The sequence below is a fragment of the Lactuca virosa genome, unplaced genomic scaffold, assembly GCF_052849685.1.
Source record: "Lactuca virosa cultivar CGN04683 unplaced genomic scaffold, Lactuca_virosa_CGN04683_v6 scaffold_22, whole genome shotgun sequence".
NCBI lineage: Eukaryota > Viridiplantae > Streptophyta > Magnoliopsida > Asterales > Asteraceae > Lactuca > Lactuca virosa.
The window spans coordinates 207,191-279,279 of record NW_027629989.1 but is presented as its reverse complement, the minus strand read 5'-3'; the positions used below and the strand labels follow the sequence as shown (position 1 = coordinate 279,279).

Sequence of the window (72,089 nt, the reverse complement as noted above, 5' to 3'; positions counted from 1 at the left end):
GATACTTTTATTGATCATCACAACGATATTCTTTTGTTCAAACTAAGATAAAATGTATGATTGAACTTTAATGTAGTGCTTTGTATGATGAATTTGGGAAAGAGTTGAATGGTTCATTCTATTGGAAAAAAGATGTTTGTTTTATTCATAACTTTGATATGGTTAGTATTACATTTTCTTCCTTTCATTTGATTTATCATTACTCGACCACCGGTGATTTTCTTGATTCATGAATAGATTTAAAGGCTAGGGTGGACTGTGGAGGACTTATTTAGTCAAAGTTGGTTGGTTTTTTCTTCTTTCTAACTATTTAAAAATAAATGGCAAATTTTGTTAAATGGAAACTTTTGGTGTAGAAGTCAAATGTTGGGAATTTCTTATCTATAACCATTAACATATGTTTTAATTAATTTTCTACAGAGATCAAACCGTGACGTCTGAGAGGGGAAGTGAAAGCAGTTTTGTTCTATTCAGGTATATAGGCATAATTTGGCTCGATCTTAGGGGTAAGGAGTACCAAGTTCTGAAAGTTAGTATCTTATTATAAAAATCACGGCGATAATGATCCATATTTAATTACATAATTTTTTTGTGTATAAATAATTTTGTGTAAATAAAGGTCATGTAAAAACTATACATACACCAAAGGATCAAGGATGCGTGTGGGCACAATAAACATTGAGGTTTACCTTTCTAATGGCCTTAAATTTGTTGATTATGAGTTTCTGAGAGCATACTGTACACCTATTATTTTAGTTATGCATTTTTTAACAAAAAATTATAGTTATGATATCATGTCAAAATTAAGTTTCCATCATCTAATATTGCTATATAACAATATATAGAATTGATTTTTGTTGGTTTTGCATATTTATGCAGTGCTAATTTGTAAACAAGTTAAATCATTACTCTGAAAGAAATTGGAACATTGCTCTACATTATGGCAATTCAATTTCAGTAGGGTTGTATCATTTACCTGTTCATTTTCACTTATAATTGATAAAAAAAATAAGGTATAACTTTTGTAGGCATATGAAGTCTTTACCATCAAACTTATTTGTCTGAGTTGGAATAGAACAAACATCTTTGACATTATATACTTTCAACATTTTCTACTTTATCTTTGTGACATTATTGTTGAAATATAGGTACTCATAATTATTACATTGAAATTTTTAGTGGTTTATAAATTTTGAGTGAGGGACGTCAATATTTTGAACTTTCATGTTAAGTATAGTAGCTGAAATAATCATATTTGGTGAATGGTTGTAATATATCATGACTACTACCGAATTGTTTTGGCCTGTGTTAGGATGTTTTGGGTTGGAATGTTTTGTTGAGAGACTATTTTCAACACATCTAATTTGTTTACTAATAAACATATGTAACATATTTATTAAAATCCAACACCTAAGACCACGTGCATGACTTGTTGTGCATGTGTCTAGCTATCTTTTAATATATGTTTAGTTTGTTTTATTTATGTTCTCCAGAAAAGTTATTCTTGACTTTGTCTTTTTAGGTAGTAGGTTGTCCATTATCTTTAGGCTCTTATGTTAGTGGAGCAGTTTTTTATGTTTCTGTCATTTTCCTTTTACGTGTAAGCCTTCTTAGGCATCAAGCTTTGTCACTTTTCTATAATGAAGTAACACAACTTTTGTGTAACGTTCCTGTGTTGTCTAATTTCCCTGCACACACTTTACATAGTGTTAACAAATCAAGTGACAAAGCTTGATGCCTAAGAAGGCTTACACGTGAAAGGAAAATGACAGAAACATAAAAAACTGCTCCACTAACATAAGAGCCTAAAGATAATGGACAACCCACTACCTAAAAAGACAAAGTCAAGAATAACTTTTATGGGGAAAATAAATAAAGCAAACTAAACATATATTAAAAGATAGCTAGACATATGCACAACAAGTCATGCACGTGGTCTTAGGTGTTGGATTTTAATACTCCCTCTCAACACCAACATTCACCATTCCCATTGTCTCACAGAAGTTGGTCAATTTCTTGCTTGAGAGGCCTTTAGTGAATGAGTCTGCAACTTGGTCTGAAGTTTTTATGTATTGAAGGTCTATGTCTCCATTTAAAACTTTCTCACGGATGAAGTGATAATGAACCTCCACGTGTTTGGTTCTTGCATGAAACGTTGGGTTCTTAGCCAACTGTATTGAAGAGAGATTGTCACAATAAAGCTTGATCTTGTGACCTTCCCATTCATGTAGATCTTTTAGAAGTTGAACCAACCAAACACTCTCTTGGGCTGCCATTGCAGCAGCTCTACACTCTGCTTCGGTTGTGGATAGAGACACTGTGGGCTGCCGTTTACTGCACCATGAGATTGCACTAGACCCCAACATGAACACATATCCTGTTGTAGAGCGTCGTGTGTTTAAGTCACCTGCATAGTCAGCATCGCAGAAACCAACTAGCTTGCACATTGACTCCCTCTTAAACACAATTCCTTGATCAAGTGTTGCTTTCACATACCTTAGAACTCGACGTATGGCAGCAAGATGAGATCTCCTAGGGTTTTGCATGAACCGACTCAAAACCCCTACAACAAAAGCTATGTCAGGCCGTGTCAAAGTGAGATAAATGAGGCTTCCCACAATCTTCATGTATATAGTCGTGTCTTCTAACTCTCTGCTGGTATCAACACAAAGTTTTGAGTTTGTGTCAATTGGTGTCATTGCTGGCTTACTGTCAATCATTCCAAATCTACTCAAGAGATCCACAGAATACTTATGTTGGTGTAGAACAATGTCTCCATTCTCTTCATACTTCAATTCTAGGCCTAGAAAGTGTTTCAAATCACCAAGGTCTTTCATGTGAAACCGAGTACATAGATTCTTTCTCACTTGATCAACCACTTCATACAAATCACCTGTGATTATCAGATCATCTACATAAACCAGCACGATTGCAACCTTACCTTCTTCAGCTCTTACAAACAAACTTGCATCAGCAGCTGTCATCATAAAACCATTGTGATCTAAAAACTCAGCAATTTTACCAAACCATGCTCTTGGGGATTGTTTTAATCCATACAATGCCTTCTTGAGTTTACATACATAGTTTGGATGATCTTTGCTCTCAAACCCTGTTGGTTGCTCCATGTGAATGACATGATCCAGATCACCGTATAGGAACGCGTTGCACACATCCATCTGTCTGAGTTTCCACCCTTTGCTGGCAGCTAGGGCTAGGAGGACACGTATAGTTGTAAGCTTTTCCACTGGGCTGAAAGTATCCTCATAATCAAGCCCATATTGCTGAGAGAATCCGCGAGCCACTAGCCGGGCTTTATACCTCTCTACAGAGCCATCTGCCTTCCGTTTTATCTTGTATACCCATTTACATGATATGGGCTTTACTTCTTTTGGCTTAGGTACCAGCTCCCACGTTTGGTTTTGAACTAGGGCTTCCATCTCTTCCTCCATAGCAACCATCCATTCTCTTTTTGTACAAGCCTGTTTAAAAGATTCAGGCTCACATATCTGGTTTTCAATAACAGCAGCATGTGCGTATCTTGGATTAGGTTTCCTTAATCTTGATGATCGCCTAAGACTTGAAGACTCATCTCTCTCATCATCAGAGTTAGAGGAATTGAAGACCCCTGTCTGCCATGGATGTTGTTCTTGTCTTGGAACAATATCTTCTTCTATAATAGTATCTACATCATCAATGTTTAGATTGATGGTAGAGGACTCCACACCTTCCTTGAGTACGTCGGAATCAGGAAGTGTTTCATGATTTGTTGACCACCATGAGGATGTCTCGTCAAAAACTATGTTTCTTGAGACGTAACACTTGCCACTGTTAGGATCACAGCACCTCCAGCCTTTTCTCTCTGAATCATACCCAACAAATATGGAACGGATAGCTTTCTTCTCCATCTTATGACGTAAGTGACTGGGTATAAACACATAACATATACAGCCAAATACTCGAAGATGGCTAACATTTGGTTTAATACCAAAGAGCTTCTCAAAGGGCGACACAAAACCCAAATTCTGTTGTGGGATTCGATTTATAACATAAGCTGCAGTGTTCATACCTTCTGCCCAGAAACGACCTGGGACATTTTTGTCATGGATCATGCTGCCACATATTTCAGCTAGGTGCCTGTTTTTACGCTCTGAAACTCCGTTCTGTTGTGGCGTGTTTGGACAAGTTAATTGTCTTCCGATTTTGTGTTCCCTTAAGTAATCAGCAAATTCTTTTGCCAAGTACTCTCCACCATTGTCTGATCTGAGTCGTAATACACGATGCTTTCCATCTCTTTTTGCTTCAGCTTTAAACTCTTTAAACTTACTGAAGGTTTCTGATTTTTCTTTCATGAAGTATACCCATACAAACCTTGAGAAGTCATCGATAAAGGTCACCATATACTTCATTCCTCTCACTGATGGTTGTTTCACAGGTCCGAACACATCTGAGTGTATCAACTCCAAAGGTGCCTTTGCTTGATATGCGGACTTTTTGAAGGGCAATTGGTGAGCTTTTCCATATTGACAACCTGCACACACTAGGCCTTTACTCACTTCTAGTTCTGGAAGACCGCTGACAAGCTTCTTTTTCATCATAGTGTCGAGTTTGTCATAAGCTACATGACCCAAGCGCATATGCCAAAGATCCACATTTTGATTTTTCTTTGATTTATCTACATATGCAGTTTCAGCAGACATCACATAGATAGACTCCGATCTTCTTCCTTTGGCAATTGGGTAAGATGGAGTTTCAAACTCCTTATACACTTTGACATCATTGGGACCAAAAAGCACATAATGACCAGCTGAGGTTAATTGGGAAACAGAGAGCAAGTTCTTTTTCATTCCAGGAACATGATACACACTTTTTAACATCATCTCCTTCTTGTTTTCTTCCGGGTGAAACTGGACATCACCAACGTGGGCAATTTTAAGTTTTGAGTTATCAGCAATCACAACAACTCTAATTCCACCATATTCAACTGCATTTTGAATAATCTTTTTATCTCCCGTCATATGATTTGAGCAGCCGGAATCAACTACCCATTCATCTAACTTGTTCTTCGATTTTTCAGTTGTAGCTGCAAGGGCCATGACATGTTCATCTTGTGCAAAATGTGCTTCAGCATCCCATGCGTCTTCTTCTTGAGCAGTTGCTGCATTGCCTTCTTCCATACGTTGTTGTGGACAATTTATTGCCATGCGTCCTTTTTTACCACAATTATAACATTTAAAAGGAAACTTTTTGTTAGACCGAGAACTTTTCTGCTTCTCCACTGATTGTTCTCCCTTCTCATTGTCATGATTTCTCCTCTCGTTCCGTTTGTGCTTATCATAATTCTTTTTCTGTCCCTGGTTTGAGTTAGCCTTGTACTTCCCTTTACTTCTCTCCACATAAAGGGCTTCATCTTCGGCTTTAACAGAGATGCTTACCATCTGTTTTGCGAGAGCCTCCTGCCAAGAGGTTTTCAAACTCTACCAAAGAAGGTTGGACATACCAACCTTGTATTGCAGCCACAAAGCTTCTAAACTCAGGCTTTAAGCCGTGAATAATGATCCGCTTCATATGAGTCTCAGGAATATAAGACTGTGGATCAAGTTCTGAAATCTCCCTGCAAGTTGACTTCACTTTATGGAAATACTGAGGAATAGACATCTCACGTTGAGACACAGAGAGCAACTCATTTTCCAGAAGTTGCAACTTTGTGTCATTCTTTTTCGAGAACAGTGATTGAAGAGTTTTCCAGTCTTCGACTGGAGTCACAACATCCCGGATGTGTTAAAGAATGTCTTCTTCAACTGTTGTCTTCATAATAAACATCGCCTTTCCCGCCTTGATCTTCCATTTTCGCAGAACCCCATTGTTATCTTCAGCTTCTGGTTGCGCTTTCTCAGTACCATCTACAACCTCCCACAAATCCTGCCCCTGCATGTACGAAGTGATACAAGTGGACCATGTGTTGTAGTTTTGGTTGTTGAGTTTCTTGACACCACCTACTACTTGAAGATCAGCCATGGGTCTAGCTCTGATACCAGATTTGTTAACACTATGTAAAGTGTTTGCAGGGAAATTAGACAACACAGGAACTTTACACAAAAGTTGTGTTACTTCATTATAGAAAAGTGACAAAGCTTGATGCCTAAGAATTTTTTTTTTTTTTTTTTTGATTGACAGTAAGCCAGCAATGACACCAATTGACACAAACTCAAAACTTTGTGTTGATACCAGCAGAGAGTTAGAAGACACGACTATATACATGAAGATTGTGGGAAGCCTCATTTATCTCACTTTGACACGGCCTGACATAGCTTTTGTTGTAGGGGTTTTGAGTCGGTTCATGCAAAACCCTAGGAGATCTCATCTTGCTGCCATACGTCGAGTTCTAAGGTATGTGAAAGCAACACTTGATCAAGGAATTATGTTTAAGAGGGAGTCAATGTGCAAGCTAGTTGGTTTCTGCGATGCTGACTATGCAGGTGACTTAAACACACGACGCTCTACAACAGGATATGTGTTCATGTTGGGGTCTAGTGCAATCTCATGGTGCAGTAAACGGCAGCCCACAGTGTCTCTATCCACAACCGAAGCAGAGTGTAGAGCTGCTGCAATGGCAGCCCAAGAGAGTGTTTGGTTGGTTCAACTTCTAAAAGATCTACATGAATGGGAAGGTCACAAGATCAAGCTTTATTGTGACAATCTCTCTTCAATACAGTTGGCTAAGAACCCAACGTTTCATGCAAGAACCAAACACGTGGAGGTTCATTATCACTTCATCCGTGAGAAAGTTTTAAATGGAGACATAGACCTTCAATACATAAAAACTTCAGACCAAGTTGCAGACTCATTCACTAAAGGCCTCTCAAGCAAGAAATTGACCAACTTCTGTGAGACAATGGGAATGGTGAATGTTGGCGTTGAGAGGGAGTATTAAAATCCAACACCTAAGACCACGTGCATGACTTGTTGTGCATATGTCTAGCTATCTTTTAATATATGTTTAGTTTGCTTTATTTATTTTCCCCATAAAAGTTATTCTTGACTTTGTCTTTTTAGGTAGTGGGTTGTCCATTATCTTTAGGCTCTTAGTGGAGCAGTTTTTTATGTTTCTGTCATTTTCCTTTCACGTGTAAGCCTTCTTAGGCATCAAGCTTTGTCACTTTTCTATAATGAAGTAACACAACTTTTGTGTAAAGTTCCTGTGTTGTCTAATTTCCCTGCAAACACTTTACATAGTGTTAACAATATTAACTTATTTTAACATATAATTAATGGCGTAAATAAACAAAAAAAAAAAATCAATAATTTTTCTTTAAAAACAAATTTTATAATGGGTTTTCAGTAAAAGGTGAAAAAAAGTAAAGAGTTTTTCTAAATTTGAGATTTGATATTTTATTACAAAAATATTTTTCGCTAATTGCCATCTGTTTTTGTTAAACATGGGGATGAATTTTGGGAACATTCTGCAGTTTTTATGACATCATAGGTAAAAATTGAAAAATCATAATCATAACACATAGTTTTTTTTGTTGCAAGGAAGACTTGTGAGAGGTGCAATTAAGTGATGGTGATATATAGGAGTATTACTTTTGAGCAATAGTTGTAATTCTGGAAATAATTTTATGAGGAATATTTCCAGAAAAGATGCAAAGGTTTTCTTTACATAAATTACAAAAAAAATAAAATAAGAAATGATTTGAAAATGATATCAAGCACACCACAAATTTGTCGAGTTATTTTTTTTTTGTTACTATGCAATATGTTTTCCATTCAATTATATAAAAATTCACATCTAATAATTTGCTTTTTGTTGCTTTTAGATGAAGTTATTGCGGAAAAGATACAGAAGAGAGGTTGGGCTTGCACTTCAACTTCATGAAAGTCGGGTCCTGATTTTTTAATCACTTACTTGAACAATACTTTTAATCAAATACCCTTGAATTTGTACTCTTTGAGTTATACTTCATTGTCAGATTTTTTTTTTTTTTTTTTTTTTTTTTTTTTGCTTATTTTTTTCTATCCTCTTTAGGATGAGAAACCATCAAGTTGTATGATTATGTTAGGTGGTGACATGGCAAGAATATAGTCAATTAACATACAATTTCCACTTGTTCATTTTCAAAAAGGAGTCGTTACGGCTGTAATGGTAGTGATTCATCTCATGATCACTTACTTAGTGGTGCTCTTAGTTGAAACTTTCTATACTTCTTGTTGCAGCTCTTTGTGATTTCATTTACATTGTATATGCAGGACCAAAATCAAAAGGAACAAGCATCAATGGTTGTTTAGACCTCTTATTAAACATGTTTAAAAGCTCTTTTTTACGCCTAGATTTTAGAATTTAATCCACTCTTGATATTAAAAGGATTGAAATAATACATGTTTAAGTGTCTTTTCAAACTATAGTGTTCTAATAAGTAAAACTCCTACCAGTTATAGCAGTGTACTTTTAACTTTTTCTTATTACAGCATAATACTTTGAAAATCTACCAAATGTAGCAATGTACTTTCAAGATTCAATTTTTTTCTTATTAGAACATTATGCTTTGATTGATATATACCCAGTCAGAGAAGTGAAATTGCTTTGTCTTTTAATTGCATTGCAATAGTTGGCTAGATTTTTGTAGTACAATGTTTTAACAAGAATAAATGAAAGTAGGATGTACGATAAAAAAACAAGTGAAAGTATGTTTCTAATTCATACATTTAACCCCAAACATACATATCTCATATTTCTTATCATCTTATTTCTGCAAAACCATTGAATTTAACTTTTTCATGGGAAAAGATCAAGAGAAGATATGAAATTAAGATGAACCAGGTTACCTGAGTCTTTTCAATTTATTGCTCACTAAAATGTAGAAAAATACTGCAACTTCAGTAATGACCCAACAAAACAATTAAGATATACAAGTATCAATTAAAATCCATAACACTTCCATCTCCAGTGCAATTTTTTGATCAGAAAAAAAAATAGATTGCCTATTTAGGGTTCAAATGAAGGTCAATTAACAATATTCACTTCAGTTGCCAAGATTGTTGAAGAGCGAAATCTATCTAATGTTCCATCCTCCATGATCAGTGCAATAAAACTACTTTGGCAGCTGCCTGGTAGAAATCAATTATATGATGAAATAACTTTTTGGAATATATACATAAACCCTATGAAATCAAGGAAAAAAACAAAGTTAACATACCATCACTACCCATGATTAGTTCCAAAAAAAAATTAGTTCATAAAGAAATGTGTGTTATGTTTCATGTCCAGTTCTATTAGCAGCATACACACAACAATAAACTTGTCCCTCTATAAAATAACATGAAGAAAGTTACATGTGGAAAATTTCTTTTTTCTATTATAAGTTACTGGATTAGTAGAGACCCATCACATCAACCTTTTCCAAAGTCGAGAGACTGACCACTTAACTTAATTTTTGGGTTTTTAGCTGAAAAATAATCATTATCATCTACAACAAGACCAAAAAGACCACCATGTCAATTCAGAGAACGATGATCAACTAGAAAACAGAGAAAGTACAATAGTTCTTTGAGAAATGACTTTTATGGGCCTCTAGAGCTTCTCAAAATCATCCTGTTGTGGGTGCGTGCATTATGTGCACCCTACATATATAGCAGAACGTTTTTCCTATTGTAACAACTTTCTACAGATTGTATGGCAACTTTTAACCTGAAACCTATCAAAACTCTATTCACAAACAATTAAGGTCGCAATCAATACACATATGAGACGATTCGTAACTTTCAAAATTACAATCTTATTGTTAATCAGGATACGGTTTGGGTTGATCCATGAAAATTCAGAGTGGTAAGCTAAATTTATATTTCAAAATATAAAGCATTAAGCTTTAAGTCTAAAAACAAACTTACAAACAAGAACTACGATCAATTTTTGATTGTTCCATTAAATGAAGAATGGAACGAATTTATTATCAAAATCTTGCAGTTCAAATGACATTTGGAAAGTCCCAACCTAACATCTCTTGAGCCATGGTTCTAATGGAGATCACTTCCAACTCATTCTCATTGTGCACTATGTGTTTCTTCTTTTGAAGAAGTCTCACATTGATTTCAACTAGTAACAATGCTTCAATCAACAGGAATCCCCAACACAAAGTCAACGATACTGAATGTGGAATCAACCCTTCTTCTACCGGTATCTGCACTCAAATTTCAAGGTGAACACATGATTATATTGTGGATGATAAAAGATCAACCGTTTCTAAATTGTAATATAATGTGGAAAATAATGTTGATACATACATACATACGTTTATACACATGTATATTCATACATAAATATCAGAATAATCTTAGATATAGCAACGTACTCTCATTTATTTATGTAGTATGGCATCCTACATTCATTTCATTTGATTACAACATGTTCCTTTGTTTTTCTTATTAAAGCAATGTACTTTGAAAAATCTACTCAAGGTAGCATTGTACGTTCAAAACCTTTTCTTATTAGAACACTATACTTTGAATGATCTACCCAAATATAGCAATGTACTTACATTTTTTTTCTTATTAAAACATTATGCTTTGAAAAATCTACCTAATTATAGCATTGTACTTTCAATTTTTTTTTTCTTATTACAACATTATACTTAGATAATCTACCCAGCCATGGGATTGTACTTTTAATTTTTACTTTGAAATTCTACATAACAAGAGCATTATACTTTCAACTATTACTTATTAGAACATTATACTTTGAATGGTCTAGCCAGTTATAGCATTGTACTTTCAAGTTTCATTTTTTTTTTCTTATTTAAACATATACTTCAATAAATCTACCCAGTTAGGGCAGTAAAATTGCTTTGTAATTTAATGTCATTGATAAACTGGGTAGATATTTTGTAGTATAATTTTGTAATAGGAAGAACTAGAATTAGGATGCTATGATAAGAGAGACAGATAGCAATTTACCCGAGTGTAGGCTTAATCCATTTTTTCAGCATCTCTTTTCTGCAAAAATCATTGAATTTAGCTTTTTAAGAGAAAAAATCAAGAGAAGAGAACAAATTAAGATGAACATTGTCTGCATGTATAGTACTTTATTTTCTTTTAATTATTAATTTTGATTTGTGGCTGAAATTTAGTTACCGTCGTATCAATTTTATTATTTAAATCAGTGTGACAAGATCAATGAAGAACACAGAAAGTACCTGTTACAAAGCTTCAAAAAGTTCATCCCTGGAGACTTCTGCTGTTGGCAGCTGTACGAAGCAGTCATATAGTGGGCCTTGTATCTCCGATGTAAACCCACACGACTCAAGAAGTTCCCACGACCCGAAGATAAACAGACCTTTTACCAAAAGAATGCTCTGTGGAAGATGAATTATGCTTGTACCTTGTACATACAACTCTCCTAAATGTTCTAAACATCCAAGTTCCTCAGGTAACTTTTCAAGCAATAAACAATGATCAAGTTTGAGAGAAGTTAAAAATTTCAACATACAAATGCTATCGGGTAGATGCTTAATCTTCATAGATGACAAAGTGAGCTTCCTTAAACTTTCCAATTCCCCAATACCCTCAGGTAACTTTTCAAGCAACAAACAATGATCAAGTTGGAGAAAAGTTAAACGTTTCAACATACAAATGCTACCTGGTAGATGCTTAATCTTCGCGGATGACAAAGCGAGCATCCTTAGACTTTCTAATTCGCCAATACCCTCGGGTAACTTTTCAAGAAGCCAACAGAATATAAGTCTGAGAGATTGCAGATGTTTCAACATACAAATGCTATCCGGAAGATGTTTAATTGTTGTAGATGACAAAGTTAGCTCCTCTAAACATTCTAATTGGTCAAGATCCTCAGGTAACCTCTCAAGTAGCAGACAATCTATAAGTTCAAGAGATTTCAAATGTTTCAACATACAAATGCTATGTGGAAGATGTTCAATTGTTGTAGATGACAAAATTAGCTCCTCCGGACAATCTAACTGGTCAAGATCCTTGAACGTCTCTAGAAAACTGCCTTTGAGTTCAAGATTTCTTAAATGTCTTAACCCACAAATGCTTTGTGAAAACGTCTCAAGGTTTGTGCAAGCACACATACCTACAGAAAGAAGCATCTCAAGATTTCTAGTAAATGAGGTTCGATCTTCTTCATAAAAGCACTTAAACCGAAACTTAGGCAAGTTATTGTCGGGGTGAAGCGGGCATCTTTCTAAGGCCTCCGCAATCAGCTGTAATTCAGCTGAAGGACCAACCTCAAGTGATTCATCCACACTACAAGAAGTATAATCATCTTTGTCAAACAAAAAAGAGCTAAACCTCAAACAACCACTTAAGTCTACATGGACAAGCTTGTTTAGACATCCAATGGGGGTGTGAAGTTCTACCAATTTATGACACTCTTTGAGATATAACTTCTTGAGATTTGGGGTCATCCGAAGGTCAAGGGTCCTCAATTTTGAATGACTAATTTTGAGTTTGGTGAGCTTTTGACATTCATTGGCCATGTGAAGTTCTTCCAAACAACAAGATTCTTGAAGATTTAACTTCTCTAGATTTGGAGTCATCCCAAGGTCAAGGGTCCTCAATTTTGAATGACTAATTTTGAGTTTGGTGAGCTTTTGACATTTATTGGCCATGTGAAGTTCTTCCAAACAACAAGATTCTTGAAGATTTAACTTCCCTAGATTTGGAGTCATCCCAAGGTCAAGGGTCCTCAACCTTGAACCTTCAATGTCGACAGAGGTGAGCTTTAAACATCCAGCGGTCATATGAAGTTCTAGCAAATCATCGCAATAATGAAGAGTCAACGTCTCGAGATTTGGAGTAAGCCCAAGGTCAATGGTACTCAACCTTGAAAAACTGAGGTCAAGAAATCTGAGCTTGTTAAAGACCTAAAATAAGCAAAAAAGAAACAAAATGAATATTGGTGTAATAACAGAACAATGTATGTATAACATTATATAATGAATTATACAGATCAATCGATCAACCATAATTTTACCTTACTTTCTCCACCTTCCCAAAGTTGTACAATTCTGCTGCGAACCATTTTAAGTGCAACAAGATTATTTGCTTGAAACATTGTGGGTAAAGAACTAAAAGGGTAATAGGTCCAATCCACATATCGTAGAGCATTTGGGAAGTCTGAGCCAGCCATACTAAACTCCAAATCACTGGAAGAAACTCCAAAAACAGAAAGAAATCTAAGTTCCTTCATCTTTCTCAGACCTTTTATAAAAATATGAGGATTGAATTTCACTGAGTGGAATCGTATACATCTTGTTGCTTTAGTACCCTGCAATCCAAAATAAGTCACCATGAAACTTGTGTCATAATAACTATAGATGTGTTGGTTTTTTCTTTTACCAAATATAAGTAAACATTATCCTTACCAAATCATTAGCTAATATCTCTTCAATTTCATCTTTAATCCACAATCGGCTATGATTGTGAGGCTCATCCAGGTGCCCACGACGAACAATATTCCTGCCCATTTCTACAATACGGTCATGCATGCCTAGGCAATCACCATCATAATAAAAGTTCTTATAAATAGTTATGAGAGATTTTTGTTCAAGAACTTTTAAACCATTTCTAGCATGAAACCCACAATATTCAAGCGCTTTGATAGCCTCATCTTTCAGCCAATCTTTCATGATGCATGCAACATCTAGAAACATTTCCTTGTAATCCTCCTCTAGAGATATATAGCTTAATTCCAATTTTTTCAAAGTTTGTGTTTCCGGAATCGTTTTTAGTCTTTCTAGGGCATCTATCCATTCGAGATCAGTTTTTCCACAAAGAAACGAACCCAAAACCTTAATCGTCAAGGGAAGATCAGCCGCATAATGTACAACTTGTCTTGATAGCTCTTCATACCCTTGAATTGGAATATCTATCCCAAATGCAAACCTACTGAACAGGCAAATTGCCTCCTCATATGATAGCAGATTGACATCATGAATGAACTTCACTCGATGCGCTACCAGCACTTGCTCATCTCTTGTTGTGATGATAATTACACTTCCCGCCTTAAACCAGTTAGGCTCGCCTGCTAACGCCTCAAGTTGATTTATATCATCAACATCATCTAGAACAACAAGAACCTTCCTATTAGGAATCCTCCTCTTCATCATGCGTTTCCCATCAAAAACACTACTTACTCTCATGTCTTCATTGAAGACATCTGAAAGGACTTGCTTTTGCAAAGAATTTAAACCGGAGAAAGAAGCCTTTTCCCTCACATTTTCAACGAAGCTTGTACCTTCAAACTGAAAGGATATGTGATCAAAAGCAGCTCTTGCTAAAGTTGTCTTTCCACCACCTCCCATGCCCTTGATCCCGATCATACGGACATCGTCACAGCCAATTCCTAAAGATGGTATAAGATTTTCGATCCGGGTCTCCATTCCTACTAGCTTTTCATCAATGTTGAAACTAATGGAACGTAACTCTAGTGAAAGCACCTCAACTATTTTTCGGATGAATTTAGCTTCATGCCTGCATTTTAAAGAAGATTCAGTTAGCTTACTCAAAATCCCATATCACCAGTCACTTTCAGATCTATAATTAACATATGAAAAATTACGTATTAAAATTTGACAATCTAAGATGCCATATACGAGCCATTTATATCCAGGACTCCAGATTATGCAGTAGATCTAAAATATTCAAAATATTGCAGAGATCTAATGAAGGAATTACCCGTCAGCAGTGTTCTTCAACTCCCACCCAGCCAGATCCGCTGCTTCTTTGAGAGCCTCTCTCCATATTCCAGCAGCCTCTTTATTTTGAAGGTCGTAAAAGGCGTCTGCCACTGCCCCCTCTTGTTTGCGGACTTCCCGTGGTTCCACATCATAGAAAACGGGGTAAGCGGTATGCTCGTTCGACTTCTGACACTCCATTATCTTAACAAGTTCATTCAAGCACCAAGATGAAGAGGCATATCTTTTGGAGAAAACAATGATGTAGAATTTGGAGTTTTCAATGGATCCGATGAGCTCATCACTAATGTTTTCCCCTTTTTTGATTTCTTCGTCGTCCTTGTAAGTATGAATGCTTTTTTGCTTAAGAGCATGATAAAGATGGTCAACGAAGTTCGTACGAGTGTCTTCGCCCCTGAAACTCAAAAATACATCATACTTAAAGATCTTGTGAATGGATGAAGTTGAAGAAGACGCCATTAAAGGTATGATTGAAGGATCCTGATAAAAATCAAATCTTTGTTAAGAAAAGTTAAAATGATTGCGAAGAAATTTTGATGAGATGAATCTGGATGATCATCATAAGCAGATTAAGAAGATAGAAGATAATGTGATCGATGGTGATGGGTGTTGCTGGAAGACTTTTGGACTTCTGTGGAGAAAGCCAGACCACTTGTTTAGTCAAGGAACTGTAAATTTACTGCATTTCTAGTTAAGGCATGACGGTTGTGAAAAATATTTACCATGTTTACCATTTTTGTCAGGAAGAGAAAAGGAAGTGCAGAAGAAGATGAGTTTCAAGAATCTTATTTCCGTTTCCACGTCTCTGTATTTCCCCTTGGCGTCTTACTTTTTTTTTAGTGGGGATATCGACTAAAAAAATAAGACGCAGGTTGATTTTTAGGGTTCTTATTAAAAAAGACAATTTAATTATATATATATATATATATATATATATATATATATATATATATATATATATATGCGAAAATATATATATTATGCGAAAATGCGAGAACCATTCAATTTTTGACACATGTATTTTGTAATTTATATTATTTTCTAATATTTAAAGGGTATACTTGTAAATATATATTTTTTGAATGTATTTATTAGTTATTGTGGATAATCAAATTTGAAATTTTAATTCAGTTGGTAACTTCTTACTGTACGTAGTGGACCAATTTAGTTTTTAATGTATAGACATTCGGTTGACTCAAATTAGAATTGACCGATTGCAGTTTCGGTTTTTATTCGATGTTTGCGTTTAAAGCCATATTGGATGCTCGTTCAAATAAAAAAAGGTTTAATTCGAAAAGGAAAAAAAAAGAACCGATTGCAAAAGGAATTAGAACGAAACATGAATTTGAATTTGAACTGTGCTGATAATCCGATTGAAATTGAAGATGATGAAGATTATGCGGTTGAAGATTTCATACAGAAACAAAAATTTGATGGAGGTTCATATGTTTATCCATATTCATCAAGCATTCAGAACTTTAATTATTAGTTTTATCGATTCATGTAGTTCATGTTATTTTGTTCCAGATTTGAAGAATCCAATTGAGATACATTCCGGTAAATCATTGAAGATTAAGAAAGATCCCGAAAATGGTGGTGTTTCAAGTGTTGATGTTCTTAGAAACATGGAAAAAGTCAATGAAGGTAGTTGTTTTGTGAGTTGTCGTTAATTCAGTAGATAATACAATCGTTTTTATTGTATCAGATGAGAATAAGGCAATTGAGATTCATTCTAGCAATTCTTTGAAGCTTAAGAAACGCAGAATTGATGATGAAGTAGGCAAGGGCAAAAAAATTAATGAAGGTATGTATGCATCAATATATTCTTTAATTCCACATTCAATTAATATAAGGATGTTGTTTTATTGCATTAAAACACCCTATTAAAGTTTGATTTTTATTATGAAGTAAATTTAAAGAAACTAAGGTATTTCAAATTAAATACAAACTGATTGAATACCTTCTTGCAGTTTTAATCTAATTGTTAATCTAATTGTTAATGTAATATTTGGATATGTTTTGTAGGCTGTAATTCTTTTTCTAGTGATTCAGATTATGAAGATTCGAGTATAAGAAGTTTTAAGAAGTTTGTAGGAAAATCTGATAAAAAAGAAAAAAAAAGATGGTAAAGCTGGTAATGTGAAAGCTTTGTATGCTCGTGTTTCTGTTAATTCTATTTATGGGGCTGTGAAATCTATGAATGATATTCAAAAAGATTGTGTAAGAAGAATTGGTTTTGGGTCATTGCTTGATATGAAGACTCAAAGTATTCCAATGAAATTATGTTATTTTGTTGTGGATTCTTTTGATCATGAGGAGATGGTTATTAAGAGTGAAGGTGGAAATATTCCGGTAACAAGAGAAGATGTGAATAGGGTTCTAGGTTTGCCATTGGGTTATGAGCAAATAAGTTGTTTAGGTGTTCGAGGCAATGATGATTAGTTTGAAATTTGGAAAGACCAATTTAAGAAGCCATTGTCATTAGTAGCTCCTTCTGATTTGTTGATGAAGATAATAGAGCGAAGTGAAGCAGATATGGTTTTCATTGTGAATTTCATAATTCTGGTGTGTACATGTTTCGGATCATGTAACAAACAAGGAGCTTGTAATTTCAAAGTTCTTCCTTACTTGTCTCAATCATCTAAGTTGGATAAAATAGATTGGTGTGCATATGTTTTGAATTGTTTGAAGGAAGAGAAAGTGGTATGGAGCAGAAATGAAATTAAAACATTTTTTAATGGACCATGTGAATTTCTAACGGTATATTCTTTTAAATTTTTTGATTTCTTTATATAATAAATAATATTCATATCATTATATTTTCTAACTAAAGATGTTTTTTGTAGTTGCTATATGTTGACAGGATTCAATGTCAGCAAATGCCATTTTTCAGAAGATTTCCTGTAATTAATTTCTGGACATCAGATCAACTTAAGTTTAGAGAAAGCAAGGAATTGGAAAATGGTGGTTTCGGTTATGGTGTTGTTGCAAATTGTAATGAAGATTTTGAAAGTGGATCGATATATGTAAGATTCATTTTTTATTTGTATATTTTCTTAAATTTCGGATTAATTTTTATTTTATTTATTTTTTAAAAATTTTCAGGATTGTGAGTCGGATATTCAGTGGGTTGTTTATGATTTGAATAAGAAAGTTGAAATGGCATTGCAAAAGCATGGAAGTCATAAAAATTTTCAATTGTATAAATTGAAATTACAAGAGATTGTTTCAGTTTTTTCTAAATTCCATCATAGTGATGTTGATAATGTTTCAAGTTCAGGCTCAATAAGAAGGAAAATTAGTTTTGAGGATGACTCTTTCAATCATCAGGGTAATTGTTTTCTATATTTATGAATTATTCATTTTAGACTAAACTGCAAATTTGGTCCCTGTGGTTAGCAAAAAATTGTAGATGGAGTCCAAAAAGTTTCCAACTTGCACCACTGGTCCAAAATCACAAACTTTTCGTGGATTTGGTCCCTGAACAATTTGAAATGACTCTTTTACCCTTTTGATTTGTTTTTTCTATTTTCTTTATTAATTTTAGTATTTAAATGTTTAAAAAAAATAATTAAATAAATCCTACCCCATCCATCCCTCTCCACCGGTAACCTCTCTCTCTCTCTCTCTCTCTCTATCTCTCTCTCTCTCTCTTCACTTGCAAAAACCTCTTTCTCTCATCGTCTTCTTCATCCCTTCAATGACAAAAACACCGGGTAACATAATTTTAGATCCACCTTAAAAAACCTTAACCCACCACCATCATTGAAATGATTCCCTAGAACTGGAGCGGTTTTTCATCTCAAATGAAATTCCCCTAAAGAGCGATTCTCATGAAAAATGGGGTCAATCTTCTAAATCATCCTAACCCACCCTCCCAATTCGTAAACCCCACCCCTCCCTTTCTCTATTGGGTTCATCACACACAAGAACAACCATGAGTTAAAACCCATATCTACAACACCTTCCGGTGGTGAACTTGAGTCACTATAAAGAATCAGAATCAGCATGTTGCACCTTCAAGAAATTGAATCAGAATCTGACGATTGGGCCTTCAGGAAATTGAGATATGGAAATAATGGTGTTGAACAAGTGTTTGAAAATCAGACCTTCGGCACATACATACTCTGATTAACACGGAAATTGACACCACCCGAACATCTAAAAACCCTAAAATCTCGGATCTGAACAACTACACACATACATTGATGGTCACTTCGCTCTTGGAGGTTCACCAAATGAAAACGTAGCTCCGACTGTGAAAATCCTTTGCTGGAATGAGAAACTCAAGAAAGAGAGTAATAGAGGGAGGTGTTGGCCTATCAATGTTCTCAATCTGGTTTATCAGTATGTGTGCGTGTGTGTGTTTGTTGAATCAGGAAGAGAGAACGAGAGACGCAAGAGAGAGAGAGAGGTGTGTGTGCACATATATGTGTTTAATCTGCATCAGTTTTTCCAAAACTTCATTATATGTGCTTATATGTGTTGAATATGCATAATATTTTCCCAGAACTCCATTGTGTTCATAGTTTATGTATGTGTATCAGTGTATGATTGTGAATTAAATTAGTAAGAGAGGGGTAGGGTTATCGACGTAAGAGGTGGGGGTGGTAGGGGTGCTGATAATATTTCTTTTTGCTTTTTTTTTCAAGTACTGAATTACTGAAATACATAAAAAATGGAAGGGCAAAATAGTCTTTCTAACTAATTTTAAAATATTCAGGGATTAAAACCATAAAAAGTTTCAGCTTTTGGACTAATGGTGCAAGTTGAAAATATTTTGGACCTTATCCACACTTTTTGGATAACCACAGGGACCATAAATGCAGTTTTGTCTTCATTTTATGATAATGCAAAAGAACATCAAATTCTAAATCTATTTTTATTTTTTGTATTGTAGGTAATGAAATTGGAAAAAGATTGTTGAATGAAGATATACTATCCTTTGTTTTAGGAATAGAGTCTGAGTTATATACTCCAAAAAAGCCTTGTTTAAGTTCAGGTCATAAAATGCAAGAGAGATCAATATTTAAAGGGTTTGTTGATTCTCCGGTTAATGTAAGGGGTAAAAATTTGCATGTTACAAGTTGTTTGAGTAAAAGAAATCAAAATCAATTGCAATCTAAATCAAGGCCAAAAAGAGATCAAATGTTACCTCCAGTAAGGAGGTCTCCTTATGTGATTTGGGCGGTTCCTATTGATACTACTTTGACAAAGGAAGAGAACATAATATCTAACTGGTATTCAGTTTAGTTGAAGATCCAATGTAATGGGTTTTTTTGTGAAGATAGGTAATTATTAATTTAACATATATTAATATTATCATTTTAATTTTGTAGGGATAACTTATTTCTTAGCATATCTGGTCAACGTGGAGAACGTCATATGTTTGAGAGCTTATATCCGCATGAACATCTATTTTATGGAACAATTGATTGTTTTGTTGATGTTCTAAACTATGATGAGAGAGCTAGAAATAAAGATACTCCGTCATGTTTCTTCTTCAAGACATGTGTTTTGGTAAATTTTTAGTTTTTTTAATTTTATTATTTGTTTCAATATGGGTTTGATTTTTTTTGTATAAGTAGAATCCTGGATATATGCACATCAAAGGAACTAAAAGTGAAGAAAGAGTATAAAAATTTCAAAGAGAATGTCCTTCAGTGTTTGGGTGTATCGGAAGATAGAAGATGTTTAAAAGGATTTGATATGGTAAGGTTTTAATACGATATGTTTATTTTATATAAAAGTTTAAATTATCTTAATGAATTTTTTTTTATATATAGGTGTTTTTTCCTGCATGTTCAAACAATCACTATTTTGTGTTTGTTTATGATTTTAAGAACCGAAAAGCTGTGATTTTGGACAACCTGTTGTACAGTAGTTGTGATGAAGCATATCCACATCTTATTTATAATTTGGTATGTTATTTTGACTTTGATATAATCTTAGTAATATTTTATTTCTGATATTATTTTTTTATTGTTGCAGAAGTATATGTTTGAGAGGTATCTTCTTGAAATTAATCATAATATGGCGTTTTCGGTTCAATATGAAATTGATTTTTTCCATCGGTACATGACATGGAAAACAATGGGTAACTTGAATGATTGTGGCATATTTTTTATGAGGCACATGAAAACTTATAAAGGTGGTCCGTTAGCACAATGGGAATGTGGATTTAAAAAGGAAGGTGCTGATCAATTACATCAAATTAGGAAGCTGAGGAGGAGGTATTGTTTGAAAATTTTGTTGAGTGAGGTGAACATAATGAAGCCTGAAGTAGAAAATCTAATTGGTCAATATCAAAGGATGTCTCATGATGATAGGCGTAAATTATATCTAGATGGTATATTTAAAATAGGATCTCGTCTAGCAGCTTTTGGTCCATGAAACAATATTATGTTTTCAAGAGTATTAATATGTTTTGTTGTTTACTTTTATTTAGTTTTCCTTTAAATTTGTAAGTTGTTTTAGTCATCAAATGTAAGACATGAATAGAAGTCTATGTTTTAATTAGTGAAGTGTTTTTGTAATTAGTGAAGTGTTTTTGAATAACATTTCTTTTTTGGCATTTTGACATAAAGGACTTTGTGGTCCATTGTAACATGAAGGGCAATTTGGTCCATTTTGACAATGATGCATAGAAATTGTTTGGGATAATGTCATAAAAAGCCTTAAGTTTGGTAGAAAATGCCGGTTTTACCCTTCGGCAGATTTTTGGTTCGTTTATACCGCAAACTTGTCATTTTTTTTGTCAGTTTTGCCCTTGTCACCTGCAATAGCAGGTTTCCAGGTTACCATGAATTATTTTTTGCGAAAAAACCCTTAAGTTTACAAATATTTTGCAAAAAAACCCTTAAGATTATAAACATATAAAATATAAATATATATTCAAAATTTGATAAAACTACATAGTTTCCTACTGAAACATATTTTTAGCTTTATTTATGGTAAATTTTATATTGGTTCGATATAAAGTCTTTATATTTAAATTTTAAAAAGTTACCTAATTTTATCAAAATTTGAATATATTTATTAATTAATACTTAAACTTTTCAAAGCAACATTAAAAAACGTCTGTTAGCTAATAATGAACTATGCTAAAATAATTAAACATATGAATAATATGACATTAGTACCATTCAATTAATTTTTTTAAACGAAAAATAAAAATATCTTATATGTTTAAAAGGTTTGTATTTCAGAAATAATAAACTATCATATTTTTTTTATAAAGATAAATATATTTATATAATAAATTAGACAAATATATTTATATTTTATATGTTTAAAAGGTTTATATTTATTTTTGATGTTTAAAATGTTTATGATATTTTAATATAAAAATATGATAATATTATTATGTATTTAAACATATAAAAAAAATATGATACGTTATTATTTATGAAATACAAACCTTTTAAACATATAAAATATTTTTATTTACCTTTTAAAAAAATTAATTGAATGTACTTGATGCCATATTATTCATATGTTTAACTATTTTAGCATAATTAATTATTAACTAACAGATGTTTTTTAATTTTGTTTTGAAAAGTTGATGTATTAATTAAGAAATATATTCAAATTTTGATAAAACTAGGTAACCTTCTTAAAACTTAAATATAAAAACTTTATATCGAACCAATATAAAATTTACCGTACATAAAGCTAAAAATATGTTTCAGTAGAAAACTATGTAGTTTTATCAAATTTTGAATATATATTTATATTTTATATGCTTATAATCTTAAGGGTTTTTTTGCAAAATATTTGTAAACTTAAGGGTTTTTTCGCAAAAAATAATTCATGGTAACCTGGAAACCTGATATTGCAGGTGACAAAGGCAAAACCGACAAAAAAATGACAAGTTTGCGGTATAAACGAACCAAAAATCTGCCGAAGGGTAAAACCGACATTTTCTGCCAAACTTAAGGCTTTTTATGACATTATCCCAAATTGTTTTCATTCAGAACTTATTCCAACGATTGGAATGGTGTATTACCCTTGGTTAAAATACAATTAATCAAACACTTAATATATCAATCAAAATTGATGATTTCTTCCTGGTTCAAAAGTACATTGTCTATTTTGCATTTTCACATTAGAGTCAATTTTGTACATTTTGACATAAAGGACATTTTTGTCCACTTTTGACCCTGATGTTGGTGAATTTTTTTCATTCTTGACCAAAAAGGTGCATTTCACTTGGTATTAGAAAAAAATGGAAAAGAAAATTAACTATGTGAAAAAATGGACCAAATTGCCCTTTAGGTCATTTAAAATGGATCAACATAAAAAGTATGATTAGATGCAAGTTACACAACTTTGAAGTTAGAAAGAATTAAAAATAAAACATCTTTGGATAACAATTCTTTTTTTTGCATTTTGACATAAAGGACAATTTGGTCGATTTTAACATAAAGGGCAATTTGGTCCATTTTGACCCTAATACATATAAATTGTTTTTATTTAAATTTTATTCCACCGAGTGAAATGGTGTATTATTCTTGGTTAAAATACAAGTAATCAAACACTTAATATATCAATTAAGATTGATGATTTTTTCCTGGTTCAAAAGTACATTGTCTATTTTGCATAAAAGTCAATTTTGTCCATTTTGACATAAAGGAAAATTTTGTCCATGTTGACCCTAATGCAGGTAATTTGTTTTCATTCTTTATTAAAAAGGTGCATTACATTTGGTTAAATTTCGATTATTCAAACATTTAATATATAAACAAAGTAATACTTAATTTTCTAAAAAGATATATTAAATAAACATATGACACATGCCTTGTTTATAAACATCTTAGAAAGTAGCAAACATAATCAAATTACATAAAGTTCTTACATTCTAAAATCATAACACATCATTTTTCTGCATACAACTACCATCTAGATTCAAAAACCCAAAACCCACATTTTCCCCTGTTTGTGTCATCGACTTCCTTGTTTCCTTCTAATTCTTGAAAAGCTTCACTTGGTGCTTTGTGTACTCTAAAGCTTCATGAAGTTTGTGCACATCGATCCATATCTTGAAGTTGTCAAACATGTTGATTCTAGCTTCCCATACATTCAGATTTGGATTTTAAACAACCAACTTGTACAGAAGAGTACACAGATAACTGTTGGTTGCCATGTTCAAAGTATTTGGGAAGTAGATCGAAACAGTTTTAACAAAATGTTCAATATAAATTTCTTGAACACAAAACAACCCATCATTTTTCACCTTTTCCACAAAATCAGAAATATCAAGAACATATTGAAGTTTGTTTAACCCAACATCTAAAGGAGCATAAGTAACCAACGAGTAGCAGAATGTGTTGTGGAATTCGTAACCTAAAGAGGAGATTATTTTCTGGAAGATCTGAATAGAGAAATTGTTTATGTTGCAAAAGTCAACATAGTCAATAATACCTCCTTCGTAAGACATGTTTGGATTGTTGGAAAAATGTCCTCCATGATAGATTTTCATTGAGAAGTAACATTTGTTTTCAGTTCCTGATTAAATAAGAATAAAAATTAGATAAACATAAATATCATATGATATAAAGAAAAAGAACCATACCATACAGCTCTTCTGGAAGTATATACTTTGATGAATCTCGGAAATCTAGTTTTCACCATTAAAATCCATCGAATGCAAATCTTATAACTCTTTAGTTTTTTTTTATAACGGAAGAAGATGTGGGGCTGTTGGATATATAAGAAGTAATTGTAATCAAAAGAAATAATTGTAGTTTTTAAATATTGTTTTGGGTTGTCAATCACATTTATTGTTTCTGATATTGGCGGTTATGGAGGCTTAGATAATACTTTTACTTTATATTAGATAATCATTAGAATCTTTCAAATAGAAGATATTATCTTATTTTCAATGACTCTTTTTATGTTATCTCTAATAATGGCGGTTATATTTTGCAATTTGCATCATACTATCTATATATTCAATGCAATGTATAATGTTGGAAATATAATCAGTAATAAATATATTTTGGTATCCTTCAATTGTTATATTATATTCTAATTACAATGACAATGTTTATATTATAACTAACCATATATATTTTTCTTATTAATAATTTTATTAATTAATTTATTAAAATATAGTATTTTAAAATTATTTGTATTGATGAATATATTATTATTCGGAAGAAGGGCTTTTTTGTCCATTTTTCTCCTGCACTAATCTTTTATATTTTGCGTAAATCCTTTTAAAAGTGAAATAAGCAATGTAGTATTATAAAAGGACCAAATCATCAATTTAATATAAAATTAATAAAATAAGTGAAATTAAGAAAATTTGCCCTTTTTTTTAATCAGAAATTTATGATATTCGAATATTTAGGTTTTTTAATTTTTTTCAATTTATTTTTATTCATTTTTTATTTTGTATTTTTTTTGTCCTTTTGATATCAAATTAATAGATTACCTTTAAAAAGTGTAATTTCCTCCATTTTGCCCCTGCATCACTTTTTTATTCATTTTTGTTTATTTTGTAATATTTTTTTTGTCTGTTTGACAGTGAATGAGTACAATACTTGTATTAAGGTCATTTTGGTCCATTTTTATTCATTTTTGTTTATTTTGTATTTTTTTTTGTCCTTTTGAAATCAAATTAATAGATTACCTTTAAAAAGTGTAATTTCCTCCATTTTGCCCCTGCATCACTTTTTTATTCATTTTTGTTTATTTTGTATATTTTTTTTGTCCGTTTGATAGTGAATGAGTACAATACTTGTATTAAGGGCATTTTGTTCCATTTTGCAACTGCATTGTATTTTTATATTGGATAATGATCTTTTTTTACAACATAAAGGTATAAAAATTTCAAGTTTGGACATATTGCTCCTACATTAAATCCTTAAAAATGAAGTTCCAAAATTTTATCTATCTATAGGTTATACATCACAACACACATGTTAAACCTTTTATTTTATTATACAAAGCTTTTTTTTTCAGATTTTGTTTTTGATAAGAAAACATTATATATTTTCATTGAAGGGCATAATTGTCCTTTTGTAACAGAAACATCATTTTGATAGCATAATAATCAAACATTGTAACACATTCAAATATATGAAACTAAAATTGTATGATTAAACAAATATCTGCAAACATTTACCATAAGTTTACATAAGAAAATCATAATATAAAGTTTTATACTGATGTTTTTTCAAAGGCATAAGAAATTTGGATGGATTGATGGGGCAGTTTCTTTTATCATGATTGACAAATTCATTACATCCTGTGCATTTTCGTTTAACCTTAAGAGATTTTGCAATTGCTTTTTCTGCAGAGCTTTGCATTCTTTTTCTCTTTCCGGAACCTCTAGTTCTTATCCCGTTAGGTGCCTCAATGTCAATTTCATTTGGAATGTGGAGTCCAACAACATTTTCAACAATTTCTCTTATTGGATTTGTATTTGGTTTAGTCACAACATTCTTTTCACACTCAATGCTTAATGTCTTCAAACTTTGTACCAGTTCTTGTAATTTCCCAAGATCATGAGCCACCGAATCGACACCTTTCTCATACAAATATGACGCCTCATGCAAAAGATTTGAAGTTTCAGTGTTGCCCACTCCCCATCTATGCAATATCTTTTGATAAGAAACATCCGCAATGTTTTTTCTCCATCGATCAAGAATGTATTTTTCCGGTATTTTGAAAATGTCATTGTCTAAGAGAACTCTAAAACAATGACAACAAAGAATTCCATAAAACTGAAAATGCTTACATGAACATTGTATGGTCATATCTCCTTCATTAAAAAACACCTGTAATATTATTCTTATTTTATCAATTTTCATTTATAATAAAAATTTTAAAAAATAGAAATAGAAAATAAATATAATGTTAAATAATTTTAAACCTTGAAATGGGGCCTTTCTCCAGTTTTGTGGTTCTTGTAAACTATTGTGCATTCTTGAGTTTCATTCACAATTAAGGATGTCTTTTGGAAACATAAAGTGAATGCTTTTTTGATCTCCTTTTGTACTTTAATGAATGCCTCTCTAGTATAAATAGTGGATGCATGGTTTTTGTCACAACTAGGAATTTTGACACCTTGTAACAACAACAATGATAACATTTGTGAACAAAAAAATATGAAAGCATGTATGATGCTTATTCAATAACAACAAAACTTCCATCAAACACTTTATACAAGCACTGCAAATAGTCAACAAAGAATTGGAAACCCTAGAAATCCCGGTTTAAGTCCATTTTGGACTAGGATTTTCTTATTGGGCCTAATGGACCAATAAGCTTCCAATTTGACTATTTTGGACTTAGAACTCTTAAATTGGGCCCTAATTGGACCCATATACATGAAAACTTAATATTTTGGGCCTTATAAGCCTAAAATGAACTAGGTTATCTTTAATGGGCCTTATTGGGCCATAACAAATCTAATTAGCCCTAATGGGCCATAAAACTCATCCTTGATTTATCTTGAGCCGAGAACCCTCTCCAAAGACCAATTGGACCAAAAGTCATCTAATTGGGCCATAATATGGGCTTAAGCACAAAAAAGCCCAATTTCTTTTCTTTCTTCTCCATCTCTCGGCCCAACCACAACACATGGGAAAAAAGAGTTGACTTTTCTACATACCACCTCACAATTATACATAGGATATCCATGCAACTATCCTATACTTCCAAGCACCTATTACTTCACACTCTCTCTTCTCCTCTCTCTCTTTTCTTCTTCGACCGAGAACACAAAGGGAAAGACACACACACACACAATTCACTCAAACACTCTCAATTCTTCTTCCAAAAATTTCGAGATTTAAGAGCTTTCAAGTAGGATTCTCCCTAAGAGTCATCATCTAAGAACACATCTAAGCCAAAGATCATCCAAGAAAGCTTCCTAGGCCGAGAATAGCATCAAACTTCTTCCATTCTTCTTCAAAACCGAACCCACAAACTCAAGGTGAGTTCATACCCCTCTCTTTTTGGTTTTCACAAGTTTTATGGGGGAGAATACAAGTAAAATGTGTAGATCTAAGTGTATGTGTATGTTATGTATGATTTTATGCATGTATGTGTGATTTTATGTGTTTTGTGGTAAATATGTAACCAAAAAGGGAAGAAATCTCGAGATCTATGCCTTAAGAAGGAAAATAAACATGATCTAAGTTATATTACACTAAAAAAAGTCAAGAACATTACCCTCTAAGATTTTGATAAACACATTTCAACATAAAACCCATTTTTGGACTTATTTTGTCAAATAAACAAAAGTTGGGTTAAACTTGTCACTCACGGTTTTCTCAAGGATTAAAAGAGTCTAAACAGTAAAAATAAGTGTTTTTATGAATATCATACTCTTTTAAAGGTTAGAAATGAAATTTTTGGCTTAATGTGACAAATCTTAGGCTTTTCGGCCCAATGGGTCAAAATTTGCGAAAAACCACATTTTCAAGGGACTGAATGGTAAATTTCACAAGAATGGAGGTAAAAAGTGTAAACAAAACCAATTCAGGGGTTAAAATGCTTTTCTTTTCCAAAAAGGATCAAAAATGTAAAGTTTTTGGATTTTGGGCCAAAATTGTAAAAATTGCAAAAAGTTTGGGCTTTAACCGACAAACACTTTTCTGGAAGGGCTGAAACTGCCAAAGAATAAGTTTTGGGCTAAAAATATCACTTGAACAAGTCTATGGGTCAAATGTGTCAAGAAAATGGTTTAAGGGCAAAAATGTCTTTTTTTTTATATAAGGGACTAAAATTGTCATTTTTATTAAAGAAAGGCTGAAAAGGTCAAACCAATATTCTTAAGTCAATTATTTTATTTTTAGAATATTGAGTCAAAAACACTAAACTACGACTTACAAAAATTGAAAGAGGAATATACGTATAAATCCAAATGTCGTTACAAACAAATCGACCGGTCTCGAGTCGATACAAAAACAACAATCGTTAATTCGAACCTTCCAACAATTATACAATACCTAAAACAAGTAAACATTCAAAACTTCGGGCTTGAAAGTTCCAATCATGCATGTTGGGCCTTTGTGATCCATTAACATGATTTTTAGGCCCAAGGGTTAATAATAATAAATGTTATTGGGCCTTCTATGACCCAATTTCATATTAAATGGACTCTCAATGGCTTTTAAGTGCTATTGGGCCTTAGTGGCCCATTAGCATTGCTAGTAAGGTCCAAGTGAATCAAATGCGAAATGGGCCAACGTGTCCTTCGTATACCCAACAGCCTAAAATAACTCACGAAAGTAGCAGGACTTGTATTCCTCTTCTCCTCGTTTGTTAGGCTTATGTGTAATCAAAGTAAACAATTCAGGTCGTTAATCAATAGTAATCAATGTTGTTTGGATTAGGTGAGTAATAACAGGCAACACCTCTAAGGGTCGTTCGTAGTCTGTAGTTATAATCAAAGTCTCCTGGAAGGAGAGCGGGAATTTGTGTATAGATCTATACGGGGGTGACTCCCCCACACCTCAGTTGTTCGCTACAGTTAGACTCGGCCAGTCTAGGGTGACAAAATCTTAAGATCAATCCCAGCGTACATTAGGATGCCAAGACAGACGAACTAGTCATTATTATGCATGGTTATAACGACTCACATAAATTAATTAATCCAATACCATCCGAGTAATCAAGGAAGAGTAATCAAAATCATGCGCTGTGGCGGTATAGCAATTTGAAAAACAATTATATTTATGTATTCGGAAAACATCGGGTTTTTCGAGGAAATCAACACCACTCGCTTGTATTTTCTATAACTATAATACAAAACTCCCTTTTATACACGTTTTGAAATCATTCATGCATCAACTTATGGATCTTCACACTTTGGTAAACAATTGTCTTTACAGAAAATATCGGATTTTCTGGGTTTTACAAACTACACAAATCATTTTATCACAACCCTGCTTATGAACTCACCAACATTTCATATGTTGACGTTTTTCAAAATAACTTGTATTCTCAGGTAACAGGTAAGCTGAAGGGTAATATCAAGTATGTTAGGATGTTATGTTTTGAAAACTCTTAAACGATTTATGTTATGGATGTGTAATATTTAAAACAATGTACTGGATGTGAACAATACTAGTTGTAATATATTGATGCATGGTGATGTTTATGTTACGATTCATGTATATTCATTGTGATGATAATCAATTTAAGTCACGCGAGCCCTCGGACGTTTCCGCCGTTTGGTTTCGGGGGTGTGAGAGGTTGGTATCAGAGCTCTGTTTATAGTGAACTGGCATATCTAACCACACATTGATATGCAACTATAAACCAAAAAGGGACTAAAACAACTCTGAACAAAACAAATAAAACACAACGATAAAATATCTTTACTTGTGTGATATAGGAAAAAGAACATAATACCAAATCAAATAAGATAACACCGACATCTCGGTTAAGTCGGGACTGTTCATGGTTGTAGTAAGGGGTGAATGTAGCATGATCAACTACATTTTCTCCAAGGTACAACTATCACATGCTCCGGGAAAACCTCGATGGTCAGTAAACCTAAAAACGTACCCCTTTGTTACCAAGAAAAGAACATCAACTCAAATTACCTAATAACTAAAACATATTAGGAGTAATAATAGTTTATTCATATACCTCCTCTCAGTCACCATGGAAGGAGAGCACCAGGGTATTCAGTTTCATCAGGTCCTAGTAGCCCACGGAATGATCGAGGATGAGCCTGAGGGAGATCAGGGAGGAGCACACGGTGTAGGACCCGACGAGTACACGGACACAAATTACGAGTTTGATGGTACCGACGACGACATGGATGAAGAACAAGACTCAGGCAAGGATTCTGCCACACCACCCATCATCGAGATGCAGCAGGACCACCCCGCCCCACCAAGGAATCCCGCGAGAGAAAATCGCACTCCGAAAGTTGAGATTGCTGCTCTGCGGCAACAGCTATTCGACATGGAAGCATGAGCGGTGCAAGCTGGGCAGGAAAGAGATGAAGTCATTGGAGAAATGACTGAGATGGCCCAGTTGTTGGCACAACACTTCGGTATATGACCTTACTACCGCTGGCGAGCGCTCCTTAGAATGTTAGGACTAGTCATACCTATCTTTAGTATTATGCTTACATGATCTATGCTATGTACCATCGACTCTATGTTTAAGTGATTACACTACTCATAGAGCCGTTACGCTGCCGAACTTGCACCACTTATGTATGCTCTTACGAGCAAATTTTCATATATCAAAGTACGAATATTATTAATGAAAGATTTTATTGTGTTTTATTATGATGTTCTGATCTGCTATGTGTTATGTATCCATGATTGTATGCTGATTAGTGAAACCACTTAAGTACATGCAATACACCTAGTTTATAGGACCACAAACTCACAAGAATCATAGGCACTCAATATCTTTCCGTTCAATGACAGAAAGATGCCCCAACGACCAACCCGTGGAAACCCTGGATCAACCACACCCGAAGTCAACTCATCTGCATTCCAAGCAGCTATGTCTGCTGCGGTTACTGTGGCCATGGCGCAAATCCACCAAGGGAACAATGGTGGAGTCAATGGACAAGGGGCTGGAAGCTCGAACAACGGAATAAATCAAGGACCTACCAAGACATGCTCCTACAAGGACTTCACCAACGCCAAGCCACGAACCTTTAATGGCACGGGTGGAATGATAACCCTAAAGAGATGGATGGAAAAGGTGGAATCAGTATTTGAGATATGTGAATGCCCCGATGAGGTGAAAGTGAAGTTTGCCGCATGCACATTTGTTGACCAGGCTCTCACCTGGTGGAATGGACATGTAGAGGCCATGACTCTCCCCGTAGCCAACGCTATGCCGTGGACGGAGTTGAAAGAAATGCTGATGGCTGAGTATTGCCCACGAGGCGAAATTCAGAAAATGGAGCAAGAGCTGTGGAATCTCACCATCCGAAATGCTGATATATATGCATACATATCAAGGTTTAGCGAGCTATCATTGTTGTGCCCTGGCATGATTACGTTAGAGGGAAAGAAAATCGAACGATTCATCTGGGGATTAACCTCCCCAATTCAAGGAAATGTAATTGCTGCAAATCCTGAAACCTTGACACTGCCAAGAGTTTGGCCAAGAAACTATACGACCGCAACAACAAGAAGGGCGAGAAGCCAGCGGAAACTGAAGGAAAGAAGGAGAGTGACAACAAGAAGGGAAAGAACAACAAGAGAAAAGGGCGACAAGGCTCAGAGTCGTCAAAGAAGCAACAAACAGTGACAGTCAACGCTGCAACCACCCAAGTACCCTCCACACCACATGCTCCAGTCTCAGCTAACCCAAGTGCCCCTAGGCAGTATTCTGGGAATCTCCCAAAGTGCAACAAGTGCAGTCTCCATCATAATGGTGAATGCAGGGAGATGCATTGCACCAGTTGCAATCGGAAGGGTCACACGGCAAGGTATTGTAGGACATATCCTCCCCATAACCAACAACAAGGAAACAACAACAACAACAACACCCACAACAACGACAATAATGCAGGATCAAGCCCCACCTGCTATGAATGTGGAAAGACTGGGCATATCCATCGAAACCGCCCCAACATCAACAACCCTGGGAATGGAGGAACAGGAAGGGTGCTAGCTATGGGTCAGGGAGAAGCGGTTCAGGATCCCGCTGTTGTTACCGGTACGTTTCTCCTAAACCACACTTATGCATGCATCCTATTTGATACCGGAGCAGAACGAAGTTTTGTGAGTAATAAATTCAAGCGTTTGTTAAAACAACAACCCCAGAAGCTTAATGAAACCTTTACGGTGGAAATGGCTAATGGGAAAACAGAATCCACTGGGGAAATCTACATCGAATGTACCCTGGCCTTAAATCATCACGTCTTTCAAATAAACTTAATGCCTGTTTCCATTAGGAGTTTTGATGTGATTATTGGCATGGACTGGTTAAGCCCCCACCATGCTGAAATTATGTGTCACGAGAAGGCCGTTCGCCTTCATCTCCCAAATCACGAAACCCTAGTTATATACGGAGACAAACCCAGCACGAACCTTCGTCTTATCTCGTGCATTAAGGCACAGAAGTATCTACGAAAGAAGGACTTGACGTTTCTAGCTCATATAGTAGATAAGTCCAAAGAAGAGATCAATATTCGAAACATCCCTGTGGCTTGCGATTTACCGGATGTCTTTCCAGAGGATCTTCCGGGGATACCCCTAGAAAGACAAGTCGAGTTCCGAATTGATCTAGTTCCAGGAGCTACTCCCATCGCCAAATCAACCTACAGATTGGCTCCTGCGGAGATGCAAGAGTTGTCCAGTCAACTCAGCGAACTTTTAGACAAAGGATTCATCCGACCCAGTTTCTCACCTTGGGGAGCTCCAATTCTCTTTGTTAAGAAGAAAGACGGTACCTTCAGGATGTGTATTGACTATAGGGAACTTAATAAGCTTACTATCAAAAACAGATATCCGCTTCCGCGAATCGATGATCTATTTGACCAGCTCCAAGGAGCAAGTTACTTCTCTAAGATAGATCTGCGATCCGGATACCACCAACTCAAAGTCCGGGAGGAGGATATCCCCAAAACCGCCTTCCGAACTCGTTATGGACATTATGAATTTGTCGTAATGCCCTTCGGTCTAACGAATTCCCCTGCCGCATTCATGGACCTAATGAATCGAATTTGCCGACCATTCCTCGATAACTTTGTCATCGTTTTCATCGACGATATCCTCGTCTATTCACGAAGCGAAGAAGAACACGGCCGACATCTCCGACAAATCCTAGAAACCCTGCGAACCGAAAAGTTATACGCAAAACTCTCTAAGTGCGAGTTTTGGCTCCGTAGTGTGAACTTTTTGGGTCATGTTGTTAGTCAGGAAGGGATACATGTGGATTCTTCCAAAGTCAAAGCCATCGAAGGATGGGCGATCCCAACAACACCCACCGAAATTCGTCAACTCTTAGGTCTCGCAGGCTACTACAGGAGATTCATTCAGAACTTCTCTAAAATAGCCAAGCCACTTACCTTGATTACACAAAAGGGCGTACCATTCGAATGGACAGACAAGCAAGAAGCTGCATTCCGAACTCTGAAGCAAGCACTCTGCAGTGCGCCGGTACTATCACTACCGGAAGGAACAGAAGACTTTGTAGTTTACTGTGATGCGTCGAATCAGGGTTTAGGCTGTGTGCTCATGCATCGTGGAAAGGTGATAGCTTATGCGTCCCGACAACTAAAGACACATGAGGTGAATTATACCACCCATGATCTGGAATTAGGAGCTGTGGTCTTCGCCCTGAAGATTTGGAGGCACTACCTTTATGGTACCAAGTGCACCATCTTCACCGATCACAAGAGTCTCCAGCACATTTTAAATCAAAAGGAGTTGAACATGAGGCAACGAAGATGGGTTAATTGCTGAACGATTATGAGTGCGAAATCAAGTACCACCCAGGTAAAGCTAACGTAGTAGCTGATGCCTTGAGTCGGAAGGATTACTCGAATCGTCGTTTGAAGACTCTCTCCATAACCATCCAATCCCACCTGACCTCTCAAATCAGAGCAACCCAGTCGGATGCCATGAAGGCAGAAAACAAAACAAGCGAAGCGTTACGCGGAATGGAGAAGAATTTCGAAGTGAAGGAAGACGGAGCATATTATTTCATGAACCACATTTGGGTCCCTAAACTTGGGGGATTCAGAGAAGTAGTCGTGAATGAAGCCCACAAGACGCGATACTCCATCCATCCGGGTTCAGATAAAATGTACTTGGATGTTAAGCAACATTATTGGTGGCCTAACATGAAGGCAGGGATTGCCACTTACGTTAGCAAGTGCCTCACATGTGCTAAAGTAAAGGTGGAATATCAAAAGCCCTCGGGATTACTACAGCAACCAGTAATTCCCGAGTGGAAATGGGAAAGGATTACCTTGGATTTTGTGACCAAACTACCCAAGTCGACTGATGGTTTGGATACCATATGGGTAATAGTTGACAGATTAACAAAATCCGCTCATTTCCTGCCAATAAAAGAATCATACAAAATGGAGCGCCTGACAAGGATTTATATCAAGGAAATCGTGAGACTCCACGGAGTGCCCATATCTATCATCTCAGATAGAGATAGTAGGTTTACTTCACGCTTTTGGCAATCGCTTCAAAAAGCTATGGGAACACAACTTGACATGAGCACTGCCTACCACCCACAAACGGATGGTCAAAGCGAGCGAACCATTCAAACGCTAGAAGATATGCTTCTCGCATGTGTGATAGACTTTGGAAAGTCGTGGGATATCCACTTGCCTTTGATCGAATTCTCGTACAATAATAGTTATCATTCAAGCATCAAAGTCGCTCCTTTCGAGGCATTGTACGGGCGTAAATGTAGATCACCGTTGTGTTGGGCTGAGGTAGGAGACACCCAGCTAGAAAGAGGGCAAAGGCCAGATAATGCATTAACGGGACCAGAAATCATACGCGAGATGACCGAGAAGATAATTCAGATCAGGGCCCGACTGCAATCATCACGAGACAGACAAAAGAGCTACGCCGATAAGCGGCGAAAGCCCTTGGAATTTAGAGTCGGGGATAGGGTGTTATTAAAAGTCTCTCCCTAGAAAGGGGTGATTCGTTTTGGGAAACGGGGAAAACTAAACCCTCGATACATTGGACCCTTCGAGATTCTTGCCCGAATCGGTCCAGTGGCTTATAGACTGCAGCTACCCCCTGAGCTCAGCAGTGTACACCCCGTGTTCCATGTTTCCAATTTGAAAAAGTGTTTATCCGACGAAACCCTCGTCATTCCACTTGAAGAAGTTGAAATCAACGATAATCTCCTGTTCATCGAGGAACCAGTCGAAATCATGGATAGGGAGGTGAAGCATACTAAACAAAGTCGCATTCCGATTGTGAAAGTTCGATGGAACGCAAGACGCGGACCAGAGTTCACATGGGAACGTGAAGACCAAATGAAGTAGAAGTACCCTCAGCTATTCTCGCATTCTCAAATCTAGCTTTCAAAAAAATTTCGGGACGAAATTCCCTCTAACGGGGGGATGATGTCACAACTAGGAATTTTGACACCTTGTAACAACAACAATGATAACATTTGTGAACAAAAAAATATGAAAGCATGTATGATGCTTATCCAATAACAACAAAACTTCCATCAAACACTTTATACAAGCACTGCAAATAGTCAAAGAATTGGAAACCCTAGAAATCCCGGTTTAAGTCCATTTTGGACTAGGATTTTCTTATTGGGCCTAATGGACCAATAAGCTTCCAATTTGACTATTTTGGACTTAGAACTCTTAAATGGGCCCTAATTGGACCCATATAAATGAAAACTTAATATTTTGGGCCTTATAAGCCTAAAATGAACTAGGTTATCTTTAATGGGCCTTATTGGGCCATAACAAATCTAATTAGCCCTAATGGGCCATAAAACTCATCCTTGATTTATCTTGAGCCGAGAACCCTCTCCAAAGACCAATTGGACCAAAAGTCATCTAATTGGGCCATAATATGGGCTTAAGCACAAAAAGGCCCAATTTCTTTTCTTTCTTCTCCATCTCTCGGCCTAACCACAACACATGGGAAAGAAGAGTTGACTTTTCTACATGCCACCTCACAATTATACATGGGATATCCATGCAACTATCTCATACTTCCAAGCACCTATCACTTCACAATCTCTCTTCTCCTCTCTTTTTTCTTCTTCGGTCGAGAACACAAAAGGAAAGACACACACACACAATTCACTCAAACACTCTCAAAGAACACTCTCACTTATTCTTCCAAAAACTTCGAGATTTAAGAGCTTTCAAGTAGGATTCTCCCTAAGAGTCATCATCTAAGAACACATCTAAGCCAAAGATCCTCCAAGAAAGCTTCCTAGGCTGAGAATAGCATCAAACTTCTTCCATTCTTCTTCAAAACCGAACCCACAAACTCAAGGTGAGTTCATACCCCTCTCTTTTCGGTTTTCACAAGTTTTATGGGGTAGAATACAAGTAAAATGTGTAGATCTATGTGTATGTGTATGCTATGTATGATTTTATGCATGTATGTGTGATTTTATGTGTTTTGTGGTAAATATGTAACCAAAAAGGGAAGAAATATCGAGATCTATGCCTTAAGAAGGAAAACAAACATGATCTAAGTTATATTACACTAAAACAAGTCAAGAACATTACCCTCTAAGATTTTGATAAACACATTTCAACATAAAACCCATTTTTGGGCTTATTTTGTCAAATAAACAAAAGTTGGGTTAAAACTTGTCACTCACGGTTTTCTCAAGGATTAAAAGAGTTTAAACAGTAAAAATAAGTGTTTTTATGAATATCATACTCTTTTAAAGGTTAGAAATGAAATTTATGGCTTAATGGGCCAAATCTTGGGCTTTTCGGCCCAGTGGGTCAAAATTTGCGAAAAACTACAGTTTCAAGGGACTGAATGGTAAATTTCACAAGACTGGAGGTAAAAAGTGTGAACAAAACCAATTCAGGGGTTAAAATGCTTTTCTTTTCCAAAAAGGATCAAAAATGTAAAGTTTTTGGATTTTGGGCCAAAATTGTAAAAATTGCAAAAAGTTTGGGCTTTAACCGACAAACACTTTTCTGGAAGGGCTGAAACTGCCAAAGAATAAGTTTTGAGCTAAAAATGTCACTTGAACAAGTCTATGGGTCAAATGTGTCAAGAAAATGGTTTAAGGGCAAAAATGTCTTTTTTTTATATAAGGGACTAAAATTGTCATTTTTATTAAAGAAAGGCTGAAAAGGTCAAACCAATATTCTTAAGTCAATTATTTTATTTTTAGAATATTGAGTCAAAAACACTAAACTACGACTTACAAAAATTGAAAGAGGAATATACGTAGAAATCCAAATGTCGTTACAAACAAATCGATCGGTCTCGAGTCGATACAAAAACAACAATCGTTCAATCCAACCTTCCAACAATTATACAATACCTAAAACAAGTAAACATTCAAAACTTCGGGCTTGAAAGTTCCAATCATGCTTGTTGGGCCTTTGTGATCCATTAACATGATTTTTGGGCCCAAGGGTTAATAATAATAAATGTTATTGGGCCTTCTATGACCCAATTTCATATTAAATGGACCCTCAATGGCTTTTAAGTGCTATTGGACCTTAGTGGCCCATTAGCATTGCTAGTAAGGTCCAAGTGAATCAAATGCGAAATGGGCCAACGTGTCCTTCGTATACCCAACAACCTAAAATAAATCACGAAAGTAGCAAGACTTGTATTCCTCCTCTCCTCGTTTGTTAGGCTTATGTGTAATCAAAGTAAACAAATTCAGGTCGTTAATCAATAGTAATCAATGTTGTTTGGATTAGGTGAGTAATAACGGGCAACACCTCTAAGGGTCGTTCGTAGTCTGTAGTTATAATCAAAGTCTCTTGGAAGGAGAGCGAGAATTTGTGTATAGATCTATACGGGGGTGACTCCCCCACACCTCAGCTGTTCGCTACAGTTAGACTCGGCCAGTCTAGGGTGACAAAATCTTAAGATCAATCCCAGCGTACATTAGGATGCCAAGACAGACAAACTAGTCATTATTATGCATGGTTATAACGACTCGCATAAATTAATTAATCCAATACCATCCGAGTAATCAAGGAAGAGTAATCAAAATCATTCACTGTGGCAGTATAGCAATTTGAAAAACAATTATATTTATGTATTCGGAAAACATCGGGTTTTTTGAGGAAATCAACACCACTCGCTTGTATTTTCTATAACTTTAATACAAAACTCCCTTTTATACACGTTTTGAAATCATTCATGCATCAACTTATGGATCTTCACACTTTGGTAAACAATTGTCTTTACAGAAAATATCGGATTTTCTGGGTTTTTACAAACTACACAAATCATTTTATCACAACCCTGCTTATGAACTCACCAACATTTCATATGTTGACGTTTTTCAAAATAACTTGTATTCTCAGGGGGCTGAAGGGTAATATCAAGTATGTTAGGATGTTATGTTTTGAAAACTCTTAAACGATTTATGTTATGGATGTGTAATATTTAAAACAATGTACTGGATGTGAACAGTATCAGTTGTAATGTATTGATGCATGGTGATGTTTATGTTACGATTCATGTATATTCATTGTGATGATAATCAATTTAAGTCACGCAAGCCCTCAGACGTTTCCGCCGTCTGGTTTCGGGGGTGTGACAGTTTTCAATCTTCAATGGATAATTTGCAGAAATCATATGAGGAGTACCATCTCTTGAAGCTATATCCAATCTTTTTTGTTCATGACGTTGCTTTGCAATAGCAGTGTCAAAGTTAAACATAAAATTCACAAGTAAATTGGATGGGCTAGAGAAAACATTGAAGAAAGAATTTGAACTTTCAGATCGTGATGTTGTCTTCATAAGACCACACATAGGAATATCTCTAAAGTAAGAAGGAATCCATTTGTCTCTCTTATTATACATGTCATCCAACCATTTATTTTCTCTCAATTTGAATTTGTCCAACATTAAGTTCCACTTACTCTCAAATTATGTTGGTTCAAGATGTATATTCCAAACAATTTTATGTAATTGTTTCTTGAAATCTGTATTTTCAACTATATCTGAACAAATCTGCAATTCCAATTATTAAGTTGTTAGTATATAATGTTAAATTTGAAAATTCTATTAACTACATAGTTAATAAGTAAATTACTTTGGCAGGTATTTTGCTCATGATGTGCCACATACATAACATGTGTCTACATCCCTGAAACTCTTTTGAAATGGACGTACATAAAGCCGGATCCATATCAGACAAAATCATGGAAGGAATTTTTCCATGTGCTTTAAGAAAAGCTCTTAACAACCATGTATATGACTCTATTGTTTCATCCGATAAGAGTCCAACTCCAACATTGATTGTCTTGTCATGGTTGTTAATGGCAGTGAAAGGATCAAAAATCATATTATACTTGTAAAGTATCTTATATCATATAACTTAATTTTTAATATAAATATAAATATTATATTGAAATGTACCTGTTGGTTCTGTAAGTTGCATCCATTGAAATCACATTAGAAAACTTAGAGTAATTTTCTTTAGCAGTTTCATCTGCCCAAAACATAGCATTTAGTACTTTATCATCTAGCTTATATTCAAAGTGGAAATTTGGATAATTATCTCTTCGAATTTGCAACTGGTCCACAACACATTGAGCATCATTAGGTCCAACTATATTCATATAATCTCTCCAGAAATTTTTGTAATCAATCTTGGATGCAGTTACATTATCGTAGCCTCCATTTAGACTTGCTTGTAACTTGTGTGCTTTTGTAGCTCCAATGTTTAAAGTAGAAGCTTTCACAATAAGTTCTTGATCACAAATTGTCAGCTTATGGCTTTTACTACAAATGCTTTGTTGATCAAAATCATTAAGTGGATGATTATGTACTGCTTGAAATTTGTATACTGTAAAAGTATCACTTTTATGATCTCTGTGAAAACCTATCATTGCCATGCATCCTGTTACCTTATGATAACTTTTTCTTTCTTTCTTTTTCAGACCTCTTGATGTCAATGTGTCAATACTTTTTTTCCTTGGTTGACCATACTTGTTGCACCTTATATGTTTTTTTCGCAGAGTATAATCTCCATAATAAGTTGAAGTTCCCATTCTAATTCCAAAGCCAGCAGCTTTCCCATACTTACGGTACATTTCAATTGCTTCATTCAATGATGGAAAAGAATCTTTTTCCTTAGGAATCAATTCTTTTTCAACATTTGGATGATATAAATCGTCTCCTTAAGGATAAATTGGTTCTGTTTATATATGAAATTTGCAGTTATTCTAATAAAAATATATTAATTTAATATTAAGGTTGAATGCTTGCCTGAATAATATGTGATTAATGTTTCTGATTGATCACCTGAACAAATATTGTATGATTCTGATTCATCAATGCTGAAATCAATTGATGATTGTATTTCTTTTCCAGCAGTTGGAACATAAATATCGACTCCATCTCCATAAAAAAGTCTGTGAAAAAAAATTATGCAATGTTATTGAACATAAATATCGTATATGTTTGTATGTAATCATCAATATCTTCTTTAATTGAACATTGAATTAAAATAAGTATGCAGTTTTTTGTAATAAAACTCTTTATTAATGTTTGATATTAATTCACGGAAGATCAATTGAAGTTAAAACAGATTGAAAACTTGCCTGCATTCTGATCATTGAATACACTTCCTGAGTTTTCAATTGCTAAGTTTTGATAATCAGTTGTTGTCGATGTAAGAATATCTTCTTGAAAATTCATCTTTTTTCTTTCACTAAGATTTTTTTTAGAGTTTTTCGATTCATTAAGATTTGGTTAAATTGAATTCGCGAATCATGGAGATGTTGGTTAATAGCCTTATTAACGGTTATTATGTTTGCAGTTTATGATGAAGTAGTTATTAGTACGAATTCATAGAAAACATGCATTACAATATTTTGTAAGTGACATTTATACCCTTTATAATTTAATTTAATGATTTAATAATAATAATAAAGGTTAATGATGTGTCATTTTCTGATTGGTTCTTGTATTTTTGCATCTTTTTTGTATTTTTGCAATAACCTTCCCCTATATATATATATATATATATATATATATATATATATATATATATATATATATATATATATATATATATATATAATTATTATATTATATTATATTACATATACAATTAACTCACAATCCTTATGAACAGTACCTTACCCCGTACTGTTCATCAGGTTATGTAATTCAACTGGGGTCACCACCTCAACTACGTACTGAATATCTTTAATCCTCATCTCCACCGCTTTAATCGAATGAACCTTCACCATCGCTCTTTAAACACCTCTCAAAACATGAATCCTCGTCGTTCGTTGATGCTTCCTCGATATTTAGATGTGCTCCACAAAGTTTTTTCTTATTTTCTAGGGTTTTTATACTACTACTGAGCACCATCGAAGCAACTCACCACCATCACAATAGTCATCGTTGTCTTCGTTCCATACCCGGACCGACAACGAGACCACCACTTTTCCCCACAAAGGAACCCTAAACCTTACTTCACAGAAGAAATTGACCAAGTTTGTTTTATCTTTTCGTCTCTCACCACGTTCCAACTTGATGTCATTGAAAAGCTTCACCAGTTTAAATCTGACTGACGATTGTAAGATAGCCATCACCACCACTGTCTTCTATTCACCGCTGATGTATTTCGTTCACATCCTCACCGCTTCTTACAACCAAATCTCCTTTCGTTGCTCTTCTAACGTTTGTTTCTTATTTGATTTTAAAATTTGAGGATGTTGCTGTTAATTTTAATAGGTTTGGATTAGGGTTAGCTTTAATTCGAGTGTCGATCAATTGTCTGATTTTTATAACACACACGTACTCTATTCTAATTTTCAGGGGTGTTTGGGATATCTTTTTTAGCCTTAAAGTCCTTTTTATAAAAAAAAATTTGTAAAAAGTTTTTTTTTTCTCAAAAGTAGATGTTTAAAATGTGTTTGGATGGAAAAAAACAAAAGTTGATTTTTAAAAGTCACAAAAGTCATGATTTTATGACTTTTAGAATCAACCTCTTTTCCCTTGCCCAAAAGTTGTTTTAAAAAGATCTTTTTAATTTTACAAACATCTTTTCAACTTTTTGGAAAAGTGAAAAGTCCAAAAGTTGTTTTTAAAGCAATCCTAAACATCATCTTCATCATGGATGATGACAGGACATCGATGTTGGTGTCCCTTAATCGGATTACCTTACACTTTATGTGGGATGAGGTTCGTGTGTGACATCCCGAAATTTTGGTCAAGGACTGTGAACGGTCAAGTTCATAGTAAGTCTATCGATAATTTGACTCATTGAGTTTTAGTGATTCTAATGTAAAATAAATGAGTTATTTCAACTATTATAAGATATCAGATGCTATCTTAATTCCAAATATGTAAACTAAAAAACAAATCAAACAGCTCAAAGTGCAACTTTAGTTAACGCGCCTAAAAAACTGAAATTTTGTATTAATCAGTTTTAAGCAATACAAACACTCTAGTTTCGTAGCACTTGCTTCCCTGATTTTGAGAATATAAAAAACGTCCAAAACGGAGTTCTTATGCAAAAGATACGATCGTGTTTAGATTCTCAAAATCAATATAATACTGTTTTCTTAAAAAAAAAACTGTCAACTCTGTTGAGGGACTTGCACACCTCAAATGGAAATTCCAAAAGCATTTTTGGACTCAGGCTATAGCCTAATATTTATTTTCATATTTGAAATATTTTTAATAAAAATATTTAAAATAAAAAATAAAAAAAATGAAAGATACGTTTTCAAGTTTATAAATCGCGAAACCCTAAACTATTGATTTCAACCTAATTTTAATTATTAGCAATACATTTTGGAAATAATAGTATATATCCAAATCCGGTTGACGTGGATTTTAACGACGATAGATAGTCCAACACTCAATAATTTCGTGAACTACATGTATGTATATTCAGGTATGGACTTGTGTCATAATCAATTATATGTTGTTGGTTAAATTTCCATAAATATACATTATATATGTGTGTATTTTAAATTTAAGAAACCAAGGTCTAATAAATTAATAAAGTTCACATTTCCTAATATATATATATATATATATATATATATATATATATATATATATATATATGAGTTTAAATTTATACAATACACAAAATACATTTAGAAATGTATTATTTCCATATTTCACACAAATACACATACATATATGTATATACAATAGAAAAAACAATCAATAATACATTAAAGCTATTAGAAATACATTTACACCGAAAGAAAACACAAAATATATAAAAACAAACAAATTATATAAAAATCACAGCCAAAAAGCATGAGTTGCTTCCCGATATCAACATATCTATTTTTACATACAATTGACAGTACTACACTTAAACATTTCATAGTTCACACGAATGAGACATTAACTGCAAATGTACTCTAAAAACCTTCATTTTGGTTTGAAGCTCCCCTGCACTCTTTCTTTAGCCTTGTAATGAAACTTTCAACCAACACAACACACAAACAAAACTGAATCCCACACTCAAACTTTGATTCGCAATCAGCCAAGAATCAAACTCTTGTTCTTAAACTCGTTTCTACCTGCGGATAAGAAGAACTACAAAACGTTTTGTTTCTTTTCCTTTCCCTATCAAACATCAAAACCAAACAACTCAATGGATCACTATTTTCTTTATAGTTTGTTCCTACTAAATCAAAAAACAGAAAGAATATGAAGGAAGGAATTATCGGAGCAAAAGGTCCCTCATGTCTCTCTCGTTTTCACCCCTGTTGGACATCGAGCATAGCAAGCCAAATACTCTCTCCCATTTCTGTTCCTTTACCCCTTCCCTTCATCGATTTCCTGTCAAGAACCAAAATCAAATATCCCTCATTATATAGAAAATCAAAAGACAAACATCCATTGATTCTTAATCAAACGAACACATATGTAGTTTTGCCAAATCAAACAAGAACAAAAAGAAAAGAAGGAGCCTTTACGTGTTGATTGAATCGTTGCTGCCCAGCTTCCTCCATCACCGATTCCACCCACCTGCCGATTGCCACCACCCCATACGACTTACTGTCGCCTTACAACTCCCAACTTGCAACCACCATCGAACCACCCTTGTGTTTCAAGAAGATCGGACCAGAAGAAGAATGGAGCCGCCGGAACAGCCCTGGGCTGCCGGCCTCCCCTCCATCGCATGTGCTAGCGATCCACCAGCACCACCGAACCCTCGCTTCTGGCCTCTTTCCGATCGCAATCTCCTAACAACACCGAACACCTCCTCCTTCTTTGGTCTAGTCAAAACCCCGGAGACCATCTCGGTTTGCGAGTCGGGCGACGAACCTCCGTGCTTCTCCCCCTTAATCAGACGAAGACGAGCACCGGAGAATCTTCCCCTTGGTCTCCTTTGCTGCCGACGACGGGAGATGAACGAAGGGTTGCTGCAAAGTGATTCCTCTATCCCCGCTGTGTTGGTTCATCGATTCGACTGCCTTGTTCATCTGTTCGTTCGTGACTTCCTATTGGGAGCATTCATATCCTTTAACCCGATCAAACTAAAGAAACTATTTTAAGTATGAATCTACTTATACAAAGGATACATTTTTGCTTTCAAGGTTTATTACAATCACAGTTATAGTATGGATTTACTTTATACAAAAGATACATTTTGGATTTCAAGGATTTATTACAAGCACAGTTATAATATGGATTTATTTATACAGAAATACATTTTGGGCTCTTAAAAACTCATTGCAAACACTGTTTTTAACTATCGTTTTATAAATGGATAAACTAGTGAAAACGTTTTGTATACGTGTTATGATTATTTTATCGTGAAATATCCGGTTCACACAACAAATATTATATTATACAAAGTTTTATGATTTTTATGTGACGTTGTATATTATAACAAGTATGTTATAAAATTTTGTACTATTTCAAGGATTCGAGCTATTACTATACATGTTCATTTATATGTTTAAGTACACAACGTTTATACATGTATATATGTTCATTAATTTTAAACATTCATTTATATAAAAGCGAGCACATTACATTTTTACATATATGTCAAACATGTTCGGCTTTTATAAACCCTATACAATGATATTCATTATGCCTAGTAACTTAATCACAATTAAGTTAGGGATGAGAGTTATTCACGAACTTACAAACTTTTTAGTTAAAGGCTTTTTAGTGAGATATTATTCAATAGCTGAGTTTAATCACTTAGCACCCCCACACTACTATAACTGTTAATCTTCGGAGCGAGATACATATGTATAGATCTATACGGGGTTGACATCCCCACCTGTGGTTGCTAGCTACAACCCTTGATTGATCAAACGAAGCAGGTGATAAGTGTCTACAATCGTTACTACAACGTCCAATGAAGCGTTGTAGGGGGGGTTTACTTTCAGTCAGGTAGCTCGGTTATAGGACTCACTATAAACATTAACTAGAATACCTCTCTTTTCCTCACTTAATCATGGTTTCAGTTGCCTTCAAAACTATTTTAAATATGGATTTACTTATACAAAGGATACATTTTGGCTTTCAAGGTTTATTACAATCAAAGTTACAGTATGGATTTACTTATACAAAAGATACATTGTGGCTTTCAAGGATTTATTACAAGCACAGTTATAATATGGATTTACTTATACATGAATACATTTTGGGCTCTTAAAGACTCATTGCAAACACTGTTTTTAACTACCGTTATATATACAAAGATAATACTTTTTAGACTTATTAAAAGTATTACTGCATTAGCAGAAAACCTATGACACCCACCAACCTTGTGTTGACTTTCAAAACTACATGTATTCTCAGGAAAACACTAAACAAGCATTCAAGACAGATTGGATTACAGGTGACCTAGTTTACTTACTGTTGCATTAAATGCCTATCTGTTAAGACAATTCATGTATTATTATTATTTGTAAAAAGCTTGTATTCAAATATCAAGATGGAACATGAATGCTATTTTGTTTATTGTTGTACTTGTGTTGTATATTCAATTTACTTGTGATCCATGAACTTAGTCGCACAACCCAACGTGTTCCGCCGCCTCGGCCGGGGGTGTGACATCGTGAATGTCTCATTTTATTGCAACTCAATTCATTTATTTCAATTTAGGAATTTTGTGTACTTAAATTTTCGTTCTTGGATCTTGGTGTATACATACGCTCCACCTTCTCTATTTGCTCCTAATATGTTTCTTGGTGTTATTCCCAATCTCACACTTCAATACCACCGTCGATTCGTGATTTTCAGGTAGGACCACTTTCACTTAATGGAGTTGTTGGAATGTATCATATTGTACATCAGAAAACTGTTAGGATGAACTCAGGTTACTATTTTTTGTTTTTAATTTTTTCTTATTTGATTTTTTTGGGTTAATACATATGTGTTTACTTAATTTTTTAAAATTTTCAGTTAATACGTATGTGTTTTGCTTCCTCCTTCAAAGTCTTTTCAGATGTAATTAATTAATGGAGGAATCATCAAAGTGTTATGTGTACCTTTGACTGAAAAATCTTTTTCAATGCCCTCAAAAAATGTGAAATTTTAAGTGGAGAAATCAAATTTTGGCCCAAGGGTTTGCCTTTCTTGAATATATATTGACTTAAAACCCTTCCAGAAATGAAGAATCAACATATCAATGGTTAATCCTCCAATCTTAATTTCTGTCATTTTTATGTGCCCTTCTTATGTGCCAATTGTGTTGATTGTATCATAAGAAACAAGTGTTTATATGTATGGAAAGTAATCTCCGTACTCTTGGAATTTTTTTTGCTGATGAAATTTTGAAGAACAAATCACACTATATGCTTTGGTTATTCCATTAAGTAGACCTTATTATTTTTTGTTTTATTTTTGCATAATAAGGTCATTGGTTGATGGTATCTCTTCATGTGTTACATGTATTGCCTTATCGACTTATTTTATTTTGTTTCTGTTATTTGTAGAAAGGATAATAATGGCTATATGAAGTTATTTGTGAAGCTGTATAAGGATTTTTCTGGGTTTCGGTAAGTGTCTCTTGAGTTTTGGCTTAAATTTGTCATTTAATTCTTGAGTCAAAAGCTCAAGCTCACCTGATTACAATATTTTATGTATATATATATATATATATATATATATATATATATATCCTTTTTCTAACTTTGTATATAAATTCAGACAAACAAGGACACCAAAGATAATCAATAATGCAAAGGGTCATTTAGGACCAACATGGATTTTTGTATCAACTAGGTGAGAAGCAACTTCTATTCTAACTCTTTCATGTTTATTTATTAAAATTACATTCCTTTGTAACTTAAAAGTATAGTTTTAATTGATGATCACAAAACATTTTGTTCCAGGCCACTTATAGCAAGGTAAAAAAGGAATGCTACTTATAGCAAGGTAAAAAAGCCATTTTATAAATAAGAAGACATTTTGGCAAGGTAAAAGTTGGCAAATATGACCATCATTTTAAAAATCATGAGAAATGCACGCCTTGAGGTGAAGCGGATGATGATCAAACTAGAGGCGTCGCCTCTGTGGTAGGATTTGATACGTATGCCTCGTACTAGTGAAGCGTAGAGGAATCGGTTGAGGCGGTGCGTTTTTCAGAAGCGTATGCCTTCGACTTTTTTTTTTTTTTTTTTTTTTTGACTTTTTGACGTCGACTTCTTTTTACCTTTGTTTTATTCACCGGTTTTATAATAAAATTTAAAACCCGTTTCATATATTGAACAAGTCCACTCATTCGCTCACTCTAAAACGTCGCTCCTCTCTTCTTCTCAAAATTGCATCCCACCTGGTTCTGCTCTGGTCGAAGGTCTGCATTCTTCTATCGAAAGCATTTTGTAATTATTATTATTATTATTTTGTTAAGCAAATGATCTCTTTGGTACTCATAATTATTACATTGAAAGTTTGTAGTTTATGTTGTTGACTACTGGTATATGTGTGGTATTCAAATATAAGGGTTTAACATGTTTTTGTCGAGGGGTTTTACTGTTCTGAGGCTTCTTTAATTTCTACAACAAGAGGGTATCAGATTCTCCACCTCATCACTGATCAATGACATCAAAGAAAGGTAATTTCAGTTCTCATATGGAAAATTAGCCTATTTCTTTGGCATTTAGCTGTTGAGCACGACTATTTCATTATGTGAACAAGGTGAAACTTTTGGTAGTGAGCAGGGTTAGATGATAAAGAAACATAGAGATTGGTGATGAATATTTTAGTTTTAAAAAATCAGAGATCGGAGAGGTAGAAAGTAATACATCACTGTCTGTTCAGTATAAGCCTAGAATTAATTACTGTTACAGTTTCTGTACAGTTTACTTTTGTGAGTAAATTGATGTGTAATCATAAGGATTTGATACTTTTATTGATCATCACAACGATATTCTTTTGTTCAAACTAAGATAAAATGTATGATTGAACTTTAATGTAGTGCTTTGTATGATGAATTTGGGAAAGAGTTGAATGGTTCATTCTATTGGAAAAAAGATGTTTGTTTTATTCATAACTTTGATATGGTTAGTATTACATTTTCTTCCTTTCATTTGATTTATCATTACTCGACCACCGGTGATTTTCTTGATTCATGAATAGATTTAAAGGCTAGGGTGGACTGTGGAGGACTTATTTAGTCAAAGTTGGTTGGTTTTTTCTTCTTTCTAACTATTTAAAAATAAATGGCAAATTTTGTTAAATGGAAACTTTTGGTGTAGAAGTCAAATGTTGGGAATTTCTTATCTATAACCATTAACATATGTTTTAATTAATTTTCTACAGAGATCAAACCGTGACGTCTGAGAGGGGAAGTGAAAGCAGTTTTGTTCTATTCAGGTATATAGGCATAATTTGGCTCGATCTTAGGGGTAAGGAGTACCAAGTTCTGAAAGTTAGTATCTTATTATAAAAATCACGGCGATAATGATCTATATTTAATTACATAATTTTTTTGTGTATAAATAATTTTGTGTAAATAAAGGTCATGTAAAAACTATACATACACCAAAGGATCAAGGATGCGTGTGGGCACAATAAACATTGAGGTTTACCTTTCTAATGGCCTTAAATTTGTTGATTATGAGTTTCTGAGAGCATACTGTACACCTATTATTTTAGTTATGCATTTTTTAACAAAAAATTATAGTTATGATATCATGTCAAAATTAAGTTTCCATCATCTAATATTGCTATATAACAATATATAGAATTGATTTTTGTTGGTTTTGCATATTTATGCAGTGCTAATTTGTAAACAAGTTAAATCATTACTCTGAAAGAAATTGGAACATTGCTCTACATTATGGCAATTCAATTTCAGTAGGGTTGTATCATTTACCTGTTCATTTTCACTTATAATTGATAAAAAAAATAAGGTATAACTTTTGTAGGCATATGAAGTCTTTACCATCAAACTTATTTGTCTGAGTTGGAATAGAACAAACATCTTTGACATTATATATTTTCAACATTTTCTACTTTATTTTTGTGACATTATTGTTGAAATATAGGTACTCATAATTATTACATTGAAATTTTTAGTGGTTTATAAATTTTGAGTGAGGGACGTAAATATTTTGAACTTTCATGTTATATATATATATATATATATATATATATATATATATATTAAAAAATTGTTCCCTTATGACATTACCTAACCGTTCATAGGGTTATTTAACTGCACCTTAATTAATCTTACACCGACCCACCGCCACAAATACTTATCTATTCTTTTTAATCGTTCACTTCCACCGCCTCAGTTACCGCCTTCCCCACTGCTCACCTTCTCCGTTTCCCTCCACCGCTTACTTCCCAGCTACGCATGTCTCTACCTTCTATCAAACTTCGCTTCAGTCGCCAGTGGATTGTGCTTTTAGGGTTGAACGATTTTAGTTTATAGAAGATAAATGGTAAAAAAAATGGTTAGGCTGAGATTAAAGCAGAGAAAATCTTGAACCTTTTCCGTTTTATAAATCGATCTAGCCTTCCACGATTGGAGGTCGCCACCTTCTCTTTTTGCTTATCTGCTTCCCTTATCTGCTTATCTCATGCCTGGTTACGCTTCCTATCCTTAGTAACAGAGTTCAGGTATGTCAATTTAAGGTTTGTCTCTTTTTACCCTCTTCTACTTCTTCTCTGTTGATGGCGTTGTTTGATTTCGTCCTCTGTGTTGAAGGAAGTAGCTAAACTTTGTTTTGGGTATGATTTGGATAGTATTTTTTTCATTTTGATTTCCATCTTCTCCTACTCTAACTGTATTAATTTCTGTTTGGGTCTGATTTGGAAGTCCATCTTCAGCTACTCCATCTTAAAGTTAGTCATTCTGTTTTGACATAATGAATTCATATATAATATTGGACAAAACTTCTCTGTCAAAAAAGAAATAATTTGGGGCTTATTAGATTGGTTTTTTGCTCATAATTGGCACATCAACTGCTTGATGAAATGCTTCAAAGAACTGGTATTAGAGCTACTCCATCATTGACTATACAAGCTTCTTAACACACTTTTATATAAGTTTTTGGTCTAGGTTCAGATACGCATGCTGAGATTCTAACCAATGAGTTTGGCAAGTATGGTGAGATCGAAGACTGTAAGGCTGAGTCAAGTATAGTGGAAACCATTTACCTGATGTGCTCTCTTTTCTGATAATCTCTTTGAATAAGGTTATTAGTGTATCAGATAGCAATTCTTTACCATTTTCGTTTTAAGAATATAAATTTTCTTTGTCATCTCATTTTTGATTTAGTAAATAAGAGCAGCAGATGATTGCGATATGTGTATGTTGAAAATGTCTGAATCAAGTAAATATGTTGAAAGCGGTGGATGGTAGGTGGTTTGGTGAGTATATCCATTTCATTAACCATTTAATCATTCATTTTTGGGTATTTTTTTAGTTAATTTTTCTTTTGGGAACTTCATCGTGAGGTTTGAAGTTTGCTCGATTAATTTTTCTTTTGGGTATTTGTTGATCCTTGCATCCTTTTTCACTTTTATTATTATTATTTTTTTGGTTTATTAATTAGACATAATCCCATTGAATTTAAATGCTTTTTTAATAGTGAATACAAATTTTGATGAAGCCTTTCCAAATTCGAGCTTCAATTCTTCATTCTCATAAGAATTTGAATATATAATGTAAAATTTTTAATATTTTCATAATTCTCTTAAACTTCTAATCTAATTTAATTAAAAATTATTATCGTGTAAAATTAAAAAATCCGGAGTTTTCTGTTAAAAAAAAAAGGACTTAATCGTAACTTTTCCCAAAATATTAGGACTTTTCTGACAATTTCCCTTTAAAATATGCAGCAAATCAACATTCGTGGAGTAGTTACACCATTGTCTTCATTATACTTTGAAATTTATGGTGAAATATAGCACTGTACCTATTTTTATTAGTTTCCTATTCATGATTTTGAAAAACCATTTAGTCGCATACATGGTTTACATTTGTATAGGTGATTGATTTGGGTTTGAATTATTGGCCAACCATGTCAGCAAAGTCATAGAGTGTACATGCATTATTGGCTTCATACGATGGTCAAAGGCAAAGGACTTTCATGTGAACCAATGGTTAGTGGTTAATTTCAATGAATAATGTAGGTGCATAAAATTTAAGCTTTTAGTGTTGTTTAAATTTTCAACTAGATTGATGTATTGATTGATTGCGAGTTACAGAGGTAATAAATACAGTTCATGGAGGGTGATCTAAAACCTGTTCTATTCTTTCCCAAATATTGGGATTTTTACTTTTGTACATTTGCAGTTTATAGTGAAGACCTGTATTATGCATTTTAATTATAGGTACCCTGGATTTAACACACTCAAGCTATGTAATAGAGGTGGAATGCATGTTGCCTTTGTGGATTATGAGGTATGTCACTTCATTTTATTTTTGACTCCTTCAAGAGAAAGCAATAGTCCTAATTTAATTAAGTTTTAGTGGTAAATGCACAAAAAAAAAAGGTTAATATTTCGGGAAAATTTCGTTCATATCCTTAAAAACCTTAAAAATTACTTCAATATCCTAATTATTCTTTTATACAGTGTTGTTTAAGCTTATACCACGTCCTTTGAAATTAAAAGAAAAAATGGGATTATTATTTCATTATTTTTCAAATTGTTATCTTGAATGAAAGAAAAAAAAGTGGGATTACTACTTTATTTAAGTAATCTTTGTTGGAATTTTGAGTTTTACGAGAAGTTAATGCAACTTTAAAATGTTGGGGGCCTATCAGTTCAGCAATGAAAGTTAAAATTTGAATATTATTTTCTTTGAAAACATCACAAATTGTCAAGTTATGCTTATTACATATATTTATTTTTCACTTCTCAAAAAGATTGGTTTATTGTCTTGCAGCTAATTGTTGCTCGCAGATATCATGAAGTTGAAGAGGTCTGATATGAAAGAAATGCAGTTGCAAACAAGATGACAGGAAAAGTGGAACAATTAAAAAGCATAAAGACTCATAGAAGAAGCTATACTTTTGGATATGTGAAAGTTTGTAGTTTATGTTGTTGACTACTGGTATATGTGTGGTATTCAAATATAAGGGTTTAACATGTTTTTGTCGAGGGGTTTTACTGTTCTGAGGCTTCTTTAATTTCTACAACAAGAGGGTATCAGATTCTCCACCTCATCACTGATCAATGACATCAAAGAAAGGTAATTTCAGTTCTCATATGGAAAATTAGCCTATTTCTTTGGCATTTAGCTGTTGAGCACGACTATTTCATTATGTGAACAAGGTGAAACTTTTGGTAGTGAGCAGGGTTAGATGATAAAGAAACATAGAGATTGGTGATGAATATTTTAGTTTTTAAAAATCAGAGATCGGAGAGGTAGAAAGTAATACATCACTGTCTGTTCAGTATAAGCCTAGAATTAATTACTGTTACAGTTTCTGTACAGTTTACTTTTGTGAGTAAATTGATGTGTAATCATAAGGATTTGATACTTTTATTGATCATCACAACGATATTCTTTTGTTCAAACTAAGATAAAATGTATGATTGAACTTTAATGTAGTGCTTTGTATGATGAATTTGGGAAAGAGTTGAATGGTTCATTCTATTGGAAAAAAGATGTTTGTTTTATTCATAACTTTGATATGGTTAGTATTACATTTTCTTCCTTTCATTTGATTTATCATTACTCGACCACCGGTGATTTTCTTGATTCATGAATAGATTTAAAGGCTAGGGTGGACTGTGGAGGACTTATTTAGTCAAAGTTGGTTGGTTTTTTCTTCTTTCTAACTATTTAAAAATAAATGGCAAATTTTGTTAAATGGAAACTTTTGGTGTAGAAGTCAAATGTTGGGAATTTCTTATCTATAACCATTAACATATGTTTTAATTAATTTTCTACAGAGATCAAACCGTGACGTCTGAGAGGGGAAGTGAAAGCAGTTTTGTTCTATTCAGGTATATAGGCATAATTTGGCTCGATCTTAGGGGTAAGGAGTACCAAGTTCTGAAAGTTAGTATCTTATTATAAAAATCACGGCGATAATGATCCATATTTAATTACATAATTTTTTTGTGTATAAATAATTTTGTGTAAATAAAGGTCATGTAAAAACTATACATACACCAAAGGATCAAGGATGCGTGTGGGCACAATAAACATTGAGGTTTACCTTTCTAATGGCCTTAAATTTGTTGATTATGAGTTTCTGAGAGCATACTGTACACCTATTATTTTAGTTATGCATTTTTTAACAAAAAATTATAGTTATGATATCATGTCAAAATTAAGTTTCCATCATCTAATATTGCTATATAACAATATATAGAATTGATTTTTGTTGGTTTTGCATATTTATGCAGTGCTAATTTGTAAACAAGTTAAATCATTACTCTGAAAGAAATTGGAACATTGCTCTACATTATGGCAATTCAATTTCAGTAGGGTTGTATCATTTACCTGTTCATTTTCACTTATAATTGATAAAAAAAATAAGGTATAACTTTTGTAGGCATATGAAGTCTTTACCATCAAACTTATTTGTCTGAGTTGGAATAGAACAAACATCTTTGACATTATATATTTTCAACATTTTCTACTTTATCTTTGTGACATTATTGTTGAAATATAGGTACTCATAATTATTACATTGAAATTTTTAGTGGTTTATAAATTTTGAGTGAGGGACGTCAATATTTTGAACTTTCATGTTAAGTATAGTAGCTGAAATAATCATATTTGGTGAATGGTTGTAATATATCATGACTACTACCGAATTGTTTTGGCCTGTGTTAGGATGTTTTGGGTTGGAATGTTTTGTTGAGAGACTATTTTCAACACATCTAATTTGTTTACTAATAAACATATGTAACATATTTATTAAAATCCAACACCTAAGACCACGTGCATGACTTGTTGTGCATGTGTCTAGCTATCTTTTAATATATGTTTAGTTTGTTTTATTTATGTTCTCCAGAAAAGTTATTCTTGACTTTGTCTTTTTAGGTAGTAGGTTGTCCATTATCTTTAGGCTCTTATGTTAGTGGAGCAGTTTTTTATGTTTCTGTCATTTTCCTTTTACGTGTAAGCCTTCTTAGGCATCAAGCTTTGTCACTTTTCTATAATGAAGTAACACAACTTTTGTGTAACGTTCCTGTGTTGTCTAATTTCCCTGCACACACTTTACATAGTGTTAACAAATCAAGTGACAAAGCTTGATGCCTAAGAAGGCTTACACGTGAAAGGAAAATGACAGAAACATAAAAAACTGCTCCACTAACATAAGAGCCTAAAGATAATGGACAACCCACTACCTAAAAAGACAAAGTCAAGAATAACTTTTATGGGGAAAATAAATAAAGCAAACTAAACATATATTAAAAGATAGCTAGACATATGCACAACAAGTCATGCACGTGGTCTTAGGTGTTGGATTTTAATACTCCCTCTCAACACCAACATTCACCATTCCCATTGTCTCACAGAAGTTGGTCAATTTCTTGCTTGAGAGGCCTTTAGTGAATGAGTCTGCAACTTGGTCTGAAGTTTTTATGTATTGAAGGTCTATGTCTCCATTTAAAACTTTCTCACGGATGAAGTGATAATGAACCTCCACGTGTTTGGTTCTTGCATGAAACGTTGGGTTCTTAGCCAACTGTATTGAAGAGAGATTGTCACAATAAAGCTTGATCTTGTGACCTTCCCATTCATGTAGATCTTTTAGAAGTTGAACCAACCAAACACTCTCTTGGGCTGCCATTGCAGCAGCTCTACACTCTGCTTCGGTTGTGGATAGAGACACTGTGGGCTGCCGTTTACTGCACCATGAGATTGCACTAGACCCCAACATGAACACATATCCTGTTGTAGAGCGTCGTGTGTTTAAGTCACCTGCATAGTCAGCATCGCAGAAACCAACTAGCTTGCACATTGACTCCCTCTTAAACACAATTCCTTGATCAAGTGTTGCTTTCACATACCTTAGAACTCGACGTATGGCAGCAAGATGAGATCTCCTAGGGTTTTGCATGAACCGACTCAAAACCCCTACAACAAAAGCTATGTCAGGCCGTGTCAAAGTGAGATAAATGAGGCTTCCCACAATCTTCATGTATATAGTCGTGTCTTCTAACTCTCTGCTGGTATCAACACAAAGTTTTGAGTTTGTGTCAATTGGTGTCATTGCTGGCTTACTGTCAATCATTCCAAATCTACTCAAGAGATCCACAGAATACTTATGTTGGTGTAGAACAATGTCTCCATTCTCTTCATACTTCAATTCTAGGCCTAGAAAGTGTTTCAAATCACCAAGGTCTTTCATGTGAAACCGAGTACATAGATTCTTTCTCACTTGATCAACCACTTCATACAAATCACCTGTGATTATCAGATCATCTACATAAACCAGCACGATTGCAACCTTACCTTCTTCAGCTCTTACAAACAAACTTGCATCAGCAGCTGTCATCATAAAACCATTGTGATCTAAAAACTCAGCAATTTTACCAAACCATGCTCTTGGGGATTGTTTTAATCCATACAATGCCTTCTTGAGTTTACATACATAGTTTGGATGATCTTTGCTCTCAAACCCTGTTGGTTGCTCCATGTGAATGACATGATCCAGATCACCGTATAGGAACGCGTTGCACACATCCATCTGTCTGAGTTTCCACCCTTTGCTGGCAGCTAGGGCTAGGAGGACACGTATAGTTGTAAGCTTTTCCACTGGGCTGAAAGTATCCTCATAATCAAGCCCATATTGCTGAGAGAATCCGCGAGCCACTAGCCGGGCTTTATACCTCTCTACAGAGCCATCTGCCTTCCGTTTTATCTTGTATACCCATTTACATGATATGGGCTTTACTTCTTTTGGCTTAGGTACCAGCTCCCACGTTTGGTTTTGAACTAGGGCTTCCATCTCTTCCTCCATAGCAACCATCCATTCTCTTTTTGTACAAGCCTGTTTAAAAGATTCAGGCTCACATATCTGGTTTTCAATAACAGCAGCATGTGCATATCTTGGATTAGGTTTCCTTAATCTTGATGATCGCCTAAGACTTGAAGACTCATCTCTCTCATCATCAGAGTTAGAGGAATTGAAGACCCCTGTCTGCCATGGATGTTGTTCTTGTCTTGGAACAATATCTTCTTCTATAATAGTATCTACATCATCAATGTTTAGATTGATGGTAGAGGACTCCACACCTTCCTTGAGTACGTCGGAATCAGGAAGTGTTTCATGATTTGTTGACCACCATGAGGATGTCTCGTCAAAAACTATGTTTCTTGAGACGTAACACTTGCCACTGTTAGGATCACAGCACCTCCAGCCTTTTCTCTCTGAATCATACCCAACAAATATGGAACGGATAGCTTTCTTCTCCATCTTATGACGTAAGTGACTGGGTATAAACACATAACATATACAGCCAAATACTCGAAGATGGCTAACATTTGGTTTAATACCAAAGAGCTTCTCAAAGGGCGACACAAAACCCAAATTCTGTTGTGGGATTCGATTTATAACATAAGCTGCAGTGTTCATACCTTCTGCCCAGAAACGACCTGGGACATTTTTGTCATGGATCATGCTGCCACATATTTCAGCTAGGTGCCTGTTTTTACGCTCTGAAACTCCGTTCTGTTGTGGCGTGTTTGGACAAGTTAATTGTCTTCCGATTTTGTGTTCCCTTAAGTAATCAGCAAATTCTTTTGCCAAGTACTCTCCACCATTGTCTGATCTGAGTCGTAATACACGATGCTTTCCATCTCTTTTTGCTTCAGCTTTAAACTCTTTAAACTTACTGAAGGTTTCTGATTTTTCTTTCATGAAGTATACCCATACAAACCTTGAGAAGTCATCGATAAAGGTCACCATATACTTCATTCCTCTCACTGATGGTTGTTTCACAGGTCCGAACACATCTGAGTGTATCAACTCCAAAGGTGCCTTTGCTTGATATGCGGACTTTTTGAAGGGCAATTGGTGAGCTTTTCCATATTGACAACCTGCACACACTAGGCCTTTACTCACTTCTAGTTCTGGAAGACCGCTGACAAGCTTCTTTTTCATCATAGTGTCGAGTTTGTCATAAGCTACATGACCCAAGCGCATATGCCAAAGATCCACATTTTGATTTTTCTTTGATTTATCTACATATGCAGTTTCAGCAGACATCACATAGATAGACTCCGATCTTCTTCCTTTGGCAATTGGGTAAGATGGAGTTTCAAACTCCTTATACACTTTGACATCATTGGGACCAAAAAGCACATAATGACCAGCTGAGGTTAATTGGGAAACAGAGAGCAAGTTCTTTTTCATTCCAGGAACATGATACACACTTTTTAACATCATCTCCTTCTTGTTTTCTTCCGGGTGAAACTGGACATCACCAACGTGGGCAATTTTAAGTTTTGAGTTATCAGCAATCACAACAACTCTAATTCCACCATATTCAACTGCATTTTGAATAATCTTTTTATCTCCCGTCATATGATTTGAGCAGCCGGAATCAACTACCCATTCATCTAACTTGTTCTTCGATTTTTCAGTTGTAGCTGCAAGGGCCATGACATGTTCATCTTGTGCAAAATGTGCTTCAGCATCCCATGCGTCTTCTTCTTGAGCAGTTGCTGCATTGCCTTCTTCCATACGTTGTTGTGGACAATTTATTGCCATGCGTCCTTTTTGACCACAATTATAACATTTAAAAGGAAACTTTTTGTTAGACCGAGAACTTTTCTGCTTCTCCACTGATTGTTCTCCCTTCTCATTGTCATGATTTCTCCTCTCGTTCCGTTTGTGCTTATCATAATTCTTTTTCTGTCCCTGGTTTGAGTTAGCCTTGTACTTCCCTTTACTTCTCTCCACATAAAGGGCTTCATCTTCGGCTTTAACAGAGATGCTTACCATCTGTTTTGCGAGAGCCTCCTGCCAAGAGGTTTTCAAACTCTACCAAAGAAGGTTGGACATACCAACCTTGTATTGCAGCCACAAAGCTTCTAAACTCAGGCTTTAAGCCGTGAATAATGATCCGCTTCATATGAGTCTCAGGAATATAAGACTGTGGATCAAGTTCTGAAATCTCCCTGCAAGTTGACTTCACTTTATGGAAATACTGAGGAATAGACATCTCACGTTGAGACACAGAGAGCAACTCATTTTCCAGAAGTTGCAACTTTGTGTCATTCTTTTTCGAGAACAGTGATTGAAGAGTTTTCCAGTCTTCGACTGGAGTCACAACATCCCGGATGTGTTAAAGAATGTCTTCTTCAACTGTTGTCTTCATAATAAACATCGCCTTTCCCGCCTTGATCTTCCATTTTCGCAGAACCCCATTGTTATCTTCAGCTTCTGGTTGCGCTTTCTCAGTACCATCTACAACCTCCCACAAATCCTGCCCCTGCATGTACGAAGTGATACAAGTGGACCATGTGTTGTAGTTTTGGTTGTTGAGTTTCTTGACACCACCTACTACTTGAAGATCAGCCATGGGTCTAGCTCTGATACCAGATTTGTTAACACTATGTAAAGTGTTTGCAGGGAAATTAGACAACACAGGAACTTTACACAAAAGTTGTGTTACTTCATTATAGAAAAGTGACAAAGCTTGATGCCTAAGAATTTTTTTTTTTTTTTTTTTGATTGACAGTAAGCCAGCAATGACACCAATTGACACAAACTCAAAACTTTGTGTTGATACCAGCAGAGAGTTAGAAGACACGACTATATACATGAAGATTGTGGGAAGCCTCATTTATCTCACTTTGACACGGCCTGACATAGCTTTTGTTGTAGGGGTTTTGAGTCGGTTCATGCAAAACCCTAGGAGATCTCATCTTGCTGCCATACGTCGAGTTCTAAGGTATGTGAAAGCAACACTTGATCAAGGAATTATGTTTAAGAGGGAGTCAATGTGCAAGCTAGTTGGTTTCTGCGATGCTGACTATGCAGGTGACTTAAACACACGACGCTCTACAACAGGATATGTGTTCATGTTGGGGTCTAGTGCAATCTCATGGTGCAGTAAACGGCAGCCCACAGTGTCTCTATCCACAACCGAAGCAGAGTGTAGAGCTGCTGCAATGGCAGCCCAAGAGAGTGTTTGGTTGGTTCAACTTCTAAAAGATCTACATGAATGGGAAGGTCACAAGATCAAGCTTTATTGTGACAATCTCTCTTCAATACAGTTGGCTAAGAACCCAACGTTTCATGCAAGAACCAAACACGTGGAGGTTCATTATCACTTCATCCGTGAGAAAGTTTTAAATGGAGACATAGACCTTCAATACATAAAAACTTCAGACCAAGTTGCAGACTCATTCACTAAAGGCCTCTCAAGCAAGAAATTGACCAACTTCTGTGAGACAATGGGAATGGTGAATGTTGGCGTTGAGAGGGAGTATTAAAATCCAACACCTAAGACCACGTGCATGACTTGTTGTGCATATGTCTAGCTATCTTTTAATATATGTTTAGTTTGCTTTATTTATTTTCCCCATAAAAGTTATTCTTGACTTTGTCTTTTTAGGTAGTGGGTTGTCCATTATCTTTAGGCTCTTAGTGGAGCAGTTTTTTATGTTTCTGTCATTTTCCTTTCACGTGTAAGCCTTCTTAGGCATCAAGCTTTGTCACTTTTCTATAATGAAGTAACACAACTTTTGTGTAAAGTTCCTGTGTTGTCTAATTTCCCTGCAAACACTTTACATAGTGTTAACAATATTAACTTATTTTAACATATAATTAATGGCGTAAATAAACAAAAAAAAAAAATCAATAATTTTTCTTTAAAAACAAATTTTATAATGGGTTTTCAGTAAAAGGTGAAAAAAAGTAAAGAGTTTTTCTAAATTTGAGATTTGATATTTTATTACAAAAATATTTTTCGCTAATTGCCATCTGTTTTTGTTAAACATGGGGATGAATTTTGGGAACATTCTGCAGTTTTTATGACATCATAGGTAAAAATTGAAAAATCATAATCATAACACATAGTTTTTTTTGTTGCAAGGAAGACTTGTGAGAGGTGCAATTAAGTGATGGTGATATATAGGAGTATTACTTTTGAGCAATAGTTGTAATTCTGGAAATAATTTTATGAGGAATATTTCCAGAAAAGATGCAAAGGTTTTCTTTACATAAATTACAAAAAAAATAAAATAAGAAATGATTTGAAAATGATATCAAGCACACCACAAATTTGTCGAGTTATTTTTTTTTTGTTACTATGCAATATGTTTTCCATTCAATTATATAAAAATTCACATCTAATAATTTGCTTTTTGTTGCTTTTAGATGAAGTTATTGCGGAAAAGATACAGAAGAGAGGTTGGGCTTGCACTTCAACTTCATGAAAGTCGGGTCCTGATTTTTTAATCACTTACTTGAACAATACTTTTAATCAAATACCCTTGAATTTGTACTCTTTGAGTTATACTTCATTGTCAGATTTTTTTTTTTTTTTTTTTTTTTTTTTTTTTTTGCTTATTTTTTTTTATCCTCTTTAGGATGAGAAACCATCAAGTTGTATGATTATGTTAGGTGGTGACATGGCAAGAATATAGTCAATTAACATACAATTTCCACTTGTTCATTTTCAAAAAGGAGTCGTTACGGCTGTAATGGTAGTGATTCATCTCATGATCACTTACTTAGTGGTGCTCTTAGTTGAAACTTTCTATACTTCTTGTTGCAGCTCTTTGTGATTTCATTTACATTGTATATGCAGGACCAAAATCAAAAGGAACAAGCATCAATGGTTGTTTAGACCTCTTATTAAACATGTTTAAAAGCTCTTTTTTACGCCTAGATTTTAGAATTTAATCCACTCTTGATATTAAAAGGATTGAAATAATACATGTTTAAGTGTCTTTTCAAACTATAGTGTTCTAATAAGTAAAACTCCTACCAGTTATAGCAGTGTACTTTTAACTTTTTCTTATTACAGCATAATACTTTGAAAATCTACCAAATGTAGCAATGTACTTTCAAGATTCAATTTTTTTCTTATTAGAACATTATGCTTTGATTGATATATACCCAGTCAGAGAAGTGAAATTGCTTTGTCTTTTAATTGCATTGCAATAGTTGGCTAGATTTTTGTAGTACAATGTTTTAACAAGAATAAATGAAAGTAGGATGTACGATAAAAAAACAAGTGAAAGTATGTTTCTAATTCATACATTTAACCCCAAACATACATATCTCATATTTCTTATCATCTTATTTCTGCAAAACCATTGAATTTAACTTTTTCATGGGAAAAGATCAAGAGAAGATATGAAATTAAGATGAACCAGGTTACCTGAGTCTTTTCAATTTATTGCTCACTAAAATGTAGAAAAATACTGCAACTTCAGTAATGACCCAACAAAACAATTAAGATATACAAGTATCAATTAAAATCCATAACACTTCCATCTCCAGTGCAATTTTTTGATCAGAAAAAAAAATAGATTGCCTATTTAGGGTTCAAATGAAGGTCAATTAACAATATTCACTTCAGTTGCCAAGATTGTTGAAGAGCGAAATCTATCTAATGTTCCATCCTCCATGATCAGTGCAATAAAACTACTTTGGCAGCTGCCTGGTAGAAATCAATTATATGATGAAATAACTTTTTGGAATATATACATAAACCCTATGAAATCAAGGAAAAAAACAAAGTTAACATACCATCACTACCCATGATTAGTTCCAAAAAAAAATTAGTTCATAAAGAAATGTGTGTTATGTTTCATGTCCAGTTCTATTAGCAGCATACACACAACAATAAACTTGTCCCTCTATAAAATAACATGAAGAAAGTTACATGTGGAAAATTTCTTTTTTCTATTATAAGTTACTGGATTAGTAGAGACCCATCACATCAACCTTTTCCAAAGTCGAGAGACTGACCACTTAACTTAATTTTTGGGTTTTTAGCTGAAAAATAATCATTATCATCTACAACAAGACCAAAAAGACCACCATGTCAATTCAGAGAACGATGATCAACTAGAAAACAGAGAAAGTACAATAGTTCTTTGAGAAATGACTTTTATGGGCCTCTAGAGCTTCTCAAAATCATCCTGTTGTGGGTGCGTGCATTATGTGCACCCTACATATATAGCAGAACGTTTTTCCTATTGTAACAACTTTCTACAGATTGTATGGCAACTTTTAACCTGAAACCTATCAAAACTCTATTCACAAACAATTAAGGTCGCAATCAATACACATATGAGACGATTCGTAACTTTCAAAATTACAATCTTATTGTTAATCAGGATACGGTTTGGGTTGATCCATGAAAATTCAGAGTGGTAAGCTAAATTTATATTTCAAAATATAAAGCATTAAGCTTTAAGTCTAAAAACAAACTTACAAACAAGAACTACGATCAATTTTTGATTGTTCCATTAAATGAAGAATGGAACGAATTTATTATCAAAATCTTGCAGTTCAAATGACATTTGGAAAGTCCCAACCTAACATCTCTTGAGCCATGGTTCTAATGGAGATCACTTCCAACTCATTCTCATTGTGCACTATGTGTTTCTTCTTTTGAAGAAGTCTCACATTGATTTCAACTAGTAACAATGCTTCAATCAACAGGAATCCCCAACACAAAGTCAACGATACTGAATGTGGAATCAACCCTTCTTCTACCGGTATCTGCACTCAAATTTCAAGGTGAACACATGATTATATTGTGGATGATAAAAGATCAACCGTTTCTAAATTGTAATATAATGTGGAAAATAATGTTGATACATACATACATACGTTTATACACATGTATATTCATACATAAATATCAGAATAATCTTAGATATAGCAACGTACTCTCATTTATTTATGTAGTATGGCATCCTACATTCATTTCATTTGATTACAACATGTTCCTTTGTTTTTCTTATTAAAGCAATGTACTTTGAAAAATCTACTCAAGGTAGCATTGTACGTTCAAAACCTTTTCTTATTAGAACACTATACTTTGAATGATCTACCCAAATATAGCAATGTACTTACATTTTTTTTCTTATTAAAACATTATGCTTTGAAAAATCTACCTAATTATAGCATTGTACTTTCAATTTTTTTTTTCTTATTACAACATTATACTTAGATAATCTACCCAGCCATGGGATTGTACTTTTAATTTTTACTTTGAAATTCTACATAACAAGAGCATTATACTTTCAACTATTACTTATTAGAACATTATACTTTGAATGGTCTAGCCAGTTATAGCATTGTACTTTCAAGTTTCATTTTTTTTTTCTTATTTAAACATATACTTCAATAAATCTACCCAGTTAGGGCAGTAAAATTGCTTTGTAATTTAATGTCATTGATAAACTGGGTAGATATTTTGTAGTATAATTTTGTAATAGGAAGAACTAGAATTAGGATGCTATGATAAGAGAGACAGATAGCAATTTACCCGAGTGTAGGCTTAATCCATTTTTTCAGCATCTCTTTTCTGCAAAAATCATTGAATTTAGCTTTTTAAGAGAAAAAATCAAGAGAAGAGAACAAATTAAGATGAACATTGTCTGCATGTATAGTACTTTATTTTCTTTTAATTATTAATTTTGATTTGTGGCTGAAATTTAGTTACCGTCGTATCAATTTTATTATTTAAATCAGTGTGACAAGATCAATGAAGAACACAGAAAGTACCTGTTACAAAGCTTCAAAAAGTTCATCCCTGGAGACTTCTGCTGTTGGCAGCTGTACGAAGCAGTCATATAGTGGGCCTTGTATCTCCGATGTAAACCCACACGACTCAAGAAGTTCCCACGACCCGAAGATAAACAGACCTTTTACCAAAAGAATGCTCTGTGGAAGATGAATTATGCTTGTACCTTGTACATACAACTCTCCTAAATGTTCTAAACATCCAAGTTCCTCAGGTAACTTTTCAAGCAATAAACAATGATCAAGTTTGAGAGAAGTTAAAAATTTCAACATACAAATGCTATCGGGTAGATGCTTAATCTTCATAGATGACAAAGTGAGCTTCCTTAAACTTTCCAATTCCCCAATACCCTCAGGTAACTTTTCAAGCAACAAACAATGATCAAGTTGGAGAAAAGTTAAACGTTTCAACATACAAATGCTACCTGGTAGATGCTTAATCTTCGCGGATGACAAAGCGAGCATCCTTAGACTTTCTAATTCGCCAATACCCTCGGGTAACTTTTCAAGAAGCCAACAGAATATAAGTCTGAGAGATTGCAGATGTTTCAACATACAAATGCTATCCGGAAGATGTTTAATTGTTGTAGATGACAAAGTTAGCTCCTCTAAACATTCTAATTGGTCAAGATCCTCAGGTAACCTCTCAAGTAGCAGACAATCTATAAGTTCAAGAGATTTCAAATGTTTCAACATACAAATGCTATGTGGAAGATGTTCAATTGTTGTAGATGACAAAATTAGCTCCTCCGGACAATCTAACTGGTCAAGATCCTTGAACGTCTCTAGAAAACTGCCTTTGAGTTCAAGATTTCTTAAATGTCTTAACCCACAAATGCTTTGTGAAAACGTCTCAAGGTTTGTGCAAGCACACATACCTACAGAAAGAAGCATCTCAAGATTTCTAGTAAATGAGGTTCGATCTTCTTCATAAAAGCACTTAAACCGAAACTTAGGCAAGTTATTGTCGGGGTGAAGCGGGCATCTTTCTAAGGCCTCCGCAATCAGCTGTAATTCAGCTGAAGGACCAACCTCAAGTGATTCATCCACACTACAAGAAGTATAATCATCTTTGTCAAACAAAAAAGAGCTAAACCTCAAACAACCACTTAAGTCTACATGGACAAGCTTGTTTAGACATCCAATGGGGGTGTGAAGTTCTACCAATTTATGACACTCTTTGAGATATAACTTCTTGAGATTTGGGGTCATCCGAAGGTCAAGGGTCCTCAATTTTGAATGACTAATTTTGAGTTTGGTGAGCTTTTGACATTCATTGGCCATGTGAAGTTCTTCCAAACAACAAGATTCTTGAAGATTTAACTTCTCTAGATTTGGAGTCATCCCAAGGTCAAGGGTCCTCAATTTTGAATGACTAATTTTGAGTTTGGTGAGCTTTTGACATTTATTGGCCATGTGAAGTTCTTCCAAACAACAAGATTCTTGAAGATTTAACTTCCCTAGATTTGGAGTCATCCCAAGGTCAAGGGTCCTCAACCTTGAACCTTCAATGTCGACAGAGGTGAGCTTTAAACATCCAGCGGTCATATGAAGTTCTAGCAAATCATCGCAATAATGAAGAGTCAACGTCTCGAGATTTGGAGTAAGCCCAAGGTCAATGGTACTCAACCTTGAAAAACTGAGGTCAAGAAATCTGAGCTTGTTAAAGACCTAAAATAAGCAAAAAAGAAACAAAATGAATATTGGTGTAATAACAGAACAATGTATGTATAACATTATATAATGAATTATACAGATCAATCGATCAACCATAATTTTACCTTACTTTCTCCACCTTCCCAAAGTTGTACAATTCTGCTGCGAACCATTTTAAGTGCAACAAGATTATTTGCTTGAAACATTGTGGGTAAAGAACTAAAAGGGTAATAGGTCCAATCCACATATCGTAGAGCATTTGGGAAGTCTGAGCCAGCCATACTAAACTCCAAATCACTGGAAGAAACTCCAAAAACAGAAAGAAATCTAAGTTCCTTCATCTTTCTCAGACCTTTTATAAAAATATGAGGATTGAATTTCACTGAGTGGAATCGTATACATCTTGTTGCTTTAGTACCCTGCAATCCAAAATAAGTCACCATGAAACTTGTGTCATAATAACTATAGATGTGTTGGTTTTTTCTTTTACCAAATATAAGTAAACATTATCCTTACCAAATCATTAGCTAATATCTCTTCAATTTCATCTTTAATCCACAATCGGCTATGATTGTGAGGCTCATCCAGGTGCCCACGACGAACAATATTCCTGCCCATTTCTACAATACGGTCATGCATGCCTAGGCAATCACCATCATAATAAAAGTTCTTATAAATAGTTATGAGAGATTTTTGTTCAAGAACTTTTAAACCATTTCTAGCATGAAACCCACAATATTCAAGCGCTTTGATAGCCTCATCTTTCAGCCAATCTTTCATGATGCATGCAACATCTAGAAACATTTCCTTGTAATCCTCCTCTAGAGATATATAGCTTAATTCCAATTTTTTCAAAGTTTGTGTTTCCGGAATCGTTTTTAGTCTTTCTAGGGCATCTATCCATTCGAGATCAGTTTTTCCACAAAGAAACGAACCCAAAACCTTAATCGTCAAGGGAAGATCAGCCGCATAATGTACAACTTGTCTTGATAGCTCTTCATACCCTTGAATTGGAATATCTATCCCAAATGCAAACCTACTGAACAGGCAAATTGCCTCCTCATATGATAGCAGATTGACATCATGAATGAACTTCACTCGATGCGCTACCAGCACTTGCTCATCTCTTGTTGTGATGATAATTACACTTCCCGCCTTAAACCAGTTAGGCTCGCCTGCTAACGCCTCAAGTTGATTTATATCATCAACATCATCTAGAACAACAAGAACCTTCCTATTAGGAATCCTCCTCTTCATCATGCGTTTCCCATCAAAAACACTACTTACTCTCATGTCTTCATTGAAGACATCTGAAAGGACTTGCTTTTGCAAAGAATTTAAACCGGAGAAAGAAGCCTTTTCCCTCACATTTTCAACGAAGCTTGTACCTTCAAACTGAAAGGATATGTGATCAAAAGCAGCTCTTGCTAAAGTTGTCTTTCCACCACCTCCCATGCCCTTGATCCCGATCATACGGACATCGTCACAGCCAATTCCTAAAGATGGTATAAGATTTTCGATCCGGGTCTCCATTCCTACTAGCTTTTCATCAATGTTGAAACTAATGGAACGTAACTCTAGTGAAAGCACCTCAACTATTTTTCGGATGAATTTAGCTTCATGCCTGCATTTTAAAGAAGATTCAGTTAGCTTACTCAAAATCCCATATCACCAGTCACTTTCAGATCTATAATTAACATATGAAAAATTACGTATTAAAATTTGACAATCTAAGATGCCATATACGAGCCATTTATATCCAGGACTCCAGATTATGCAGTAGATCTAAAATATTCAAAATATTGCAGAGATCTAATGAAGGAATTACCCGTCAGCAGTGTTCTTCAACTCCCACCCAGCCAGATCCGCTGCTTCTTTGAGAGCCTCTCTCCATATTCCAGCAGCCTCTTTATTTTGAAGGTCGTAAAAGGCGTCTGCCACTGCCCCCTCTTGTTTGCGGACTTCCCGTGGTTCCACATCATAGAAAACGGGGTAAGCGGTATGCTCGTTCGACTTCTGACACTCCATTATCTTAACAAGTTCATTCAAGCACCAAGATGAAGAGGCATATCTTTTGGAGAAAACAATGATGTAGAATTTGGAGTTTTCAATGGATCCGATGAGCTCATCACTAATGTTTTCCCCTTTTTTGATTTCTTCGTCGTCCTTGTAAGTATGAATGCTTTTTTGCTTAAGAGCATGATAAAGATGGTCAACGAAGTTCGTACGAGTGTCTTCGCCCCTGAAACTCAAAAATACATCATACTTAAAGATCTTGTGAATGGATGAAGTTGAAGAAGACGCCATTAAAGGTATGATTGAAGGATCCTGATAAAAATCAAATCTTTGTTAAGAAAAGTTAAAATGATTGCGAAGAAATTTTGATGAGATGAATCTGGATGATCATCATAAGCAGATTAAGAAGATAGAAGATAATGTGATCGATGGTGATGGGTGTTGCTGGAAGACTTTTGGACTTCTGTGGAGAAAGCCAGACCACTTGTTTAGTCAAGGAACTGTAAATTTACTGCATTTCTAGTTAAGGCATGACGGTTGTGAAAAATATTTACCATGTTTACCATTTTTGTCAGGAAGAGAAAAGGAAGTGCAGAAGAAGATGAGTTTCAAGAATCTTATTTCCGTTTCCACGTCTCTGTATTTCCCCTTGGCGTCTTACTTTTTTTTTAGTGGGGATATCGACTAAAAAAATAAGACGCAGGTTGATTTTTAGGGTTCTTATTAAAAAAGACAATTTAATTATATATATATATATATATATATATATATATATATATATATATATATATGCGAAAATATATATATTATGCGAAAATGCGAGAACCATTCAATTTTTGACACATGTATTTTGTAATTTATATTATTTTCTAATATTTAAAGGGTATACTTGTAAATATATATTTTTTGAATGTATTTATTAGTTATTGTGGATAATCAAATTTGAAATTTTAATTCAGTTGGTAACTTCTTACTGTACGTAGTGGACCAATTTAGTTTTTAATGTATAGACATTCGGTTGACTCAAATTAGAATTGACCGATTGCAGTTTCGGTTTTTATTCGATGTTTGCGTTTAAAGCCATATTGGATGCTCGTTCAAATAAAAAAAGGTTTAATTCGAAAAGGAAAAAAAAAAGAACCGATTGCAAAAGGAATTAGAACGAAACATGAATTTGAATTTGAACTGTGCTGATAATCCGATTGAAATTGAAGATGATGAAGATTATGCGGTTGAAGATTTCATACAGAAACAAAAATTTGATGGAGGTTCATATGTTTATCCATATTCATCAAGCATTCAGAACTTTAATTATTAGTTTTATCGATTCATGTAGTTCATGTTATTTTGTTCCAGATTTGAAGAATCCAATTGAGATACATTCCGGTAAATCATTGAAGATTAAGAAAGATCCCGAAAATGGCGGTGTTTCAAGTGTTGATGTTCTTAGAAACATGGAAAAAGTCAATGAAGGTAGTTGTTTTGTGAGTTGTCGTTAATTCAGTAGATAATACAATCGTTTTTATTGTATCAGATGAGAATAAGGCAATTGAGATTCATTATAGCAATTCTTTGAAGCTTAAGAAACGCAGAATTGATGATGAAGTAGGCAAGGGCAAAAAAATTAATGAAGGTATGTATGCATCAATATATTCTTTAATTCCACATTCAATTAATATAAGGATGTTGTTTTATTGCATTAAAACACCCTATTAAAGTTTGATTTTTATTATGAAGTAAATTTAAAGAAACTAAGGTATTTCAAATTAAATACAAACTGATTGAATACCTTCTTGCAGTTTTAATCTAATTGTTAATCTAATTGTTAATGTAATATTTGGATATGTTTTGTAGGCTGTAATTCTTTTTCTAGTGATTCAGATTATGAAGATTCGAGTATAAGAAGTTTTAAGAAGTTTGTAGGAAAATCTGATAAAAAAGAAAAAAAAAGATGGTAAAGCTGGTAATGTGAAAGCTTTGTATGCTCGTGTTTCTGTTAATTCTATTTATGGGGCTGTGAAATCTATGAATGATATTCAAAAAGATTGTGTAAGAAGAATTGGTTTTGGGTCATTGCTTGATATGAAGACTCAAAGTATTCCAACGAAATTATGTTATTTTGTTGTGGATTCTTTTGATCATGAGGAGATGGTTATTAAGAGTGAAGGTGGAAATATTCCGGTAACAAGAGAAGATGTGAATAGGGTTCTAGGTTTGCCATTGGGTTATGAGCAAATAAGTTGTTTAGGTGTTCGAGGCAATGATGATTAGTTTGAAATTTGGAAAGACCAATTTAAGAAGCCATTGTCATTAGTAGCTCCTTCTGATTTGTTGATGAAGATAATAGAGCGAAGTGAAGCAGATATGGTTTTCATTGTGAATTTCATAATTCTGGTGTGTACATGTTTCGGATCATGTAACAAACAAGGAGCTTGTAATTTCAAAGTTCTTCCTTACTTGTCTCAATCATCTAAGTTGGATAAAATAGATTGGTGTGCATATGTTTTGAATTGTTTGAAGGAAGAGAAAGTGGTATGGAGCAGAAATGAAATTAAAACATTTTTTAATGGACCATGTGAATTTCTAACGGTATATTCTTTTAAATTTTTTGATTTCTTTATATAATAAATAATATTCATATCATTATATTTTCTAACTAAAGATGTTTTTTGTAGTTGCTATATGTTGACAGGATTCAATGTCAGCAAATGCCATTTTTCAGAAGATTTCCTGTAATTAATTTCTGGACATCAGATCAACTTAAGTTTAGAGAAAGCAAGGAATTGGAAAATGGTGGTTTCGGTTATGGTGTTGTTGCAAATTGTAATGAAGATTTTGAAAGTGGATCGATATATGTAAGATTCATTTTTTATTTGTATATTTTCTTAAATTTCGGATTAATTTTTATTTTATTTATTTTTTAAAAATTTTCAGGATTGTGAGTCGGATATTCAGTGGGTTGTTTATGATTTGAATAAGAAAGTTGAAATGGCATTGCAAAAGCATGGAAGTCATAAAAATTTTCAATTGTATAAATTGAAATTACAAGAGATTGTTTCAGTTTTTTCTAAATTCCATCATAGTGATGTTGATAATGTTTCAAGTTCAGGCTCAATAAGAAGGAAAATTAGTTTTGAGGATGACTCTTTCAATCATCAGGGTAATTGTTTTCTATATTTATGAATTATTCATTTTAGACTAAACTGCAAATTTGGTCCCTGTGGTTAGCAAAAAATTGTAGATGGAGTCCAAAAAGTTTCCAACTTGCACCACTGGTCCAAAATCACAAACTTTTCGTGGATTTGGTCCCTGAACAATTTGAAATGACTCTTTTACCCTTTTGATTTGTTTTTTCTATTTTCTTTATTAATTTTAGTATTTAAATGTTTAAAAAAAATAATTAAATAAATCCTACCCCATCCATCCCTCTCCACCGGTAACCTCTCTCTCTCTCTCTCTCTCTATCTCTCTCTCTCTCTCTTCACTTGCAAAAACCTCTTTCTCTCATCGTCTTCTTCATCCCTTCAATGACAAAAACACCAGGTAACATAATTTTAGATCCACCTTAAAAAACCTTAACCCACCACCATCATTGAAATGATTCCCTAGAACTGGAGCGGTTTTTCATCTCAAATGAAATTCCCCTAAAGAGCGATTCTCATGAAAAATGGGGTCAATCTTCTAAATCATCCTAACCCACCCTCCCAATTCGTAAACCCCACCCCTCCCTTTCTCTATTGGGTTCATCACACACAAGAACAACCATGAGTTAAAACCCATATCTACAACACCTTCCGGTGGTGAACTTGAGTCACTATAAAGAATCAGAATCAGCATGTTGCACCTTCAAGAAATTGAATCAGAATCTGACGATTGGGCCTTCAGGAAATTGAGATATGGAAATAATGGTGTTGAACAAGTGTTTGAAAATCAGACCTTCG

The 72,089-nt window shown here is 34.3% G+C and overlaps 3 protein-coding genes, 3 long non-coding RNA genes and 2 pseudogenes across 20 annotated transcripts in view; 5 read left to right on the top strand and 3 right to left on the bottom strand.

The window, feature by feature from the left end:
- The window catches only part of LOC145142567 (uncharacterized), a 3,942-nt gene extending 3,245 nt beyond the window's left edge, over positions 1 to 697 (top strand). For 6 of the 7 annotated variants that reach the window (XR_013723608.1, XR_013723605.1, XR_013723607.1 and 3 more), the window contains one exon: positions 421 to 697. This is a non-coding gene — a long non-coding RNA (uncharacterized LOC145142567). The other variant, XR_013723602.1, reaches the window with a different exon arrangement.
- A 5,487-nt stretch (positions 698 to 6,184) lies between these two features.
- On the top strand, positions 6,185 to 6,931 carry LOC145142561 (secreted RxLR effector protein 161 pseudogene; annotated as a pseudogene).
- Positions 6,932 to 9,733: 2,802 nt separating this feature from the next.
- LOC145142564 (disease resistance protein RPV1-like) lies at positions 9,734 to 15,328 on the bottom strand. 2 transcript variants are annotated; one of them, XM_079074779.1, is made up of 6 exons: positions 14,689 to 15,324; positions 13,377 to 14,484; positions 12,986 to 13,279; positions 11,187 to 12,875; positions 10,948 to 10,986; positions 9,734 to 10,175 (listed from the first exon to the last, which is right to left on the bottom strand). In XM_079074779.1, exons 1-4 carry the CDS (start codon positions 15,165 to 15,167, stop codon positions 11,190 to 11,192), a joined length of 3,567 nt encoding a protein of 1,188 aa, XP_078930905.1. In that variant the 5' UTR covers positions 15,168 to 15,324; the 3' UTR covers positions 9,734 to 10,175; positions 10,948 to 10,986; positions 11,187 to 11,189. The 2 variants fall into 2 exon arrangements, with proteins under 2 accessions (XP_078930905.1, XP_078930906.1); XM_079074780.1 differs by lacking the exons at positions 9,734 to 10,175; positions 10,948 to 10,986 and having other exon boundaries at positions 11,187 to 11,398; positions 11,480 to 12,875; positions 14,689 to 15,328.
- A 23,916-nt stretch (positions 15,329 to 39,244) lies between these two features.
- Positions 39,245 to 41,577, bottom strand: LOC145142558 (protein FAR1-RELATED SEQUENCE 5-like). Its single transcript, XM_079074777.1, has 5 exons — positions 41,468 to 41,577; positions 40,589 to 40,734; positions 39,772 to 40,499; positions 39,411 to 39,680; positions 39,245 to 39,328 (listed from the first exon to the last, which is right to left on the bottom strand). The coding sequence occupies exons 1-5, from the start codon at positions 41,575 to 41,577 to the stop codon at positions 39,245 to 39,247; spliced, it is 1,338 nt and encodes a 445-aa protein (XP_078930903.1).
- A 6,646-nt stretch (positions 41,578 to 48,223) lies between these two features.
- LOC145142587 (uncharacterized) lies at positions 48,224 to 49,370 on the top strand. Its single transcript, XR_013723658.1, has 2 exons — positions 48,224 to 48,386; positions 49,094 to 49,370. It is a non-coding gene; the product is annotated as an uncharacterized LOC145142587 (long non-coding RNA).
- A 654-nt stretch (positions 49,371 to 50,024) lies between these two features.
- LOC145142579 (uncharacterized) lies at positions 50,025 to 53,966 on the top strand. Of its 7 annotated transcripts, none has more exons than XR_013723634.1 (7): positions 50,025 to 50,401; positions 50,844 to 51,154; positions 51,626 to 51,683; positions 51,775 to 51,889; positions 52,121 to 52,190; positions 52,677 to 52,982; positions 53,690 to 53,966. It is a non-coding gene; the product is annotated as an uncharacterized LOC145142579 (long non-coding RNA). The 7 variants fall into 7 exon arrangements; XR_013723631.1 differs by having other exon boundaries at positions 50,832 to 51,154; XR_013723633.1 differs by having other exon boundaries at positions 50,025 to 50,416.
- A 5,487-nt stretch (positions 53,967 to 59,453) lies between these two features.
- Positions 59,454 to 60,200, top strand: LOC145142557 (secreted RxLR effector protein 161 pseudogene; annotated as a pseudogene).
- A 2,805-nt stretch (positions 60,201 to 63,005) lies between these two features.
- Positions 63,006 to 68,600, bottom strand: LOC145142571 (disease resistance protein RPV1-like). 2 transcript variants are annotated; one of them, XM_079074785.1, is made up of 6 exons: positions 67,961 to 68,596; positions 66,649 to 67,756; positions 66,258 to 66,551; positions 64,459 to 66,147; positions 64,220 to 64,258; positions 63,006 to 63,447 (listed from the first exon to the last, which is right to left on the bottom strand). In XM_079074785.1, exons 1-4 carry the CDS (start codon positions 68,437 to 68,439, stop codon positions 64,462 to 64,464), a joined length of 3,567 nt encoding a protein of 1,188 aa, XP_078930911.1. In that variant the 5' UTR covers positions 68,440 to 68,596; the 3' UTR covers positions 63,006 to 63,447; positions 64,220 to 64,258; positions 64,459 to 64,461. The 2 variants fall into 2 exon arrangements, with proteins under 2 accessions (XP_078930911.1, XP_078930912.1); XM_079074786.1 differs by lacking the exons at positions 63,006 to 63,447; positions 64,220 to 64,258 and having other exon boundaries at positions 64,459 to 64,670; positions 64,752 to 66,147; positions 67,961 to 68,600.
- Positions 68,601 to 72,089: the final 3,489 nt, after the last annotated feature.

Excerpts from the sequence above, each read along its gene's own strand:
- LOC145142571 (XM_079074785.1), bottom strand. The coding sequence starts at position 68,439 with ATGGCGTCTTCTTCAACTTCATCCATTCACAAGATCTTTAAGTATGAT. Across the intron at positions 66,552-66,648 it reads AGATATTAGCTAATGATTTG|GGTACTAAAGCAACAAGATG; the intron begins GTAAGGATAATG and ends TTTGGATTGCAG. Across the intron at positions 66,148-66,257 it reads GGGAAGGTGGAGAAAGTAAG|GTCTTTAACAAGCTCAGATT; the intron begins GTAAAATTATGG and ends TGCTTATTTTAG.
- LOC145142564 (XM_079074779.1), bottom strand. The coding sequence starts at position 15,167 with ATGGCGTCTTCTTCAACTTCATCCATTCACAAGATCTTTAAGTATGAT. Across the intron at positions 14,485-14,688 it reads TTGAAGAACACTGCTGACGG|GCATGAAGCTAAATTCATCC; the intron begins GTAATTCCTTCA and ends TTTAAAATGCAG. Across the intron at positions 13,280-13,376 it reads AGATATTAGCTAATGATTTG|GGTACTAAAGCAACAAGATG; the intron begins GTAAGGATAATG and ends TTTGGATTGCAG.
- LOC145142558 (XM_079074777.1), bottom strand. The coding sequence starts at position 41,577 with ATGGTGAAGGTTCATTCGATTAAAGCGGTGGAGATGAGGATTAAAGAT. Across the intron at positions 40,500-40,588 it reads ATTAATCACATATTATTCAG|GAGACGATTTATATCATCCA; the intron begins GCAAGCATTCAA and ends TTTATCCTTAAG. Across the intron at positions 39,329-39,410 it reads TGAGCAAAATACCTGCCAAA|ATTTGTTCAGATATAGTTGA; the intron begins GTAATTTACTTA and ends TTGGAATTGCAG.